Here is a 72,089-nt window from a genome sequence, read left to right on the forward strand (position 1 = left end):
TCTCTCTGTCGTGAAAACTTTCTACTACTCTAAATTCATCTTTCCTACTTTGTCTCGTCCAGAGGCTCTTCATACCAGAAATATTCCAAGCATTCGTTTCAATGAGATCAATACACTCCACCTGATAGTCTGGCTCGTGATGTGGAAATTAATGGTCAAATTAATGGTGTCAGACGATGCCTGGGACAATATCACTTTATTCAACTAAAGTCAGCAATATACATTAACAATGTGAAAGGCACAAACTGTACTTATACCCAGATCAGCCAGTGTCATCTGCAGTCAGACACAAAATTCAGACCATTGCACAGAAGATAGACAAGCCCTCACAACATTGGGAATGATTTTGTTTGATAAAGCAGTCCATCATAGACTTGCTTAGAGCAACTCGTGAATATTGCTTGATTTCTTTTTGTTTGGGGTAACACATGAAATGTTACTGTATTCCAACTGATGTGAACTATTTGCACTTCAAGTTATTTGAAAACGTCCTTCATAACAGATATGTGAGTAAATTTTAGAAATCATTGATCAAAGGGACATTTTTTTTTGGATTCAAGGAAGATCCATAGTGATATTTTGTAAATGTTTGGAGCTGTGATTGCTTATATTTTTAACTAAGACATTGGCATACTGTGCACAACTTCACAGTTTGCTGTAACATGAAATTCCCAAACACTGAACCTGGAAGGTGATGGTTCAGAATTTAACAAGGACCTAACAAGGTTCGTGAATGGACCAACGAATGATTCATGAAATTTAACAAAGGCATTTCTGAAATGATTAATTTAGCTAGGATGAATGTAGAGACACAAATTCACATCTCTGTTTGTATTTCAATATACTATAAATCACTTTTCTATTATATCCTAAAGTACTTGCGTCTTCGTTCATATTTAATAAACTCTATCTTGTTCCGGTGTTAAGATAGTTTCTTTATTTACTTCACTCAAGACTGTATGCTGTATTCTTGCCTCAGTATTGACCAAACTCGGTTTGGTGCCAGCTTATATCACTTGAGCTGCTTTTTCAGGAAGTGAATCTCTCCACCTGTTATGTCAAAATAATCTGTTCATGCTTAGTTCGAAATAAATCCTGTTAATATCATCCCAAATTCAGACTCGGTTATTTTGTATTTATTCATTGGAAATGAACAGAATATGACTGATCTGTTCTTGGTGGAGTGGGAGAGGGACTTAAAGTGTTCAGCCACTGGGCCGTGGGGTTGGTTGGCATGGGTGTCCCAGAGATGTTCTCTGAAATGATCAGCAAGTTAGTGTCCTGTCTCCCTGATGTAGAGGAGACCACATCAGGTGGAACAGACACAGCAGATGACATTTGTGGAAGTATAGATAAATTTCTCTGGATCATTTGGGGCCTTTTTGGAGGTGAGGGGGAGGTGTGGGCGCAGAGTTTGCACTTCCTGTGGTGACAAGGGAAGGTGATAGGGGTGGGGAGTGGGCTGGTGGAGGGGCATGGACCTGACGAGGGAGTCGCGGAGGGAATGGTGCCACCGGAATGCAGATAGGGGTAGGGAGCGAAATATACCCGAGTGATGGGGTCTGTTTACAGGCGGTGGAAGCAGCCGAGGATGATATGATGTATGCAAGGTCGGTGCATTGGAAGTTGAGGACCAGGAGGGCTCCCTGTTGAGATTGGAGGAATGGGGTTCAAGGGCATCGTCGACCACGTGGGAGGGGAAATTGCAATTTTTGAAAAAGGAGGTTATCTGGAATGTTTTATGGTGGAACTGGTCCTCCTTGGAGCAGGTGCGGTGGAGGCAGAGGAATTGACAATAAAGGGATGGCATTTTTACAGAAGGTCGGGTGGGAGGAGTGTAGTCCAGGTAGCTGTGGGAGTCAGAAAGCTTGGAGTAAATGTTTAGTTGGTCACTGGAGATAGAGGAGGGGAGGTCTAGGAAAGGGAGGGAGGTGTCCGAGATGGTCCCTCTGAAGTTTAGGTCAGGGTGGAAGGTCTTATTAAAGTTGATGAACTGTTCAACCTCCTAGTGGTAGCATGAGGTGGCATTGATACAGTCATCAATGTAGCGGTGGTAAAGGTGGGCAATGGGACCAGTGTCGCTGTGGAAGATTGACTGTTCCACATATCTGACGAAGAGGCAGGCATAGCTGGGATCCATGGCTACCCCTTTGGTTTGGAGGAAGTGGGAGGATTGAAAGGAAATGTAGTTGAGGTTGAGCATGTACTGCTGGGTTGGGGTGACAGGAAGAAACGGAGATCTTCAAGGCCTACATCATGGTGTTTGGATGTGTACAGGGCCTGGACATTCTGTTCATTCTGGGGCTTATCAATTGTTTGCAGTTATTATGGAACTGCAAGTGCAATGGCTGGGAACTCGGAGAAACCAATGATTAGGTCTTCTGCTTGAAGCAAATTTTGACCAGAACATTTAAACACCACAAAGCTCACTGTAGGAAATGCCAGTGCTGCAACTTTTAATAATATTTGAAACTTTGTTAAAAATAGGGATTTTTAGTCATAGTTTCTGAAATAATCAAGAAAATAATTAACAGTTAGAACAAGCTCTTTCAAAGAGAGAGGATTTGCAAAGTTTGAAACCATACAGTGCTGTGGTTTATTTGAATTCCATGTCGGTCAGAGTTAGATACAGCCAAGGTGATCTCTCCATATATTGATTCTGTTAATCTGACACACCGACATACCTGTCTGTACAAAACTGTATTATTTGTTTAGTTGATCAAAATTTAGGAAACAGATCAAACAGAATGTATTCGGCTGGGAAGGTGATGGATACAGAAGACAGAATCAAAAACTGGGAACATTAAATCTGAAGAGAGAGGAACAAGGAGTACAAGATCAAAGACATGACAAGGTGCATGTCGATATGTTCCAGACGTTAGTGAATCGAATGAGCTTGTTCGATGGTCGAGAGACTCGTCCAATGACGTCCTGGAATCAGACCGTGAAACAGAGATCGAAATGTCGATTTGCAAATGTCACTTCGATGTGATCACTTCACACTCTGTGTCCTGATATAGGCCACATTGGCAGATGTTTCCGCCAGATTGCATCCCCTGGGTTTATTTTCTGATCAGAAGTGAGATGTGTGGCTTGCTGCTGGCACATAGAAACAGGAAGTTGTGCGCCAGCTGAGAATGATCCATCAGGTACTATTTTCCGTATTATCAGCACAGTCTTCCTACCTCTGAGGGTGAACACACACTGACAGGGTCAAGGACAAATGGACAGATTGCTGTAGGTCTCAACATTGTATTCAATTCCATTCCCATTTCCCAGAATGAAACAGAAGAGACACAAGATTATTTCAGCTAGAGTAAATTATCTGACAGAGAGATAAGAAGAGTTACCATCGGGTGAAAGGAGCTAAATGACAAGATGTAGTTTCGCTCATAAACCTGTGTTTAAAAGTAGAAAGCTTGAGGGAAGTTAATAAGTAAATCTAAGAGACAGCATTCATTAAAAGTTGGAAAAGCAAAGTTTAAGCAATAAAATTCAGCATGGTAACTCTTCTTATCTCTCTGACAGATAATTTACTCTAGCTGAAATAATCTTGTGTCTCTTCTGTTTCATTCTGGAAAATGGGAATGGAATTAAATACAATGTTGAGACCTACAGCAATCTGTCCGTTTGTTCTTGACACTGTGGAAGTGATATCATATCAGAAGTGGTTGATTCTGTTTTCCGGAGAGGCAATGAGATGTGACATCGGGTGTAAAAAGTGGATGTAATGCTTCTTGACTTCAATCAGGTTTTTGACCAGATCTTGCATCTTCAATAAGGTAAGGGTTCATGGGATCTGGTACAGTTTGGCAAATGCATCGAAGGTTTATTTGTTGGCAGAAGGTAATGGTCGAAGGTAGTCATTGTGAAGACATCTTGTGTCCAGTAGCTTACTATATGACTTGGTGCTGGATCCTTTGCTGTTTGCAGCGTATATGAACGGTTTAGTCAAGAATGGAGCAAATGTGATTAGTAAGTTAAAAGATGAGGTGAAAAACGTTTGGTTTTGCAATTAGTGAGGAGGAAAGCGAGTGTGACATCAATGACATTGCCTGTCGGAGAAAAGAATTGAAAACAGAACATTATATCCTAAAGTCTGTGAAGTAAAGCATTTTCGAGACTAACAATTTAAGCGAATATATGATGTATTGTTGGAATCTACAAAATACAAAGGATAAGCGATCTTCAGGAATCCTGAAGAAGGGCTCATGCCTGAAACGTCGATTCTCCTGCTCCTTGGATGCTGCCTGACCTGCTGCACTTTTCCAGCAACACATTTTCAGCTCTGATCTCCAGCATCTGCAGTCCTCACTTTCTCCTCGATATTGTGGCTAGACCATTAATTCAGGAAGCTGGGGTCTGAGCCCACAGTGCTGCCACATCACATCGTGAATTAAGGTTGATAATTAAACAACTCATTGAAGGAATAAGCTCCACAGATATTCCCTTGCTCTGCTTTGGAAAGAACAACACATCAGCACAAAAGTTAAGGCTGAAGCATTCACAGCAACATTCAGCCAGATGTGCCAACTGTCTGATCCATCTCAGCATCTTCCATAGATCACCAATATTACAGATACCTGTCAGCAGAGAATTCGCTTCGCTCCACGTGAAATCAAGACACTGTTGGGCGAGTGGCACTGGTTACTGCAAATGCTATGGAGCCTGACAAAATTCTGACAATAATACTGATGACTTGTGCTAGCCAAGCACTCCCGGTACAGCTACAACACTGGCATGGACAATGTGGAAAATAGGCCAGGTATGTCCTGGGCACAGAAAACAGGTCAAACCACCCTGGTGAATTACTGCCCCATCAGTCCATGCTCAATCATGAGTTAGATGTAGGAAAGTGCTTTCCACAGTGCTATCAAGCAGCACTAGCTCAGCAATAACCTGCGTAAATGTGGGTCATGCAAGGCCTACTCAGCTCATGACTGAATTACAGACTTGATTTAAACATGGACAAAGAACTGAATTCCAGAAATGAGGGGAGAGTGACAGCCCTTCACATTAAAGTCACATTCGACAGAGTGTGATATTATGGAGTCCCAGCAAAACTAGATTCAACGGGTATCAGTTGACAACCTCCCTGCTGCCTGCAGTCAGACCTCCCACATTGGAAGATGGCTCTGCTTGTTAGAGGTCAGTCGTCTCAGCCAAAGCAAATCTCTCTTGGAGTTCCTAAAGAAAGTGTTCTTGGCCCAATCATGTTCCGCTGCTTCAGCAATGACCTTCCCTCCATCAGAAGGTCAGAAGTGAAATCTGCATTGATCTAGCACTTTTTCTGTGACTCCTCAGTCCACATTCAAACGCAACAAAATCTGGACAATATCCAGACTTGAGCTGACAAGTGACAAATAGCATTCACACCACAAAACTGCGAGACGAAGACCATTGACAATAGGAGTGAATCTAACCAAAACCCCTTGACATTCAATAGTGTTACCATCACTGAATCCCTCACCATCGACATCCTGGGTTTTATTGTTCATTAGAAATTGAGCTGGACACTCCATATAAATACAATGGTTGTAACAACAGGACAGAGGTGAGGAATACTGCAGCGAGTAACTCACCCTTCTGACTTGCAAAGTCAATTGACTATTTAAGAGGCAGAAGTCAGGAGAGTAATAGCACAGCTCGCCCCTTGGCTGGATAGGAGCACCTTCAACATCACTCAAGAAGTTAGGCATTGTCCAGGACAAAGCATCCCACTTGATCAGCAGCACATCCACAAGCGTCCATTGCCTCCATATCTGATGCTTAGTACCAGCCGTATGCTGAAAAAATGAGTTGCTGGAAAAGTGCAGCAGGTTAGGCAGCATCCAAGGAGCAGGAGAATCAACGTTTCGGGCATAAGCCCTTCTTCAGGCATACCTGCCATATGCACTATCTAAAATACTGCACTGCAGAAACTTAGCCACTTCCTTAGACAGTACCTTCCCACTACCACTTGCATCTCGATGGACAAGAACAGCAGATACATGGGAACAGCATCACTGTAAGCTCCTCTCTAAACCACTCCTGACATGGAAATATATCATCGATCCTTTACTGTAACTGGGTCAAAATCTGGAACTCCCTTCCTCAGGCCATTTTGGAACATGTTATTTCAGAAAGGCAGCTTACTGCCATCTTCTGAAGGACACCTACAGACAACTGAAAGCAACCACCGTGTTCCATGAGTCAATAAAAAAAATCATTCAAGCTAACATGACAGTTTGAGAAAGTGGTTGAGGAGACACTATAGGTATGTAATAAGCAATCAAAAGGTTTGGAGCAAAGTTCCAATCTCTACCATGGTAGCTTCAATTAATGAAAGAGTATGAAATGAAAATGCTGGGGTAATGAATGATAATCACAGACCTACCAAAGTTTTGAAACATGTTACATGGCTCAGTATTGTCCTTCAGAGGAGGATGTGTGACTTTCCTACCTGGCCTGCCTACCTGTTCAACAAAAAGGCGATGGTTCCTTTCCTGTGCCGAACCTGACTAAGAAAGTGAGGACTGCAGGTGCTGGAGATCAGAGTTGAGAGTGTAGTGCTGGAAAAGCACGGCAGGTCAGGCAGCATCCAAGGAGCAGGAGAATCAACGTTCCAGGCATAACAACTTCATCAGGTATCTTAATGAAGGCCTCATGCCCGAAACGCCGATTCTCCTGTTCCGGATGCTGCCTGACCTGCTGTACTTTTCCAGCACTACAGTCTCGACTGAGAAGCCATTTGGTTGTAATAAAGCTTAAGAAAGATCAACCATAATTAGCCGAGTAAGATGGCAGGCCTTCAAAAAGGTAGCTGACGACCACCTTCTTGGGATATGTGACTAACTTTTTCATAAGTCAGTGCAGAATTCAAAAATGCAAATTATGGTGAGTCAGGCTGTTCAGACAGAGTCCGGTACACATTTAAGATTGATGATTGGATGCAAAGTCTCCTGTGGTGTTGCTGTGAACAGCAAGAGAGTTCTTGCCAGTATTGCACTGCAACTTTTGTTCATGAAGTAAAGTGTCAGATTTATTGCATTTCTGTACTTTCTGTGCATTTCCCACATTAGGATCACAGTGGTGATATCATGAGACCAGGATTCTCGAACTCCAGTTTGATGTTGAATGGCCAGGGTTTGGAATACCATCGTTTGCCCAGGGTGAAATTTGAATTTAAAGAAATCCTGGAATCGGAAAGAAAGCGAAATGGTGACCATGTAACGCGAGTCAATGGAAAAAATACAAAAACAGCTGCTGCACGAATGCCAAGGCATCTGTCACCTTTCCATGGTCTGGCCGACATGAGATTTCAGACCGACTGGGAAGGAATTGACTGTGTTCTGAAGTGGCTTTAGCAAGTTATTCAATGGGCAATTGGGGATAGGGACTCATCGCTGACCCTAACCAGAAAGTAATACGTGTAACAAAACCTCACAACAACTATATCAATTAAATGTAATTGTTGCGGCAGTTCCTGATGTCATTTCAAGTATTTCATGTGAATGTTCTAACACACACTTTGAGTGATGTTGCACCGTCTAAACGGACTACAATATAAATCATTGGTCATTCAGAGTAGATCAGTTCAACATTTAAGTTTAATTGCAGAATTTTCAGCACTGAATTTTTAACCTAAATAAAAGTTTTCAATCAATAAAATCTGTTGCAATTTGTCTTCATAAATTTGTATTCACTTCTACAAATGGTCAATATTCTTCAAACATACTTGTTTCGATTTGAATCTTACCAACAAATCACTTTGTTCATCTGGCTTTGCTGTCATCATCACTTCCTTGAAGCCAATTAAGCATTTATGTAAATAAACACAGAAATAGAATTCTCAGAATAGATTACAGAACCACAAAACCCTAATTTATATTTCCCCACAAGCACAGCACACGAATTGTGGAAAAAATGCAAATAACTCAATGTATCCCAATACTAATTGATGTTAGGACTTTTAATACATAGGTTGTATGATTGTGGAATGACAGAGGTATCAGTTGTCATGTTTAGTCAAAAGTCTATAATTCAGAGATACATTGGCACAGCTAATATTTCTGTCTCTATTTTTCTCTCTTCCCCTCCTGCCTTCTCACCTTTTTTCTTTATATCTGATGCCGTGTTTTGCCTCTCCACAATCGGACGATGTTTTCCTTAATAACCTGAAGCCAACACCTCACCAACATATCCTCTCAGCCAAATTCATCCATTTCATTCGAGAGATTTGAGTCAAGGTTTTCTCAAAAATCTGTCTGAGTATTGAGTGATCTGGAAATACTTGATAGGAATGAGGCTGCAAGACTGTGATAGTGTTTTCATTGTATCTCAGCAGTATTATTCTTGGCTGAGGAATGTTTAATGGTTCAGGGCAATGCTTATTTAGACTATAATTAACATTTACTGCACATCTCATGGAATGTTTAATATTGTAGAGGTCGATTTAATCTGTATCGACTCTGTGTTGTACCTACTCTGGGAGGGTTTTTTTTAGGGAACCCTGGATGCAGCTCTACTCTATGTCTAAACCAAAATATAATTGACATGATTGCATTGGACAGCACAATATAAAGGGAGATTTACCCAGCACATTACATGAGCTGTACAATCACAGAAAACATTTGATGTAGCCGTGTAAAGGGGCTTGGACTCCTACCCACTGTCTTTCTGGTTTTGAAATGCTTGATACCAGAATAAAAAGGGAACAACACTATGCACCGAAACTTTGTTGTACAAGCAGATTATCATCTACAGGCACATACGCAAATCATCTATGAACAACCCTTGCATTGTTTAATGGATGAGTGCTGAGAGAGCTTTAATATGCAATACGTGTCTATTCCATGCAACATATGCCGACAGTGTGCTTGATATGGTAGTTTAAATGTAGTTTTGATTTGTCTTTAACCTTTTCTGTGACAGTCGTCGTTGTGTTTGACAAATATCCAACAGAACTGGAGGACTCTATGACTATAAATGCGGTCACTGCATTCGAGGCAGAATGCAATGTCATCAAACAGGGAGAAAGATGATCCCTGTCTTTTTTCATGATGAGAAGAGATTGAAGCAGCTGGGCTTCAAACATGAAATTTAAATGAGGCCTATATAATTCTGAAAAGAGTAACTTAGAGCAAAGGTCAATGATAGGGAACCAGAAGCAGCTTGTTCAGCCAATGGAGTTTGGTCTTCCAAACAATGACATCAGGGCTGAACTGATAATCCTCAGCTCCACTTTTCAGCGTTCTAAATGTAAGCATTGATTCAATTACCAAATCAAATTCTGTCCATTTCAGCCTTCGGAATACTGAATGACCCAACCTCGACAGTCTTCTGTGGAAATGAATTCCACAGATTCACTACATTCTGGGAGACAAATTCTCTTCTGCCTGAAATTTGTGACCTCTAATCCAGAGATTCTACTCCCTGGTCCGAAACTCTCCCACAAGGGGAAACAACATTTCTGCATTTACACCATCAAGTTTCCTGAAAATAATCGATGTTTCAGAATGTCACCACTGAATCTTCTATGTTCCATTGAGTATAGGCCCAAACGACTCAATCTCTACTCTCAAGACAGTCCCTGCATCCTCAGAATCAGTCGACTAAACCTGGTGTGGATTGTCTCACATTCCAGTGTACCTTTTCTTTGTGATATGAGTCCAAAGAACAATTCACAGTATTCCAGCTGTGGTAAGAATAGAGGTTTTTTTTCAGTTTTAACAAAGATTATAATCATACAGACATCCAGCAAAGAAACACACCCTTCGGTCCAACTGCACTGACCAGACATCCCAATCTGACTGAGTACCATTTGCCAAACATTTGGCCAATCTTCCTCTAAATGTTACCTGTTCATACACCGATCCAGCTGCCCTTTAATTGCAGTAATTGAACCCGCCTCCACCACTACCACTGGCAGCTTTAACCATACATACACGTGAAAAGGTTATCCCTCATGTTCTTTTCAAACGTTTCTCCTCTCACCTTAATCCGCTGTCCTCTAGTTTTGGACTCTCTCACTCGAGGAAAAAGGCCTGGGCTATTCACCATATCAATGCCCCCCATGATTTTATAGGTCTTGTTCAGGCCACTCTTCAGCCTCCTTTCCTCTCACTGCAGGGAAAAGAAAAGCCCCAGCCTATTCAGCCTCACCTTATACCTTAAACACTCCAGTACCAGCATCATTCTTGGAAATGTTTTCTACACCCTCTCAAGTTTCACAAAATCCTTCATAGGAATGGTCAGCCAGATTTGACTGGAATAATTCTAAATGTGGCCTCACAAATGTTCTGTATAGCTGAGACATGACATCTCGACTCCTCCACTTAATGTTATGACCGATAAAGGAAAGCATGCCAAACACCATTTTCCCCACCCTGTCTCCCTGCAACTCCACTTTCAAGGAATGATGCATCTGCACCCTTTGGTTTCTTTGCTCAGCAACACTCCCCAAGGCCCAGCCATTAATTGTGTAAGTCCTGCCCTGGTTTGCCTTACAAAAACGCAACACCTACATTTATTTAATGAAGCATTGGTTCATGAAAGGCAAGTCATCTTGAACTGATTTATTGGAATTCTTTAAGGTTATAACGAGCGTGGTAGACAATGGGGAACTGGTGAACGTGGTGTGTCTGGATTTCCAAAAGGCATTCAGCAAGGTGCTGCACAAAAGGCTGCTGCATAAGATAAAGATGCATAGTGTTACGGGCAATGCATTAGCATGGACAGAAGAATGGTTAACTAACAGAATGCAAATATTGGGGATCAATGGGTGCTTTTCTGGTTGACAATCAGTCGCTTGTGATGTTTCTCAGGGATCAGTGTTGAGACAGCAATTATTTACAATTGTTGGGACTGCAATTGTTTACAATTCAGATAGATTGCTTCAAGTTAGAGACCCAAGTGTAGAGTGTTGTAATTCACAGAAGCCACTTAAATGAGTGATAGGGCAAAGTGTGCAGGAGGATATAGACAGGCTAAGTGAGTGGGCAAGGGTCTGGCAGATGGAGTACAATGTTATTAAACGTGAGGTCATCCATTTTGGTAGGAACAATAACAAAGTGGACTACTTTAAAATGGTGAAAAATTACAGAATGCGGCTGTGCAGGGGGACCTGGGTGTTCTTGTGCATGAAACACAGAAGTATGGTTTGCGAGTACAGCAGCTAATTAGGAAGACAAATGGAATAATGTCCTTCATTGCCAGTGGATAGAGTTTAAAATTAGGAGCTGCAGCTGTATAGGGTGCTGGTGTGGCCACATCTGGAGTACTCAGAACACTCTTCATCGCCTTACATGAGATGGCACTGGGGTGGGGTTTGCTGAGGAGGTTGACTGTGTTGATTCTGGATATGAGGGGTGGGCTTACGAGGAGAGATTGAGCAGACTGGGATTATACTCATTGGAATTCAGAAGAATGGGGGACCGGGTTTGTAAAATTATAAATGGGATAGATAAGACAGAAGCAGGAAGGCTCAAAGTTTGGGAGAAGATTTGTAGCTCGGGTGCTCGTTGTGGTTGTGTTTGCCGAGCTGGGAATTTGTGTTGCAAACGTTTCATCCCTTGTCTTGGTGACATCCTCAGTGCTTGGGAGCCTCCTGTGAAGCGCTTCTGTGACGTTTCCTCCAATATTTATATTGATTGGTATCTGCCGCTTCCGGTGGTCAGTTCCAGCTGTTCGTTGCAGTGGTCGGTATATTGGGTCCAGGTCGATGTGTTTGTTGATAGAATCTGTGGATGAGTGCCATGCCTCTAGGAATTCCCTGGCTGTACTCTGTTTGGCTTGTCCTATAATAGTAGTGTTGTCCCAGTCGAATTCATGTTGCTTGTCATCTGCATGTGTGGCTACTAAGGATAGCTGGTCAAGCCAAAGTCTTCACCCAAAGGGTTGTGAATCTCTGGAATCCCCTGCCTAGTGAAGCAGCTGAGGTTAACCTGTTGAATGTTTTAAAGGTGAAGATAGATTTGTGAACAGTAAAGGAATGAAGGGTTATAGTGAGCGGGTGGGTAAGTGGAGTCTCAGTCCATTGAAAGATGATCCACGATATTATTGAAAAGCAGAGCTGACTCATGGAGTCAGATGGCCTACTCCTGATTGTATTTCTTATGTTCGGATGTTGTTATGTTCTAACAGGCCTCCAATTCAAAAAGTAATGCTCTCTGACTACTAAATAAAAACTGAAAGAACTGTGGATGCTGTGTATCAGAAACAAAAGCAGAAACTGCTGGAAATGCTCAGAAGGTCTGGCAGCATCTCTGGCGTGAAAGGCTCACCAGTTTATGGTTCCCTGGCTTTTCCATCCAACTTTCTTCAATAATGCTGCCCCATTCGTCACTCTCCAGTCTTCTGGCATCTCATCGATGATTATCAACAATACAAATATCTCAGCAAAGTGTCCAGGAATCTCTTCCCTAGCTTCCCACAAAGTTCTGGGAAACACCTAATCAGGTCTCCAGGATTTATTTCCATTTTTCTACTTTAGTCCTCCAACATCTCCTTTTCTGTAAAATGAACTCATTTTCAGATCTCATTATTTATTTCCCAAGTTTCTTCGCTTCCATGCTCCTGTCTACTGTAAATATTGACGCAAAATATTTGCTTAGTGTCTCTGCCATCTCCTGTGGTTCCATGCATGGAAAGCCATGTTGATCTTTAAGGGCTGTATTCTCTCCTTAGTTATTCTTTTAACCTTAAACTAATTTTGGAATCTTTTCGGATTCTCCTTAATTCTATTTGCCATAGCAATTTTATGTCCTCTTTTTTCCCTCATGATTTCCTGTTTAAGTATACTCCGTCTGCCCTTATACCCTTCTCAGGATTCACTCAATCCCAGCTGTCTATATCGGATGAATGCCCCCTTCTTTTTCTGGACAGGAGTTACAATTTCCCTCATCATTGAGCTTTTCCCATGCCTTGCCCTTCACACAAACAGAAACATACCATCACTGAACTCTCATTGTCTCATTCTTAAAGACCTCCCACTTGTCAGCCGCCCCTTTACCTGTGAATAATCTCCCCCAACCGACTTCTCAAAGTCTAATACCATCAAAACTGGCCACACTCTAATTTGAAACTTTCATTTTTAAATCAATTCTATCCTTTCTCATCATTATTATTAAACCAATAGAATTATGATCAGTTTCCCTGAAGCCTGCCCCTATTGACACCTCAGTCACTTGCCCTGCCTTGGTTCCCAACAGAAGGTCAAGTATTGCGAACTGTCTTGGAGGTGCATCCACATATTGAATAACAACATTTTCTTGTGCACACTTAACCAATTTCTCCACATTCCAAGATCTTAACACTACCCTAAACTCTGTTTCGAAAGTTAAAATTCACTACCATTATCCGTTTTTTCTTACAGATAGCATAATCGCTTGTAAATTTCCCACTAACTATTAGAAGGCCCATTTTACAATCCCAGCAAGGTCAGCACCTCTTTCTTATTTTTATGTTTCATCCATATAACTTCACTGGGCAGTCTCCAAGAAATATCCTCTCCACATCCAGCTGTAATGTTCTGTACAACCAAAAACACCACTCCATCTCCTCTCTTGCTCCTCTGTCCATACATTCTATAGCATCTGCATCCTAGAACATTAAGCTGCCAGTCCTGTTCATCCCTGAGCCACATTTCTGTAATGGTAATGATATCCTTGTCTCACATTCCCATCTATGCCCTATGTTCATTTGTCTCACATATCAGGTCTCTTGCATCAAAGTAAATGCAGTTTAGCAGTCTTACCTCGCTCTGGCTAAACTGTTGTCTGCCTTCACCCCGAGAATTGCTCGCCACATCTCACCTCAAACATTTCTCTTTTCTCACTATCTTGTTGGCTCCCACCATCCCCCTTACTAGTTTAAAACCGTCAGCATACTGCTAGCAAATTTCTCCACACGAATATCGTCCCCTTCCAATTCAGGTCCCTCTTATAGGTCATTTCTATCCCTGAAGAGATCCCAATGATTGAAAAATGGGAATCCTAACCCCTGCAGCAGCTCCTCAGCTACATATTAGCTGCTCTATCTGACTTTTCGTAATCTCAATATTCCATTATTTTTAAACAAACCCCAACATGACATTTGCCATCCTTATTACAGTTGAAATTAAAAGCTAACTTTTTGTGGTTCGGAGATGCAGACTCCCTGTAGATTTCTGAATTCAATCTCTATCTTGCCGGTTAAAATGCATAACTTCACTGTTTACGTCTGTTCTCATTTGTTTCATCCACATTACATTATTTTGCAAAGCTCCTTGTTCACTCTCTTGTCCTATCTGTATCCCTCCGCAAACTTCTTTTTGTGTCATATTCACCACTTGTCTCCGCTCCAATTTTTGAGTCAATCGCAAACTTGCCCACAACATATTCACTTTCCTCATCTAAGTCATCAAAACACTTCGTAATTTTTTTTTTGTCCCCAGAACAGACTTATATGGTACTCCACAGATTGACATCCTGTAAAATAAAACACTTAATCAAACTGTTCTGATTGGGATTTCAAAAACCTTCTCTCCATGTTAATATAGTCCCTCCAAAGCCAAGGCTCCTTTCTTATTCAGCAATCTTATGAATGGATGCTATCAAACACCTTCAGAAAATCAAAACATATTACAATCACGATTTTCTCCAAGAATTCCGAGACTTTTATTAGACAAGATTTCCATTTTATAAAGCCATTCTCAGTTTTCTGCTGTTACATCCTTTTTGAAAGACTCCACCATTTTTTTCAATAAATGATGTTAAAATAAGTAGCCTCAGTCAATCTTTTGTGTGCCTTAACTTTTTATGAGTGAAGGTGTTGGGTGAAGGATCTACTTTCAGCCCTCACTTCCACCTGCTGGAGAAGCACTGTCATTGCATCTACTGTGAAAATCTCAACAAAATGTATCTATGTTCATTTAGTGAGAAGGCAATTCCACAAATGTTCTAGCTCATCACCTTCTGCTGGCGGTCCCAGATTTTACGAAGCAATTCATTAAAAGTCGACAAGGCTAATTAGCATCAAACCAAGATCAATATTTGAGCAAAAATATCTCAATTTCTGGTCACGTATTTTTGTTCATCTCTTTTTAGGACATTAGCTTCGACAATGTGGAGTCTGTGTGGGTGGAGCTGTGAAATACTAAGGGACAAAAAACATTAGTGGGTGTTATACACAGACCCCCAGACAGCAGTCGTCATATTGGAATAGTATTAAACAGGAAATTAGCCAAGCATGTGATATGGAGACATCGGTGATCATGGGTGACTTTAATCTGCATCTGGAGTGGACAAATCAAATTAGCCACAATGACTTAGAGGAGGAATTCCTAGAGTACATATGGGATGGTTTTCTTAACCAATATGTGGATAAACCCACTAGATTAGGCCATCTTAGATTGGGTACTGTGTAATGAGAAAGGAGTCAATGCCAATCTAGCAGCGTGAGACTCCTTGGGAATGAGTAACCATGACATGATACAACTTTTTTATCAAGATGGAAAGTGAGCCAGCTGATGTGGAGACTAGGGTGCTGAATTTTAATAAAGGAAATTATGAAGCATGAGTTGGCGTTGATAGATTAATGGAAGTTGCTTAAAGGTGTGACAGTAGATATGCATTGGCAAATATTCAAGGAAATCATGGGGGAACTGAAACAACTATTTATTCCTGTCTGGTACAAAAGCAAAATGAGTAAGTGGGCCAATCCGTGGCTTATAAAGGAAATTAGATAGTATCCAATTGAAGAAAGTAGCATAGAGATTGGCCAAGAAAAATAATACGTCTGATGTTTGAGAGCAGTTTCAAATTTAGCAAAGAAAGACCAAGGGATTGATGAAGATGGGGAAAACAGTACAAAAGAAAGCAAGCTTTCAGGGAACATGAAGACTTACACTGCAAAGTTCTACAGTACGTGAAGAGAAAGAGATTGATGAAGACAAAATTAGGTTCCTACAAATGGAAATTGGGGAAATGTATAAGAAAGGACAACGAAACAGCTGAGCAATTGTGTACATACTTTAGTTCTGTCTTCACAAAAAACGACAGTTCTACAGGAGGTTGGTGAGGCTGCAGTTGGAGCATATTTTATGTTTCGGTCACCTTGCTTGCGGAAGGATGTTATTAAACTGGAAAGAGTGCAGAAGAAATTTATACGGATATTGCTCACACTCAGTGGTCTGAGTTATAAGGAGAGGCTGAACAAGCTTGAACTTCTTTTCTTGGCAGTCTAGGAGACTGAGAGGGGATCATATAGAACTGTACAAAATTATGAGAGGCAAACACTCAGTCTTTTTTGCCAGAGTGGGGAACCGAGAATTAGATGGCATTAGTTTATGATTAGAAGGGGAAAGTACAAAAGGGAACCTGAAGGGCAATTTGATAACACAGAGGCTGGCACGCATATGCAATGAGCTGCAAACGGAAGTGGTTCAGGTGGGTACGTTTACAACATTTAACGGCATTCTGACAAATACATGGATAGGAAAGGGTTAGAAGGATGTGGACCAAATGCAGGGAAATGGGGTTAGCATGGGTGGACATTTTGGTCAGTATGGACCAGTTTGGGCTAAACGACCTCTCTCTGTGCTGTGGGACTCTCTGACTCGAAGATACAAATAAAGTTCCAGAAATCCTGGAGAATTCAAATTTAGTGAGAGGGAAGAACTGAGGAAGATCAATACTAATAAAGAAATGCTGCTGGGAAATTGAGGGGATTGAACCCGATAAATCCTCAGGGCCTGATAAATCTACATCCCAGAGTACTTAAGGAAATGATTCTAGAAATAGTGGATGCTTTGGTTGTCAGGATTCATTAGATTTTGGTACAGTTCCTGCAGATTGGAAGGCAGCTACTGCCATTCCAACACTCAGAAAGAGAGGTACAGAGAAACCAGGGAATTATAGACCAGTGAGCTTCAGATCAGTAGTGGGGAACATTATCAAATCCTTTATCAAGTACTTTATGGCAGAACATTGAGAAAGCCGTAGCAATATCAAAGAGAGTCAGCATGGATTTATGGAGGGGAAATCATGCTTGTCAAATCTATTGGAATTCTGTGAAGATGTAAATTTCAGAGTCGACAAAGGGGCACTGGTCAATATGGTATATTTGGGCTTTAAGAAAGTGATTGACCATGTCCCACTTAAGACATCACTGTACAGTATTAAAGCGTATGGGATTGGGGTAGGTGTACTGAGATAGATAGAAAACAGATCAGTCGAGAGGAAACCGAGTAAGGCTTAAGGGGTCCGTTTCAAATTGGCAGCCAGTAGCTAGTGGGGTGCCACTGGGAGCCCAGCCATTAACAATTATTTTAATGATTTGGATGAAGGAATAAAATGTAATATCTCAAGGTTTGCAGATGATACCACGTTGGGTAGGAGGGGAAATAGTGACGAGGATGCAGAGACCCTATGGCATGGTCTGCACAGATTGGGTGAGCGGGCAAATCAATGGCAGATGCAGTTATTTTGGATAAATATCAGGTTATTCACTTTGGAGACAAATGTAAGTTTGTGGATTACTACCTGACTGGCTGAAAATTGGGAGAGGAGAGTGTGCTGCAGGGCCTACCTGTCCTTGTGCACCAGTCGCTGAAGGTAAGCATGCGAGTGCAGCAGGCAGTAAAGAAGGCAAATGCTATATTGGCCTTCATTGTGAGATTCTTCAAGTACAGGAGCAGGGATGTGTTGTTATAATTATACAGAGCCTTGGTGAGGCCACACCTCAAACACTGTGTGCAGTTTTGGTCTCATTTTCTGAGGAAGGGTGTTTTTGCTTAGAAATAACATACGAGGATAGATTGTCCAGCTTAGGATTGTAGTCGCTGGAATTTAAACGAATGGGAGGGGATCTCATTCTAACAGGACGATACAGGGTAGATACATGGAGGATGCTCCCGATGGTGGGTGTGTCTCGAAGCAGGGGACACAGACTGAAGATTTGGGCTGGATCATTTAGGACAGAGATGAGGGAGACATTTCTTCACCCAAAGAGTGATGAGCCTGTGGAATTCATTATCACAGGAATGAGTTGATGCCAAGACATTTAATGTATTGAAGATGCGGCTCAATATAGCACTTAAGGCAAATGGGTTCAAAGGGGAGTAAACAGGATGAGGTTGTTGAGTTGGACGATGAGCCATGATCATGATAATGGCAGAGCAGGCTCAAAGGGCTGAATGGCTTCCTCCTGCTCCTATCTTCTATGTTTAAGAGGATATTGCCCTGAGAAAACCATGGACAGTATTATTGCTTCCCCATTTAACTCAAAATATCACTCATCATCCCACCCGAAAAACAATATGGAGACATAACCACTCAAATTTCAATGACACCTCGCCTCCCATGTGTCAAGATGTGATGATTGAAGTGCAGCTTTGCTCATTCTTAACACAAGATGTCATTTTGTTCTGTGATCGTTTGTGTGTGTGTCTGCAATTCTGTGTGTGTGTGTGTTTTATCTGTGTGGTGTTGTGTGCCTGTGTGCGCATGTGTCTGTGTGCGTGTGTCTGTGTATGTATGTGTCTGTCTCTGTGTGGTTGTATGTGTGTGTGAGTGTCTGTGTGTGTCTCTGTGTGGGGGTGTGTGCGTATCTGTGTCTTTTGTGTCTCTGTGTAGGTGTATGTCTGTTTGTGTCTGTATCCGTGTGTGCGCATGTGTATGTGTGCATGTACATTTCTGTGTCTGTGACCATGTGAAGCACATCATATTTACTTGAAACTACTTTCTTTGTCAGAGGCCACCAGCATGCTCCAGTTGCTGGAAGGTGCTCTGATGTATTTCAGATTGTGTGCCTCCATGCAATGTAACTTTGCTGCTTGATGAAAAGACTGATTCATAAGAGACAGTTTCTATCACCAATTTCTCACTAACAATTACAGAGTGTCATTATGAGTTATTATCTTTAGTTTTAGCATCTAAGGTCACCTTGACAGCTCATGTCAAACCAATGGAAATGTTCCCATCCATTTCTCTCAGCCAATAGGGTCTCTCTCCATGTACAGTCAATGTTCAGGGTTGTCATACCATTCTTCAGCATTCCTGAAGCGGACCGTTTGGTCCATCACTAGCTGCCTGGCTGTAGGAATCTCACCATGCAGGAAGTAAGTTCACATGTCACATGCTTCTATTCTGTCAACATGCCCAAGATACACTTGTTGGATGATTTAGGGACTCTCCATTTGAGAGGACACAGAATTGAAGAATTTGTCATGTCACCTCCAAATCTCAGCATTCTAACTGGGATACCTTCACCCACATCTCCATTCAACCCAACAAACGCTGCATGTCTCCATACAACAGCCTTTTTACTCCTCCCTCTGCATGTTCCAGGACCACAAAACTCCTTGCAAGGGCATCCATATCTCTCAGATTATTCCACACCAGACAACCAAGGGAAAAGGAGTAAGAAAGGACTGCAGCTCAGAGTCAAAAAGCGTGGCGCTGAAAAAGCACAGCGGGTCAGGAAGTATATCAAAGGAAAAGAGTCAACGTTTGGGGAATAAGCTTTTCATGGACTGTCTTGCCCGAAACATTGACTTTTCTGTCAAAAGTGAATACTGTTGTTGGGACAAGGTCTACTGTTAGAATTGGGCAGTGAAAAGTTAGTTGTCACTCTAATAGAAAGCCATAATACGACATTCTTGTGGATGGATTATCTCATGCTCGAAATAAAATACAATGAACATCATTGTTATGTTAATCATGAAAAAATTGGAGAACATTAACAGACTGATAACAAAGTCACAAAGCCATCAGTTGACACAGAAGAAAACAAAGAGTACAGATAAGCAAGTTCAAGCCGAATTATCAGACCATATTTGATTGAATGACTAAGACAAAACAAGAACAGATGGAGAATAAATGGATATATTCAGTTCAGAGAAATTAACTGAGCTACAATGGAAAGATGAAACACTGAAGCAATATATTGAAAGGCATACACAGAAGTAGAATCTGAAAGCATTCCCAAATGTTACTAACCTAAAAATGATGTCTTGATGAGGAAATGGAGGCGATCACATATTCAGGCAGATGGGAAAGTGGCAGTAATTCATTACCAGGGGCTTATAGAAAGGAGGTGTGGCATGGAGCACGTGAGCTACTTGTAGGTCATTGTGGGAGTGACAAAACTCACCAAATTACAAGAACATTTTTACTGGCCAAGACTGCATTAAATGGAGTTTAAAGTTGATAGAAATGTCAGACATGTCATGCACTTGGAAAACCTCAGGCAGCAATAAAACCAGCACCTTAATACCCATCCCTGCATTTGAGGAACCTTTTTCAATTATTTGAAGAGGTGACAAGTAGGTTAGACCAGGGAAACCTGTGTGATCTACCTAGACTTCCAAATGGCCTTTGATAAGGTGCCACACGGGAGGCTGCTGAGCAAGGTGAGGGCCCATGGTGTTCGAGGTGAGCTACTGGTATGGATTGAGGATTGGCTGTCTGACAGAAGGCAGAGACTTTGGATAAAAGGTTCTTTTTCGGAATGGCAGCCGGTGACAAGCAGTGTCCCACAGGGTTCAGTGTTGGGGCTGCAGCTGTTCACATTATATATTAATGATCTGGATGAAGGGACTGGAGGCATTCTCGCGAAGTTTGCCGATGATACAAAGTTAGGTGGACAGGCAGCTCGTACTGAGGAAGTGAAGAGGCTGCAGAAAGATCTAGAGAGTTTGGAAGAGTGGTCCAGGAAATGGCTGATGGAATTTAATGTGAACAAATGCGAGGTCTTGCACTTTGGAAAAAAGAATACAAGCATGGACTACTGTCTAAACGGTCAGAATATTCGTAAAGCCAAAGTACAGAGGGATCTGGGAGTGCCAGTTGAGGATTCTCTAAAGGTAAACATGCAGGTTGAGTCCGTGATTAAGAAAGCGAATGCAATGTTGTCAATTATCACAAGAGGGTTGGAATATAAAAGCACTGTTGTGCTGCTGAGACTTTATAAGGCTCTGGTTAGGCCCCAGTTGGAGTACTGTGTCCAGTTTTGGTCCCCACACCTCAGGAAGGACATACTGGGACTGGAGCATGTCCAGCGGAGATTCACTCGGATGATCCCTGGAATGGTGGCCCTAACATATGAGGAACGGCTGAGGATCCTGGGATTGTATTCATTGGAGTTTAGAAGATTAAGGGGAGATCTAATAGAAACTCACAAGGTAATACATGGCTTGAAGAGGGTGGACGCTAGGAAATTGTTTCCGTTAGGCGAGGAGACTAGGACCCGTAGACACAGCCTTAGAATTAGAGGGGTAAATTCAGAACAGAAATGCGGAGACATTTCTTCAGCCAGAGAGTGGTGGGCCTGTGGAATTCATTGCCACAGAGTGCAGTGGAGGCTGGGACGCTAAATGTCTTCAAGGCAGAAATTGATAAATTCTTGATGTCACAAGGAATTAAGGGCTACGGAGAGAATGCGGTTAAGTGGAGTTGAAATGCCCATCAGCCATGATTGAATGGCGGAGTGGACTCGATGGGCCGAATGGCCTTAGTTCCGTTCCTATATCTTATAGTCTTATGGCCTTACAAGGGGCTTAACTGATCCAGTAGGTCCACTACATAAAACGAAAAGTGGGAATCAGTATTTGTTTCCACTAATAGATGAGTCCATTAGATTTGCAGAAGCTATTCCATTTGTGCAATATCACTGCTAGAAGGATTGTAGAAGAGTTACCCCAGTGTTTAACTCAATAAAGACGACCCACAGTGATACAACCAGATCAACGATCACATTTTACATTAAATTAATTGCAGGGAGTGTTAGAAAGGTGGCATCAAACTTCAAAGACCATTAGAAAATTTAGAGAAGACCATATTGAGGGCTTATATTCAAGATAATCCAACCAACTGGATAAAGGAATTCCATTTGCACATCTTGCCAATAGGGATGTACTAAATGAATCTGCCTCATTCAGTCCATTTGAATGAGTGTTGGGGCATGAGCTGAGAGGACCACTGAAATTAAATAAGGAGAAATTAGTGAGTCAGAGTTCAGCTACATATTTGAACTGTGTATCAAATTTTAGGGAATGATTAAATTGAGCGGGGAGTTGGCTAGATGGCATTTAAAATGAGCACAGCACGTGATGAAGCAGGAAGCAGACAAGAGATGGAAAATGTGCAATTTTTTGAACATGGATAAAGTGTGAGTGTTACTTTCAGTTGAACCTATAAAAGCAAGATTCAGTGGAACTTATCGAAGTGAAAGAAAATTGAGTGAGGTGAATTATTTGATAAGGACTGCAGATAGAAAGCAATCTCAGAGTGTCATGTGAATATGCTCAAATGATAATTTGATCCTGTGACAAAGCTGTTACTTTAACAAGGTTAGGTTGTCATTCGGTCTTTTTTCTTCTGGAGGTCATAAAAACACAGGTTCAGAAAGGTATGAGTTTGAAAAGGTTCTAGGGCCAATTTGACAATAGCTAACAGATACTGCTGCAGGGAGAATGCTTTCAAGTTTAAAAAACAAACGCTTGTATATTGAAAGGGAGTGGCCAGTTCTCCCAGCTCAGCTCTCACTCTGGTTTGGCTTTATGAGCAGTCGTGTGAAGAAAGACTGCTGGACCCAAAGAAGCAGGTCCAGTCTGGTAATCTCTCTCAGGTGTCTATCCTGTGATAACTTGTGTTTGATATGACTTTTTGTGCCAAGGGGTGCCTGTGGGGTTGTTGTAATTACCTTGGAACAGATACACTGTTAGGATTTAGGATACGATAAGTTATTCGGTATTCTGTTTCTGTTCTTTCTGTTTCATTCAGTAATCTTTTAAATAAATCCTGTTTGGTTTACAATGAGATGGTTTAACCAGCTGATTCTCCCCTTGAATATCCACTGTACACCTCCTCAAAACACCTAGAATTTAGGGTCTGGGCTACCTCCTTGAAATATTTTAAGGGGTTTGGTCTGGTCCATAACAATCGAGAAGGAAAATAAAAGGATAATGTGTTACTGGATAAAACACACGTGACGAAGTGAGTTCACAGGATTCTGAATTGGACTTTCCTCAAATTAAAATAGACAATGAGGACGTTCTCAAAATTTGGTATAAATTATTGAGGTACCTTCCACCGGAAATCAAAGTGACCTGAAAGAGTTATTTCTATTGCATGGGTGAAATATGTGGGAATAAGCTGGGAAGTCCTAATTTAATTATGCATGATATAGATATAGGAAATGCTGTTCCAATTAAGCAATATCCTTATTTAAGCCAAAAAAAAGTTGGTATAGGTTCAAAGACAACTCGAATGGATGTTCCAAAATAACAGCATCAAAGTGAGTTGCAGGAATTGGAGCTCAGTCATAGTAATGGTACCACAACCAGATGATTGCGTGCAGCCTCTTGCAAAGTTAATGCACTTGCAGCGTCTGATTCATATCCGATACGACATTGAGAAAACTATTGAAAAGGTAGAACAAGCAACTTATATTTGTAATTTGGACTTGCTCAAAGGATACTGACAGGTACCTTTATCCGAAGGAGTGAAGACAATTTCGGCTTTTATAACAATGAATGGACATTACCAACTTAAAGTCAGAGAGTCATGGAGATGTACAGCATGGAAACTGACCCTTCGTTCCAATCCGTCCATGCAGACCAGATATCCCAACCCAAACTGGTCCCAGCTGCCAGCGCCCGCCCATAACCCTCATTAATCTTTTAAATAAATCTGTTTAGTTTACAATGATGTGGCTTAACCAGCTGATTCTCTCCTTGAAAGTCATATATCAATCCAGATGCCTTTTAAATGTTGCAACTGTACCAGCCTCTACCACTTCCTCTGGGAGTTCATTCCATACACGTACCACACTCTGTGTGAAAACGTTGCCCCTTAGGTCTCTTTAATATCTTTCCTCTCTCACCCTATCCCTCTGCCCTCTAGTTCTGGACTCCCTAACACCAGGGAAGATACCTTGTCTATTTATCCTATCAATGCCCCTCATAATTTTGTAAAATTCTATAAGGTCACCCCTCAGCGTCCGACAGTCCAGGGAAAACAGCCCCAGCCTATTCAGCCTCTCTCCATAGCTCAAATCCTCCAACCCTGGCAACACCCTTGTAAATCTTTTCTGAACATTTTCAAGGTTCACAACATCTTTCCGATAGGAAGGAGACCAGAATTGCAAACAATATTCCAACTGTGGCCGAACCGTTGTCCTGTACAACTGCAGCATGACCTCCCAACTCTGTACTCAATACTCTGACCAATAAAGGAAAGCAAACCAAACACCACCTTCACTATCCTACCTATCTGCGACTCCATTTTCAAGTCTCTATGATCCTTCACTCCAAGGTCTCTTTGCTCCCTCGGACCTTGCCATTTAGTGTACAAGTCCTGCTAAGATTTGCTTTCCCAAAATGCAGGACCTCACATTTATCTAAATTAAACTGCATCTGCCACTTCTCAGCGCATTGGCCCATATCCTGTGGTAATCTGAGGTAACCCTCTTCGCTGTCCACGACACCTCAAATTTTGGTGTCATCTGTAAATTTACTAACTGTACCTCTTATGCTCGCATCCAATTCATTTAAGTCATGCAATTTGGTTTAGAAAATGCACCAGCTACATTTGAAAGACTAGCTAATAAAGTAATTTCTGGTTTATCCAATTGTACAGTGTACATTGACAACCTTGTAATATTTTAGTCTCTCACGGAAGGAACATTTGCAGTATTTATTGGAAGTATTCAATTGACTTTGGGAGGCAGGCTGGTGATAAACCTGTCTAAGTGTGAATTCGCCAAAGTCCGAGTCATGTCCCTCGGCCATGTTGTCAGGCATGGGCAGATGGCCCCGACAATGCCATTGACAACGATAGCAGGACGATGATTCCTGGGAGTGAAAAGGTTTACCAGAAGTTTGTACCAAATTATAGTAGTGTGGTTGCTCCACTGATTGACTAATTGAAGAAGTGCAGGAAATTTCACCGGACAGTAGAATGTCAGAAGGCATTTGCCCACCTGAAAGCTGTGTTCGCCACTGCCCCAATGTTAGCGATGCCGAATTGCACAAAGCTACTCAAGATGGATTCTGATGTGAGTGATATGAGTGTTGGTGCTGTATTCTTACAAGATGACAATGAGAAGATAGAAAGCCCCATTGGGTATTTCTTCAGGAAATTGAATACTCATCAGAAATATTCCACAATTGAGAAGAGACCTTGAGCTTGGTGTTCCAACATTTCAACATTTGTATTGTCAGTAATGGGCCTTGGTCAATTGTCTGTACTGATCATAACCCATTAAAGCTTTTGGAGAAATGTAAGGGCTGCAGTTCCAGATGGTTTACATGGACCTTATTTCTGCAGCCATTCAATTTGAAAATGATACACGTGGCAGGACGAGAAAATGTATATGCTGATGACTTGTCACAACTTGGATAATGTAAGATGGAGGGATTTGGTGGCAGGAGTAAATGGACAGAAACAGAATGCTGTAGTGAATACTTGCATGGTTACAGTTGATGCAAGGTGTATGTATTGTCACGTCATAATAGATGAAGACTAAGGTTTTTAAAATGAAATCATCTTCGTCTCTTATTAATGTTGCAGTACAATTACAATACTGGTACCAAACCAACAATGTGGAAAATTGCCCAGGATGTCCTGTACATAAAAAAGGACAAATTACAGCCAATTAACGCCCCTTCAGTCTATTCTTAATCATGGTAAAGTGATGGAAAGTGTCATGAACAGTGCTATAAATCAGCACTTGCTCAGCAATAAGCTACTCAACATCCTGCGTGGTTATCATTGACCAGCAACTCAACTGCACTTGCCACAAACACAGTAGCTGCAACAGCAGGTTCGAAGCTAGGAACACTGCAGCAAGGAATATTGCAGCCTGTCCACCATCTACAATGTACAAGTTGGAAGTGTGATGGAATTCCCCCAACTTGCCTGGATGGGTGCAGCCCCATCAACACTCAAGATGTTTGGCACCATCCAGGAAAAGCAGCCCACTTAATTGGCACCACATCCACAAGTGTCCACTCCCTCCACCACACATGCTCAGTACACACTGCTGCTGCTACTATCTACAAGATTCACCTCAGAAATTCACCGACGATGCTCAGACAGCACCTTCCAAATCCACAGCTACTTCCATCTAGAAGAACAAGGGCAGCAGATGTGTGGCAACTCCACTATCTTCAGTTCCCCTCCAAGTCATGCATCATCATGACTTGAAAATATAACGCCGTTCCATCACTGTTACTGGGTCAAAGTCCTGGAATTCCCTCCCTAATTAAATTGGGAGTTAACCCACAATAGTTCAAGAAGTCAGCTCACCCCCACCTTCTCAAGGGCAACTAAGGGCAAGCATAAAAGGCTGGCAAGTCAGCGACATGCACACCCCATAAAATAAATAAAATAATAGTTCATTGTGTGTGCGTGTGTGTGTGTGTGAGACAGAGAAAGACCATACCTCTGTGTGTGTGTGTGTGTGTGTGTGTGTGTGTGTGAGAGAGGTGAGAGAGAGAGAGAGAGAGAGAGAGAGAGAGAGAGAGAGAGAGAGAGAGAGAGAGAGAGAGAAAGATCATACCTCTGTGTGTGTGTCTCTGTGTGTGTAAGAGAGAGAGAAACACTGTGCCTGAGCATGTGAGTGTAAAAGAGTGAGTCAGAGAGAGAGAGAGAGAGACCATGCCTCTGTGTGTCTGTCTGTGTGTGTGTGTGAGCGAGATAGCGAAAGACTGTGTGTGTGTGTGTGTGTGTGTGTGTGTGTGTGTGTCGGGGGCAGGGGAGTGAGGGGTGTGGTGATGTGTGGATGCTGTTATCTTAAAAAGGTTATTTTGTCCTGTGTTTGTTGAAGAGAGATTGTAAGGGCAGAGGTGCTGAAGAGTCCAGAGTGTTTGTAGCTTTTTCTTTGAAAGAGTTTAACAATGAAAAAGGAGTGGCCAGTTCAGGTTCTTCTAGTTTTGGTCTCGCTGCAGCATTTTCAAGATGTTTTGAGTATCAGAAGGTTGCAAGCTTCAGTAAATGATTCCTAACTGAGCACTCGGGCATTTCTCCAGATGCTGTTCCCTCCTGTCTGTAAGAATATGAGTTTGAATTTACCTTTTTGCCAAGGGGTGTGTTTATGATTGTTACAACATTGGATCAGGAAATTAGTAAGTTACTGTATCAAGTAGCCAGTTATGTTTTCCAATTGTTTAATGCCACTTTCTTTTGTTTGTGTTTCAACCGTAGTGTTTAAGTGAATTCTGTTTGGCTTAATTCAGAGTGGTTTAACCAGTTGCATCACACCTGGAACATCAATGTCACATTTGCCTTTAAACAAAGAAAACGTTATTTAACTTATCCATGCCTCAATGATTTAACAAACCTCTATAAGGTCACCCCTCAGCCCCCGACACTCCAGGGAAAACAGCTGCAGCTTCTTCAGCCTTTCCTTGTCGCTCAAACCCTCCAACCCTGGCAACTTCCTTGGAGATCTTTTCTGAACCCTTTCAAGTTTCACAGTACCCTTCCTTTACGAGGGAAATTGCATGCAATATTCTAACAGTGGCCAAAACAGTGTCTTGTATACCTGCAACATGACCTCCCAACTCCTATACTCAATGCTCTGACCAACAAAGGGAAGCATACTCAATGCCTTCTTCATTATGCTGTCTTCCTGGGACTACACTTCAACTGAACTATGAGCTCCAAGGTTTCTTTGATCAACAACACTCCCCAGGACATTTCCATGAAGTGTGTAAGTCCAGCCCTGATTTGCCTTCCCAAAATGTAGCACCTTGCATTTATCTAAATTAAACTCCATCTACCAACCTTTGGCCCATTGGCCAAGGATCCCGTTATACTCTGAGGCAACCTTCTTCGCTGTCCATTACACCTACAATGTTGGTGTCATCTGCAAACGTACTCCATATACCTTCTATGTTCACATCCAAATCTTAAATGTAAATGATGAAAAGCAGTGGATCCAGCATTAATCCTTGTGGCACACCAAAGGTCACAGGCCTCCAGTCTGAAAATCAAACATCCACCACCATCCTCTGTCTTCTACCTTCAAGCCAGTTCTGTATCCAAGTTCCTAGTTCTCCCTGTATTCTATGAGATCTAACCTTGCTAGCCAGTCTCCCATGGGGAACCCTGTCGAACGCCTTACTTAGGTTCATATAAATCACGCCTACTGCTCTGCCCTCATCAAATCTCTTTGCTCCTTATTCAAAAAACTCCATCAAGTTTGAGAGACATGATTTCCCATGCACCAAGCAATGTTTACTATCCCTAATCAGTCCTTGCCTTTCCAAATACATGTAAATCCTGTCCCTCAGGATTCCCTTCAACTGCACCGCAACCGCCCCCCCCCCCCCCCCACCCCCTGCCCCCAATGATATCAGGATCACTGGGCTACAGCTCCCTGGCTTTCTATACGACCTTTCCTCAATCGTGGCACCATGTTAGCCAACCTGTTGCCTTCCAGCACCTCATCGTGACTATCGATGGTAGAAATACCTCAGCAATGGGTCCTGAGGTATTTCTACCATCGATAGTCACGATGAAGTGCTGGAAGGCAACAGGTTGGCTAACATGGTGCCACGATTGAGGAAAGGTCGTATAGAAAGCCAGGGAGCTGTAGCCCAGTGATCCTGATATCATTGGGGGCAGGGGGGGGGGGGGGGGGGGGGGCGGTTGCGGTGCAGTTGAAGGGAATCCTGAGGGACAGGATTTACATGTATTTGGAAAGGCAAGGACTGATTAGGGATAGTAAACATTGCTTGGTGCATGGGAAATCATGTCTCTCAAACTTGATGGAGTTTTTTGAATAAGGAGCAAAGAGATTTGATGAGGGCAGAGCAGTAGGCGTGATTTATATGAACCTAAGTAAGGCGTTCGACAGGGTTCCCCATGGGAGACTGGCTAGCAAGGTTAGATCTCATAGAATACAGGGAGAACTAGGAACTTGGATACAGAACTGGCTTGAAGGTAGAAGACAGAGGATGGTGGTGGATGTTTGATTTTCAGACTGGAGGCCTGTGACCTTTGGTGTGCCACAAGGATTAATGCTGGATCCACTGCTTTTCATCATTTACATTTAAGATTTGGATGTGAACATAGAAGGTATATGGAGTACGTTTGCAGATGACACCAACATTGTAGGTGTAATGGACAGCGAAGAAGGTTGCCTCAGAGTATAACGGGATCCTTGGCCAATGGGCCAAAGGTTGGTAGATGGAGTTTAATTTAGATAAATGCAAGGTGCTACATTTTGGGAAGGCAAATCAGGGCTGGACTTACACACTTCATGGTAATGTCCTGGGGAGTGTTGTTGATCAAAGAAACCTTGGAGCTCATAGTTCAGTTGAAGTGTAGTCCCAGGAAGACAGCATAATGAAGAAGGCATTGAGTATGCTTCCCTTTGTTGGTCAGAGCATTGAGTATAGGAGTTGGGAGGTCATGTTGCAGGTATACAAGACACTGTTTTGGCCACTGTTAGAATATTGCATGCAATTTCCCTCGTAAAGGAAGGGTACTGTGAAACTTGAAAGGGTTCAGAAAAGATCTCCAAGGAAGTTGCCAGGGTTGGAGGGTTTGAGCGACAAGGAAAGGCTGAAGAAGCTGCAGCTGTTTTCCCTGGAGTGTCGGGGGCTGAGGGGTGACCTTATAGAGGTTTGTTAAATCATTGAGGCATGGATAAGTTAAATAACGTTTTCTTTGTTTAAAGGCAAATGTGACATTGATGTTCCAGGTGTGATGCAACTGGTTAAACCACTCTGAATTAAGCCAAACAGAATTCACTTAAACACTACGGTTGAAACACAAACAAAAGAAAGTGGCATTAAACAATTGGAAAACATAACTGGCTACTTGATACAGTAACTTACTAATTTCCTGATCCAATGTTGTAACAATCATAAACACACCCCTTGGCAAAAAGGTAAATTCAAACTCATATTCTTACAGACAGGAGGGAACAGCATCTGGAGAAATGCCCGAGTGCTCAGTTAGGAATCATTTACTGAAGCTTGCAACCTTCTGATACTCAAAACATCTTGAAAATGCTGCAGCGAGACCAAAACTAGAAGAACCTGAACTGGCCACTCCTTTTTCATTGTTAAACTCTTTCAAAGAAAAAGCTACAAACACTCTGGACTCTTCAGCACCTCTGCCCTTACAATCTCTCTTCAACAAACACAGGACAAAATAACCTTTTTAAGATAACAGCATCCACACATCACCACACCCCTCACTCCCCTGCCCCCGACACACACACACACACACACACACACACACACACACAGTCTTTCGCTATCTCGCTCACACACACACACAGACAGACACACAGAGGCATGGTCTCTCTCTCTCTCTCTCTGACTCACTCTTTTACACTCACATGCTCAGGCACAGTGTTTCTCTCTCTCTTACACACACAGAGACACACACACAGAGGTATGATCTTTCTCTCTCTCTCTCTCTCTCTCTCTCTCTCTCTCTCTCTCTCTCTCTCTCACCTCTCTCACACACACACACACACACACACACACACACAGAGGTATGGTCTTTCTCTGTCTCACACACACACACACGCACACACAATGAACTATTATTTTATTTATTTTATGGGGTGTGCATGTCGCTGACTTGCCAGCCTTTTATGCTTGCCCTTAGTTGCCCTTGAGAAGGTGGGGGTGAGCTGACTTCTTGAACTATTGTGGGTTAACTCCCAATTTAATTAGGGAGGGAATTCCAGGACTTTGACCCAGTAACAGTGATGGAACGGCGTTATATTTTCAAGTCATGATGATGCATGACTTGGAGGGGAACTGAAGATAGTGGAGTTGCCACACATCTGCTGCCCTTGTTCTTCTAGATGGAAGTAGCTGTGGATTTGGAAGGTGCTGTCTGAGCATCGTCGGTGAATTTCTGAGGTGAATCTTGTAGATAGTAGCAGCAGCAGTGTGTACTGAGCATGTGTGGTGGAGGGAGTGGACACTTGTGGATGTGGTGCCAATTAAGTGGGCTGCTTTTCCTGGATGGTGCCAAACATCTTGAGTGTTGATGGGGCTGCACCCATCCAGGCAAGTTGGGGGAATTCCATCACACTTCCAACTTGTACATTGTAGATGGTGGACAGGCTGCAATATTCCTTGCTGCAGTGTTCCTAGCTTCGAACCTGCTGTTGCAGCTACTGTGTTTGTGGCAAGTGCAGTTGAGTTGCTGGTCAATGATAACCACGCAGGATGTTGAGTAGCTTATTGCTGAGCAAGTGCTGCTTTATAGCACTGTTCATGACACTTTCCATCACTTTACCATGATTAAGAATAGACTGAAGGGGCGTTAATTGGCTGTAATTTGTCCTTTTTTATGTACAGGACATCCTGGGCAATTTTCCACATTGTTGGTTTGGTACCAGTATTGTAATTGTACTGCAACATTAATAAGAGACGAAGATGATTTCATTTTAAAAACCTTAGTCTTCATCTATTATGACGTGACAATACATACACCTTGCATCAACTGTAACCATGCAAGTATTCACTACAGCATTCTGTTTCTGTCCATTTACTCCTGCCACCAAATCCCTCCATCTTACATTATCCAAGTTGTGACAAGTCATCAGCATATACATTTTCTCGTCCTGCCACGTGTATCATTTTCAAATTGAATGGCTGCAGAAATAAGGTCCATGTAAACCATCTGGAACTGCAGCCCTTACATTTCTCCAAAAGCTTTAATGGGTTATGATCAGTACAGACAATTGACCAAGGCCCATTACTGACAATACAAATGTTGAAATGTTGGAACACCAAGCTCAAGGTCTCTTCTCAATTGTGGAATATTTCTGATGAGTATTCAATTTCCTGAAGAAATACCCAATGGGGCTTTCTATCTTCTCATTGTCATCTTGTAAGAATACAGCACCAACACTCATATCACTCACATCAGAATCCATCTTGAGTAGCTTTGTGCAATTCGGCATCGCTAACATTGGGGCAGTGGCGAACACAGCTTTCAGGTGGGCAAATGCCTTCTGACATTCTACTGTCCGGTGAAATTTCCTGCACTTCTTCAATTAGTCAATCAGTGGAGCAACCACACTACTATAATTTGGTACAAACTTCTGGTAAACCTTTTCACTCCCAGGAATCATCGTCCTGCTATCGTTGTCAATGGCATTGTCGGGGCCATCTGCCCATGCCTGACAACATGGCCGAGGGACATGACTCGGACTTTGGCGAATTCACACTTAGACAGGTTTATCACCAGCCTGCCTCCCAAAGTCAATTGAATACTTCCAATAAATACTGCAAATGTTCCTTCCGTGAGAGACTAAAAGATTACAAGGTTGTCGATGTACACTGTACAATTGGATAAACCAGAAATTACTTTATTAGCTAGTCTTTCAAATGTAGCTGGTGCATTTTCTAAACCAAATTGCATGACTTAAATGAATTGGATGCGAGCATAAGAGGTACAGTTAGTAAATTTACAGATGACACCAAAATTTGAGGTGTCGTGGACAGCGAAGAGGGTTACCTCAGATTACCACAGGATATGGGCCAATGCGCTGAGAAGTGGCAGATGCAGTTTAATTTAGATAAATGTGAGGTCCTGCATTTTGGGAAAGCAAATCTTAGCAGGACTTGTACACTAAATGGCAAGGTCCGAGGGAGCAAAGAGACCTTGGAGTGAAGGATCATAGAGACTTGAAAATGGAGTCGCAGATAGGTAGGATAGTGAAGGTGGTGTTTGGTTTGCTTTCCTTTATTGGTCAGAGTATTGAGTACAGAGTTGGGAGGTCATGCTGCAGTTGTACAGGACAACGGTTCGGCCACAGTTGGAATATTGTTTGCAATTCTGGTCTCCTTCCTATTGGAAAGATGTTGTGAACCTTGAAAATGTTCAGAAAAGATTTACAAGGGTGTTGCCAGGGTTGGAGGATTTGAGCTATGGAGAGAGGCTGAATAGGCTGGGGCTGTTTTCCCTGGACTGTCGGACGCTGAGGGGTGACCTTATAGAATTTTACAAAATTATGAGGGGCATTGATAGGATAAATAGACAAGGTATCTTCCCTGGTGTTAGGGAGTCCAGAACTAGAGGGCAGAGGGATAGGGTGAGAGAGGAAAGATATTAAAGAGACCTAAGGGGCAACGTTTTCACACAGAGTGTGGTACGTGTATGGAATGAACTCCCAGAGGAAGTGGTAGAGGCTGGTACAGTTGCAACATTTAAAAGGCATCTGGATTGATATATGACTTTCAAGGAGAGAATCAGCTGGTTAAGCCACATCATTGTAAACTAAACAGATTTATTTAAAAGATTAATGAGGGTTATGGGAGGGCGCTGGCAGCTGGGACCAGTTTGGGTTGGGATATCTGGTCTGCATGGACGGATTGGAACGAAGGGTCAGTTTCCATGCTGTACATCTCCATGACTCTCTGACTTTAAGTTGGTAATGTCCATTCATTGTTATAAAAGCCGAAATTGTCTTCACTCCTTCGGATAAAGGTACCTGTCAGTATCCTTTGAGCAAGTCCAAATTACAAATATAAGTTGCTTGTTCTACCTTTTCAATAGTTTTCTCAATGTCGTATCGGATATGAATCAGACGCTGCAAGTGCATTAACTTTGCAAGAGGCTGCACGCAATCATCTGGTTGTGGTACCATTACTATGACTGAGCTCCAATTCCTGCAACTCACTTTGATGCTGTTATTTTGGAACATCCATTCGAGTTGTCTTTGAACCTATACCAACTTTTTTTGGCTTAAATAAGGATATTGCTTAATTGGAACAGCATTTCCTATATCTATATCATGCATAATTAAATTAGGACTTCCCAGCTTATTCCCACATATTTCACCCATGCAATAGAAATAACTCTTTCAGGTCACTTTGATTTCCGGTGGAAGGTACCTCAATAATTTATACCAAATTTTGAGAACGTCCTCATTGTCTATTTTAATTTGAGGAAAGTCCAATTCAGAATCCTGTGAACTCACTTCGTCACGTGTGTTTTATCCATTAACACATTATCCTTTTATTTTCCTTCTCGATTGTTATGGACCAGACCAAACCCCTTAAACTATTTCAAGGAGGTAGCCCAGACCCTAAATTCTAGGTGTTTTGAGGAGGTGTACAGTGGATATTCAAGGGGAGAATCAGCTGGTTAAACCATCTCATTGTAAACCAAACAGGATTTATTTAAAAGATTACTGAATGAAACAGAAAGAACAGAAACAGAATACCGAATAACTTATCGTAAACTAAATCCTAACAGTGTATCTGTTCCAAGGTAATTACAACATCCCCACAGGCACCCCTTGGCACAAAAAGTCATATCAAACACAAGTTATCACAGGATAGACACCTGAGAGAGATTACCAGACTGGACCTGCTTCTTTGGGTCCAGCAGTCTTTCTTCACACGACTGCTCATAAAGCCAAACCAGAGTGAGAGCTGAGCTGGGAGAACTGGCCACTCCCTTTCAATATACAAGCGTTTGTTTTTTAAACTTGAAAGCATTCTCCCTGCAGCAGTATCTGTTAGCTATTGTCAAATTGGCCCTAGAACCTTTTCAAACTCATACCTTTCTGAACCTGTGTTTTTATGACCTCCAGAAGAAAAAAGACCGAATGACAACCTAACCTTGTTAAAGTAACAGCTTTGTCACAGGATCAAATTATCATTTGAGCATATTCACATGACACTCTGAGATTGCTTTCTATCTGCAGTCCTGATCAAATAATTCACCTCACTCAATTTTCTTTCACTTCGATAAGTTCCACTGAATCTTGCTTTTATAGGTTCAACTGAAAGTAACACTCCCACTTTATCCATGTTCAAAAAATTGCACATTTTCCATCTCTTGTCTGCTTCCTGCTTCATCACGTGCTGTGCTACTTTTAAATGCCATCGAGCCAACTCCCCGCTCAATTTAATCATTCCCTAAAATTTGATACACAGTTCAAATATGTAGGTGAACTCTGACTCACTAATTTCTCCTTATTTAATTTCAGTGGTCCTCTCAGCTCATGCCCCAACACTCATTCAAATGGACTGAATGAGGCAGATTCATTTAGTACATCCCTATTGGCAAGATGTGCAAATGGAATTCCTTTATCCAGTTGGTTGGATTATCTTGAATATAAGCCCTCAATATGGTCTTCTCTAAATTTTCTAATGGTCTTTGAAGTTTGATGCCACCTTTCTAACACTCCCTGCCATTAATTTAATGTAAAATGTTATCGTTGATCTGGTTGTATCTCTGTGGGTAGTCTTTATTGAGTTAAACACTGGGGTAACTCTTCTACAATCCTTCTAGCAGTGATATTGCACAAATGGAATAGCTTCTGCAAATCTAATGGACTCATCTATTAGTGGAAACAAATACTGATTCCCACTTTTTGTTTTATGTAGTGGACCTACTGAATCAGTTAAGACCCTAGTAAGGCCATAAGACCATAAGACATAGGAGCGGAACTAAGGCCATTCGGCCCATCGAGTCCACTCCGCCATTCAATCATGGCTGATGGGCATTTCAACTCCACTTAACCGCATTCTCTCCGTAGCCCTTAATTCCTTGTGACATCAAGAATTTATCAATTTCTGCCTTGAAGACATTGAGCGTCCCAGCCTCCACTGCACTCTGTGGCAATGAATTCCACAGGCCCACCACTCTCTGGCTGAAGAAATGTCTCCGCATTTCTGTTCTGAATTTACCCCCTCTAATTCTAAGGCTGTGTCTACGGGTGCTAGTCTCCTCGCCTAACGGAAACAATTTCCCAGCATCCACCCTCTTCAAACCATGTATTATCTTGTGAGTTTCTATTAGATCTCCCCTTAATCTTCTAAACTCCAATGAATACAATCCCAGGATCCTCAGCCGTTCCTCATATGTTAGGGCCACCATTCCAGGGATCATCCGAGTGAATCTCCGCTGGACATGCTCCAGTCCCAGTATGTCCTTCCTGAGGTGTGGGGACCAAAACTGGACACAGTATTCCAACTGGGGCCTAACCAGAGCCTTATAAAGGTTCAGCAGCACAACAGTGCTTTTAGATTCCAACCCTCTTGTGATAATTGACAACATTGCATTCGCTTTCTTAATCACGGACTCAACCTGCATGTTTACATTTAGAGAATCCTCAACTGGCACTCCCAGATCCCTCTGTACTTTGGCTTTACGAATATTCTGACCGTTTAGACAGTAGTCCATGCTTGTATTCTTTTTTCCAAAGTGCAAGACCTCGCATTTGTTCACATTGAATTCCATCAGCCATTTCCTGGACCACTCTTCCAAACTCTCTAGATCTTTCTGCAGCCTCCTCACTTCCTCAGTACGAGCTGCCTGTCCACCTAACTTTGTATCATCGGCAAACTTCGCGAGAATGCCTCCAGTCCCTTCATCCAGATCATTAATATATAATGTGAACAGCTGCAGCCCCAACACTGAACCCTGTGGGACACTGCTTGTCACCGGCTGCCATTCCTAAAAAGAACCTTTTAGCCCAACTCTCTGCCTTCTGTCAGACAGCCAATCCTCAATCCATACCAGTAGCTCACCTCGAACACCATGGGCCCTCACCTTGCTCAGCAGCCTCCCGTGTGGCACCTTATCAAAGGCCATTTGGAAGTCTAGGTAGATCACACAGGTTTCCCTGGTCTAACCTACTTGTCACCTCTTCAAAGAATTGTAAAAGGTTCCTCAAATGCAGGGATGGGTATTAAGGTGCTGGTTTTATTCCTGCCTGAGGTTTTCCAGGTGAATGACATGTATGACATTTCTATCAACTTTAAACTCCATTTAATGCAGTCTTGGCCAGTAAAAATGTTCTTGTAATTTGGTGAGTTTTATCACTCCCACAATGACCTACAGGTAGCTCACGTGCTCCATGCCACACCTCCTTTCGAAAAGCCCCTGGTAATGAATTTGTGCCACTTTCCCATCTGCCTGAATATGTGATCGCCTCCATTTCCTCATCAAGACATCATTTTTAGGTTAGTAACATTTGGGAATGCTTTCAGATTCTACTTCTGTGTATGCCTTTCAATACATTGCTTCAGTGTTTCATCTTTCCGTTGTAGCTCAGTTAATTTCTCTGAACTGAAAATATCCATTTGTTCTCCATCTGTTCTTGTTTTGTCTTAGTCATTCAATCAAATATGGTCTGATAATTCGTCTTGAACTTGCTTATCTGTACTCTTTGTTTTCTTCTGTGTCAACTGGTGGCTTTGTGACTTTGTTATCAGTCTGATAATGTTCTCCAGTTTTTTCATGATTCACATAACAATGATGTTCATTATATTTTATTTCGAGCAGGAGATAATCCATCCACAAGAATGTTGTATTATGGCTTTCTATTAGAGTGACAACTAACTTTTCACTGCCCAATTCTAACAGTAGACCTTGTCCCAACAATAGTGTTCACTTTTGACCGAAAAGTCAATGTTTCGGGCAAGACAGTCCATGAAAAGCTTATTCCCCAAACGTTGACTCTTTTCCTTTGATATACTGTCTGACCCGCTGTGCTTTTTCAGCGCCACGCTTTTTGACTCTGAGCTGCAGTCCTTTCTTACTCCCTTTCCCTTGGTTGTCTGGTCTGGAATAATGTGAGAGATACGGATGCCTTTGCAAGGAGTTTTGTGGTCCTGGAACATGCAGAGGGAGGAGTGAAAAGGCTGTTGTATGGAGACATGCAGAGTTTGTTGGGTTGAATTGAGATGTGGGTGTGGGTATCCAAGTTAGATGCTGAGATTTGGAGGTGACATGACAAATTCTTGAATTCTGTGTCCTCCCAAATGGAGAGTCCGTAAATCATCCAACAAGTGTGTCTTGGGCATGTTCCCAGAATAGAAGCATGTGACTTGTGAATTTACTTCCTGCATGGTGAGATTCCTACAGCCAGGCAGCTAGTGATGGACCAAAGGGTCCGCTTCAGGAATGCTGAAGAATGGTATGACAGCCGTGAACCACGACTATACATGGAGAGAGACCCTATTGGCTGAGAGAAATGGATGGGAAGAATTCCATTGGTTTGACATGAGCTGTCAGGGTGACCTTAGACGCTAAAACTAAAGGCAATAAGTCATAATGACACTCTGTAATTGTTAGTGAGAAATTGGCGATAGAAGCTGTCTCTTATGAATTAGTCTTTTCATCAAGAAGCAAAGTTACATTGCATGGAGGCACACAATCTGAAATACATCAGAGCACCTTCCAGCAACTGGAGCATGCTGGTGGCCTCTAACAAAGAAACTAGTTTCAAGGAAATATGATGTGCTTCACATGGTCACAGACACAGAAATGTTCATGCACACAGACACACACACACAGATACAGACACACACAGACATACACCTACACAGAGACACAAACAGACACAGATACACACACAGACACTCACACACACATACAACCACACAGAGACAGACACATACATACACAGACACACGCACACAAACACATGCGCACACAGGCACACAACACCACACAGACACACACACAGAGAATTGCAGACACACACACAAACGATCACAGAACAAAATGACATCTTGTGCTAAGAATGAGCAAAGCTGCATTTCAATCATCACATCTTGACACATGGGAGGCGATGTGTCACTGAAATTTGAGTGGCTATGTCTCCATATTATTTTTCAGGTGGGATGATGAGTGATATTTTGAGTTAAATGGGGAAGCACTAATACTGTCCATGGTTTTCTCAGGGCAATATCCTCTTAAAAATAGAAGATAGGAGCATGAGGAGGCCATTCCGCCCTTTGAGCCTGCTCTGCCATTATCATGATCATGGCTCATCGTCCAACTCAACAATCTCATCCTGTTTACTCCCCTTTGAACCCATTTGCCTTAAATGCTATATTGAGCCGCATCTTCAATACTTTCAATGTGTTGGCATCAACTCATTTCTGTGATAATGAATTCCACAGGCTCATCACTCTTTGGGTGACGAAATGTCTCCCTCATCTCTGTCCTGAATGATCCAGCCCAAATCTTCAGTCTGTGTCCCCTGCTTCGAGACACACCCACCATCGGGAGCATCCTGCCTGTATCTACCCTGTATCATCCTGTTAGAAGGAGATCCCCTCCCATTCGTTTAAAATCTAGCGAATACAATCCTAAGCTGGACAATCTATCCTCGTATGTTATTTCCAAGCAAAAACACACTTCCTCAGAAAAGGAGACCAAAACTGCACACAGTGTTTGAGGTGTGGCCTCACCAAGGCTCTGTACAATTGTAACGACACATCCCTGCTCCTGTACTTGAAGCATCTCACAATGTAGGCCAATATAGCATTTGCCTTCTTTACTGCCTGCTGCACTCGCATGCTTACCTTCAGCGACTGGTGCACAAGGACATGTAGGCCCTGCAGCACACTCTCCTCTCCCAATTTACAGCGAGTCAGGTAATAATCCACCACCTTACTTTTTTCTCCAAAGTGAATAACCTGACATTTATCCAAAATAACTGCATCTGCCATTGATTTGCCCACTCACCCAATCTGTGCAGACCATGCCATAGGGTCTCTGCATCCTCGTCACTATTCGCCCTCCTACCCAACGTGGTATCATCTGCAAACCTTGTGATATTACATTTTATTCCTTCATCCAAATCATCAAAATAATTGTGAATGGCTGGAGTCCCTGTGGCACCCCACTAGCTACTGGCTGCCAATTTGAAACGGACCGCTTAAGCCCTACTCGGTTTCCTCTCTACTGATCTGTTTTCTATCTATCTCAGTACACCCTAACCCAATCCCATACGCTTTAATACTGTACAGTGATGTCTTAAGTGGGACATGGTCAATCACTTTCTTAAAGCCCAAATATACCATATTGACCAGTGCCCCTTTGTCGACTCTGAAAGTTACATCTTCACAGAATTCCAATAGATTTGACAAGCATGATTTCCCCTCCATAAATCCATGCTGACTCTCTTTGATCTTGCTACGGCTTTCTCAATGTTCTGCCATAATGTACTTGATAAAGGATTTGATAATGTTCCCCACTACTGATCTGAAGCTCACTGGTCTATAATTCCCTGGTTTCTCTGTACCTCTCTTTCTGAGTGTTGGAGTGGCAGTAGCTGCCCTCCAATCTTCAGGGACTGTACCAAAATCTAATGAATCCTGACAACCAAAGCATCCACTATTTCTTGAACCATTTCCTTAAGTACTCTGGGATGTAGATTTATCAGGCCCTGAGGATTTATTGGGTTCAATCCCCTCAATTTCCCAGCAGCATTTCTTTATTAGTATTGAGCTTCCTCAGTTCTTCCCTCTCACTAAGTCTTGCATTCTCCAGGATTTCTGGAACTTTATTTGTATCTTCGAGTCAGAGAGTCCCACAGCACAGAGAGAGGTCGTTTAGCCCAAACTGGTCCATACTGACCAAAATGTCCACCCATGCTAACCCCATTTCCCTGCATTTGGTCCATATCCTTCTAACCCTTTCCTATCCATGTATTTGTCAGAATGCCGTTAAATGTTGTAAACGTACCCACCTGAACCACTTCCGCTGGCAGCTCATTGCATATGCGTGCCAGCCTCTGTGTAATCAAATTGCCCTTCAGGTTCCCGTTTGTACTTTTCCCCTCTAACCATAAACTAATGCCATCTAATTCTCGATTCCTCACTCTGGCAAAAAAGACTGAGTGTATGCCTCTCATAATTTTGTACATTTCTATAAGATCCCCTTTCAGTCTCCTAGACTGCCAAGAAAAGAAGTTCAAGCTTGTTCAGCCTCTCCTTCCAACTCAGACCACTGAGTGTGAGCAATATCCGTATAAATTTCTTCTGCACTCTTTCCAGTTTAATAACATCCTTCCTCAAGCACGGTGACCAAAACATAAAATATGCTCCAACTACAGCCTCACCAACCTCCTGTACAAGTGTCGTTTTTTGTGAAGACAGAACTAAAGTATGTATACAATTGCTCAGCTGTTTCGTTGTCCTTTCTTATACATTTCCCCAATTTCCATTTGTATGGACCTAATTTTGCCTTCATCAATCTCTTTCTCTTCAAGTACTGTAGAACTTTGCAGTGTCAGTTTTCATGTTCCCTGAAAGCTTACTTCCTTTTGTACTGTTTTCCCCATCTTCATCAATCCCTTGGTCTTTCTTTGCTAAATTTGAAACTGCTCTCAAACACCAGACCTATTATTTTTCTTGGCCAATCTGTATGCTACTTCCTTCAATTGGATACTATTTAATTTCCTTTATAAGCCACGGATTGGCCCACTTACCCATTATGCTTTTGTACCAGACAGGAATAAATAGTTGTTTCAGTTCCCCCATGATTTCCTTGAATATTTGCCAATGCATATCTACTGTCACACCTTTAAGCAACTTCCATTAATCTATCAACGCCAACTCATGCCTTATATATCTTCATAGTTTCCTTTATTAAAATTCAGCACCCTAGTCTCCACATCAGCTGGCTCACATTCCATCTTGATAAAAAAAGTTGCATCATGTCATGGTCACTCATTCCCAAGGAGTCTTACGCAGCTAGATTGGCATTGACTCCCTTCTCATTACACAGTACCCAATCTAAGATGCCCTGATCTCTAGTGGGTTCATCCACATATTGGTTAAGAAAACCATCCCATATGTACTCCAGGAATTCCTCCTCTCAGCCATTGTGGCTAATTTGATTTGTCCAATCTAGATGCAGATTAAAATCACCCATGATCACCGATGTCTCCGTATCACATGCTTGGCTAATTTCCTGTTTAATACTATTCCGATATGACGACTGCTGTCTGGGGGTCTGTGTATAACACCCACTAATGTTTTTTGTCCCTTGGTATTTCACAGCTCCACCCACACAGACTCCACATTGTCGAAGCTAATGTCCTAAAAAGAGATGAACAAAAATACGTGACCAGGAATTGAGATATTTTTGCTCAAATATTGATCTTGGTTTGATGCTAATTAGCCTTGTCCACTTTTAATGAATTGCTTCGTAAAATCTGGGACTGCCAGCAGAAGGTGATGAGCTAGAACATTTGTGGAATTGCTTTCTCACTAAATGAACATAGATACATTTTGTTGAGATTTTCACAGTAGATGCAATGACAGTGCTTCTCCAGCAGGTGGAAGTGAGGGCTGAAAGTAGATCCTTCACCCAACACCTTCACTCATAAAAATTTAAGGCACACAAAAGATTGACTGAGGCTAGTTAGTTTAACATCATTTATTGAAAAAAATGGTGGAGTCTTTCAAAAAGGATGTAACAGCAGAAAACTGAGAATGGCTTTATAAAATGGAAATCTTGTCTAATAAAAGTCTCGGAATTCTTGGAGAAAATCGTGATTGTAATATGTTTTGATTTTCTGAAGGTGTTTGATAGCATCCATGCATAAGATTGCTGAATAAGAAAGGAGCCTTGGCTTTGGAGGGACTATATTAACATGGAGAGAAGGTTTTTGAAATCCCAATCAGAACAGTTTGACTAAGAGATTTATTTTACAGGATGTCAATCTGTGGAGTACCACATAAATCTGTTCTGGGGACAAGAAAAATTTACAAAGTGTTTTGATGACTTAGATGAGGAAAGTGAATATATTGTAGGCAAGTTTGCGAATGACTCAAAAATTGGAGCGGAGACAAGTGGTGAATATGACACAAAAAGAAGTTTGCAGAGGGATACAGATAGGACAAGAGAGTGAACAAGGAGCTTTGCATGTAACGTGGATTAAATAAATGAGAACAGACATAAACAGTGAAGTTATACATTTTAACAGGCAAGATAGAGATTGAATTCAGAAATCTACAGGGAGTCCACATCTCCGAACCACAAAAAGTTAGCTTTTAATTTCAACTGTCAATGAAGATGGCAAATGTCATGTTGGGTTTTTTTTAAAAATAATGGAATATTGAGATTAGGAACAGTCCGATAGAGCAGCTAATATGTAGCTGAGGAGCTGCTGCAGGGGTTAGGATTCCCATTTTACAATCATTGGGATCTCTTCAGGGATAGAAATGACCTATAAGAGGGACCTGAATTGGAAGGGGACGATATTCTTGTGGGGAAATTTGCTAGCAGTATGCTGACGGTTTTAAACTAGTAAGGGGGATGGTGGGAGCCAACAAGATAGTGAGAAAAGAGAAATGTTTGAGGTGAGATGTGGTGAGCAATTCTAGGGGTCAAGGCAGACAACAGTTTGGCAAGAGCGAGGTAAGACTGCTAAACTGCATTTACTTTGATGCAAGAGGCCTGACATGTGAGACAGATGAACGTAGGGCATAGATGGGAATGTGGGACAAGGATATCATTACCATTACAGAAATGTGGCTCAGGGATGAACAGGACTGGCAGCTTAATGTTCCAGGATAGAGATGCTATATAATGTATAGACAGAGGAGCAAGAGAGGAGATGAAGTGATGTTTTTGGTTAGAAAGAACATTACAGCTGGATGTAGAGAGGATATTTCTTGGAGACTGCCCAGTGAAGTTATGTGGATGAAACTTAAAAATAAGAAAGAGGGTTGAGATTGTAAAATGGGCGTCCTAATAGTCAGTGGGAAACTTACAAGCGATTATGCTATCTGTAAGAAAAAAGGATAATGGTAGTGAATTCTAACTTTCCAAACAGAGTTTGGAGTAGTGTTAAGATCTTGGAATGTGGAGAAATTGGTGAAGTGTGAACAAGAAAACATTGTTATTCAATGTCTGGATGCACCTACTAGACAGTTCGCAATACTTGACCTTCTGTTGGGAACCAAGGCAGGGCAAGTGACTGAGGTGTCCACAGGGGCAGGCTTCAGGGAAAGTGATCATAATTCTATTGGTTTAATAATAATGATGAAAAAGATAGAATTGATTTAAAAATAAAAGTTTCAAATTAGAGTGTGGCCAGTTTCGATGGTATTAGACTTTGAGAAGTTGGTTGGGGGAGATTATTCACAGGTGAAGGGACGGCTGACAAGTTGGAGGTCTTTAAGAATGCGACAATGAGAGTTCAGTAATGGTACGTTTCTGTTTGTGTGAAGGGCAAGGCATGAGGAAAGCTCAATGATGAGGGAAATTGTAACTCCTGTCCAGAAAAAGAAGGGAGCATTCATCAGATATAGACAGTTGGGATTGAGTGAATCCTGAGAAGGATATAAGGGCAGTTGGAGTATACTTAAACAGGAAATCATGAGGGAAAAAAGGTGACATATAATTGCTATGGTAAATAGAATTAAGGAGAATCCGAAAAGATTCTAAAATTATTTTAAGGTTAATAGAATAACTAAGGAGAGAATACAGCCCTTAAAGATCAACATGGCTTTCCATGCATGGAACCACAGGGGATGGCAGACACTAAGCAAATATTTTGCATCAATATTTACAATAGACAAGAGCATGGAAGTTAAGAAACTTGGAGGAAAAAAATGTGATCTTAAAATGAGTTCATTTTGCAAAACAGGAGGTGTTGGAGGTCTTAAGGTAGAAAAGTGGAAATAAATCCTGGAGACCTGATTAGGTATTTCCCAGAACTTTGTGGGAAGCTAGGGAAGAGATTCCTGGACCCCTGCTGAGATATTTGTATCGTTGATAATCATAGATGAGATGCCAGAAGACTGGAGAGTGACTAATGGGGCAGCATTATTGAAGAAAGTTGTCAGGAAAAGCGAGGGAACCGTAAAACGGTGAGCCTTTCACGCCAGAGATGCTGCCAGACCTTCTGAGCATTTCCAGCAGTTTCTGCTTTTGTTTCTGATATACAGCATTCCCAGTTCTTTCAGTTTTTATTTAGTAGTCAGAGAGCATTACTTTTTGAATTGGAGGTCTGTTGGAACATAACAACATCCAAACATAAGAAATACAATCAGGAGTAGGCCATCTGACTCCATGAGTCAGCTCTGCCTTTTAATAATATCGTGGATCATCTTTCCATGGACTGAGACTCCACTCACCCACCCCTCACTATAACCCTTCATTCCTTTACGATTCACAAATCTATCTTCACCTTTAAAACATTCAGCAGGTTAGCCTCAGCTGCTTCACTAGGCAGGGGATTCCAGAGATTCACAACCCTTTGGATGAAGACTTTAGCTTTACCAGGTATCCTTAGTAGCCACATACGCAGATGACAAGCAACATGAGTTCTACTGGGACAACACTACTATTATAGGACAAGCCAAACAGAGTACAGCCAGGGAATTCCTAGAGGCATGGCACTCATCCACAGATTCAATCAATAAGCACATCGACCTGGACCCAATATACCGGCCACTGCAGCGGACAACTGGAACTGACAACCGGAAGTGGCAGATACAAATCACACTAAATGCCGGAGAAAACATCACAGAAGCGCTTCACAGGAGGTCCCCAAGCCCTGAGGATGTCACCTAGACAGGGGACGAAATGTTTGCAAAACAAATTCCCAGCTTGGCGAACAGAACCACAACAACAAGCACCCATGCTACAAATCGTCTCACAAACTTTGTGCCTCCCTGCTTCTGTCTTAACTATCCCATTTATAACTTTACAATAGCCTCCCCCATTTTTCTGAATTACAATTAGTATAATCCCAGTCTGCTCAATCTCTCCTCGTAAGCCAACCCCCTCATTTCCAGAATCAACGTAGTCAAACTCCTCAGCAAACCTCAACCCAGTGCCATCTCATGTAAGGTGGTGAAAAGTGTTCAGAGTACTCCAGGCGTGGCCACACCAGTGCCCTATACAGCTGCAGCAGAAAGTCCTAATATTAAACTCTATCCACTGACAATTGAGGACATTATTACATTTGTCTTCCTAATTAGCTACTGAACTTGCAAACCATACTTTTGTGTTTCATGCACAAGAGCTCCCAGGTCCCCTGCACAGCAGCATTCTGCAATTTTTCATCATTTTAAAGTAGACCACTTTGTTATTAATCCTATCAAAATGTATGACCTCACATTTGCTAACATTATACTCCATCTGCCAGACCCTTGCCCACTCACGTAGCCTGTCTATATCCTTCTGCACACTTTGCTCTATCACTCATTTAAGTGGCTTCTGTGAACTATAACACACTACACTTGGTCTCTAACTCGAAACAATCTATCTGAATTGTAAACAATTGCAGTACCAACAATTGTAACCAATTGCAGTCTTAACACTGATCCCTGAGACACATCACTAGCCACTGATTGTCAACCAGAAAAACACCCGCTTATCCCCAATTTTTGCGTTCTGTTAGTTAACGATTCTTCTGTCCAATGTAATGCATTGCCCGTAACACTGTGCATCTTTATCTTATGCAGCAGCCTTTTGTGCAGCACCTTGGTGAATGCCTTTTGGAAATCCAGATACACCAGGTTCACCAGTTCCCCATTGTCTACTACGCTCGTTATAACCTCAAAGAATTCCAATAAATCAATTAAAGATGACTTGCCTTTCATGAACCAATTCTTCATGAAATAAATGTAGGTGTTGCATTTTTGTACGGCAAACCAGGACAGGACTTATACAATTAATGGCTGGGCCTTGGGGAGTGTTGCTGAGCAAAGAAAGGGTGCAGATGCATCATTCCTTGAAAGTGGAGTTGCAGGGAGACAGGGTGGGGAAGAAGGTATTTAGCACGCTTTCGTTCATTGGTCATAATATTAAGTGTAGGAGTCGAGATCATGTCTCAGCTGTACAGAACGTTTGTAAGGCCACATTTAGAATTATTCCAGTCAAATCTGTCTGACCATTTCTATGAAGGATTTTGTGAAACTTGAGAGGGTATAGAAAAGATTTTCAGGAATGATGCTGGAACTGGAGTGTTTAAGGTATAAGGTGAGGCTGAATAGGCTGGGGCTTTTCTTTTCCCTGCAGTGGGAGAAAAGGAGGCTGAGGAGTGGCCTGAACAAGACCTATAAAATCATGCGGGGCATTGATATGGTGAATAACCAAGGCCTTTTTCCTCGAGTGGGAGAGTCCAAAAACTAGAGGACAGCGGTTTAACGTGAGAGGGGAAACATTTGAAAAGAACCTGAGGGGTAACCTTTTCACGTGTATGTATGGAAAAAGCTGCCAGCAGTAGTGGTGGAGGCGGGTCAATTACTGCATTTAAAAGGCACGTGGTTGGGTGTATGAACAGGTAACATTGAGAAGAAGATTGGCCGAATGTTTGGCAAATGGTACTCAGTCAGATTGGGATGTCTGGTCAGTGCAGTTGGACCGAAGGGTCTGTTTCTGTGCTGGATATCTGAATGACTATAATGTTTGTTGAAACTGAAAAGAAGCTGTACTCTTACCACAGCTGGAATACTGTGACCTGTTCTTGGGACTCATATCACAAAGAAAGGGTTCACTGGATTGTGAGACAATCCACGTGAGGTTTAATCGACCGATCCTGAAGATGGAGGGACTGTCTTGAGAGTAGAGGTTGAGTCGTTTGGGCATATACTCATTGCAACATAGAAGATTCAGTGGTGACATTCTGAAACATCTGTTATTTTCAGGAAACTTGATGGTGTAAATGTAGAAATGTTGTTTCCCCTTGTGGGAGAGTTTCGGGCCAGGGAGTAGAATCTCTGAATTAGAGGTCACAAATTTCGGGCAGAAGAGAATTTTGTCTCCCAGAATGTAGAGAATGTGTGGAATTCTTTATCACAGAAGACTGTAGAGGTTGGGTCATTCAGTATTTTGAAGGCTGAAATAGACAGATTTTGATTTGTTAATTGAATCAATACTTACAGTTAAAACCCTGGAAAGTGGAGCTGAGGATTATCAGTTCAGCCATGATGTCATTGTTTGGAAGACCAAACTCCATTGGCTGAACAGGCTGCTTCTGGTTCCCTATCATTGACCTTAGCTCTAAGTTAGTCTTTTCAGAATTATATAGGCCTCATTTAAGTTAACTTCCATTTCATGTTTGAAGCCCAGCTACTTCAATCCCTCCTCAACGTGAAAAAAGACAGGGATTGCCTTTCTCCCTGTTTGAAGGCATTGCACTCTGCCTCTAATGCAGTGACTGCGTTTATAGTCCTCCAGTTCTGTTGAATATTTGTCAAACACAACCACGGCTGTGAAAGAAAATATTAAAGACAGATGAAAACTACATTTAAACTATCATACCAAATTCACTGTCGGCATTCGTTGCATGGAATACACACATTGCATATTAAAGCTCTCTCAGCACTCATCCATTAAACACTGCAAAGGTTGTTCATAGATGATTTGCTTATGTGTGTGTGTATGTCTGTGGCTGCAGATGATAATCTAATTGTATAACAAAGTTTCGATGCATAGTGTTGTTCCCTTTTTATTCTGGTATCAAGCATTTCAAAATCAGAAAGACAGTGGGTAGGAATTCAAGCCCCTTTACACGGCTACACCAAATGTTTTCCGTGAATGTACAGCTCATGTAATGTGCTGGGTAAATCTCCCTCTATGTTGTGCTGTCCAATGCAAACATGTCAAGTACATTTTGGTTTAGACACAGAGTAGAGCTGTATCCAGGGTTCCCTAAAAAACAAACCCTCCCAGAGCAGGAACAACACAGAGTCAACACAGAATAAATCACCCACTACAATATTAAACATTCTATGAGATGTGCAGTAAAAGTTAATTATAGACTAAATATGCGTTGCACTGAATCATTAAACATTCCTCAGCCAAGAATAATTTCTTTGAATGGTTTCAAAGAAAGTGATGGTGACAGCAAAGCCAGATGAAAGAAGTGATTTGTTCGTAAGATTCAAATCGAAGCAAGTTTATTTTAAGAACATTGACCATTTTCAGAAGGGAATACAAATTTATGAAAACGAATTGCAACAGATTTTATTTATTTATGGACGATATACACAATTTAAAACTTATATTTAGGTTAAAAATTCAGTGCTGAAAATTCTGCAATTAAACTTCAATGTTGAACTGGATCTCCTCTGAATGTCCCATTGATTGATATTGTAGTCCGTTTAGACGGTGCAACATCACTCAAAGTGCATTTTAGAATATTCAAATGAAATACTTGAAATGACATCAGGAACTATCGCAAAAAATACATTTAATTGATATAGTTGTTGCGAGGTTTTGTTACACGTATTACTTTCTGGTTAGGGTCAGCAATGAGTCCCTATCCCCAATTGCCCATTGAATAGCTTGCTAAAGCCACTTCAGAACAGAGTTAATTCCTTCCCAGTGGGTCTGGAATCTCATGTCGGCCAGACCATGGAAAGGTGACAGATGCCTTGTCATTCGTGAAGCAGATGTTTTTGTATTTTTTCCATTGTCTTGGATTACATGGTCACCATTTCGCTTTCTTTCCAATTCCAGGCTTTCTTTGAATTCAAATTTCACCCTGGACAAACGATGGTATCCAAATCCCCGTCCATTCAGCATCAAACTGGAGTTTGGGAATACTGGTGTCATGATATCACCACTAATATTGGAAATGCACAGAAAGCGGTCACAAACAGAACTGCAATAAATCTGACACTTTACATCATGAACAAGTATTGGAGTGCAATACTGGCAAGAATTCTCTTGGTGTTCACAGCAACATCACAGGAAACTTTGCATCCAATCATCAATATTAAATGTGTACCGGTCTCTGTCTGAAGAGCCTGGCTCCCCGTCATTGGCATTTTTTGAATTCTTCACTGACTTATGAAAAAGTTAGTCACATATCCCAAGAAGGTGGTCAACAGCTACCTTTTTGAAGGCCTGCCATCTTGCTCGGCTAATTATGGTTGATCTTTCTTAAGAAGCTTTATTACAACCAAATGGCTTCTCAGTCGAGGCTGTAGTGCTGGAAAAGTACAGCAGGTCAGGCAGCGTCCGAGGAGCAGGAGAATCGACGTTTCGGGCATGAGGCCTTCATTAGGATACCTGATGAAGGGATTATGCCTGGAACGTTGATTTTCCAGCTCTTTGGATGCTGCCTGACCTGCTGTGCTTTTCCAGCACTACACTCTCAACTCTGATCTCCATCACCTGTAGTCCTCACTTTCGCCTGATGGGTTTCTTAGTCAGGTTCGTCACAGGAAAGGACCATCACCTTATTGTTTAATGGGTAGGGCAGGCCAGGTAGGAAGGTCAGACGTCCTCCTCTGAAGGACAATACTAAACTATGTAACATGCTTCAAATCTTTGGTAGGTCTGCCAATATCGTTCATTATTCCAGCATTTTCATTTCATACTCTTTTATTAATTGAAGCTACCATGGTAGGGACTGATTCTGGAACTTTACTCCAAACCTTTTGATTGCTTATTACATACTCATAATGCCTCCTCAACCACTTTATCAAACTGACATGTTAGCTTCAATGTTTTTTTTTATTGACTCATGGAACATGGTGGTTGCTTTTCGTTGTCCGTACATGTCCTCCAGCAGATGGCAGTAAGCTGCCTTTCTGAAATAACATGTTCCAAAATGGCCTGAAGAAGGGAATTCCAGATTGGCCATTTTTTGTACCATTTGGCCAGTTGTAGCACCCGAGCTACAAATCTTCTTCCAAACTTTGAACACCTACGGGCGAGAGATGCTAAGACAAGCCAGGAAATGGGAATCATGTGCCAACCGCCTAAGCGCCACATACGAACAACTCCGGTTCCTGCATGAATGCCGAAAGAATCGAATCCTTCCACCATGTGTCAGATACAGGCCACCAGTCAACAACCCACAAACCAGGGACACAACCAGACAGAATGGATTCAGGATGATCCAGGTAATGATTACAGACGCTCACAACAGACGTCACAAATACAGACAAGAAATTACTCGCCAAAAATCGTTAATTTCAAAAACCACCGATCATGAATGGACCCAGATCATAGAACAGGCCATCACCATAGGACAGAACAGGACAACCCACCGCAAAAAAAAGGCTCGAAAAGGAGAAATGGCCAAACTAACACACAACAGAGAGGACACCACAACACACACCTGGGTTAGAAACCTCTCCCACAGACAGCTCACAGAATTGGAAAGAACAATACTGGCCAAGGGACTCAAATACAATCACAGGGATGCCAAGACAGCAGACTTCCTAGCAGCACTAGAATGCACACTCAGGAATAATCGACTGACAGAAAAGACACAACAAACAGTGAGACAAAGAATCGTACCTCTGATAACAAGGAAAATACAAACACAAAACCTCAACACCAAGGAGAGGGAAGCACTAAAATCACTAAGAAACGATAAGAACATAATCATTTCATCAGCAGACAAAGGCAGAATGACGGTCATCCTGGACAAAACAGACTACATCCAAGAAGTGCAAAGTCTACTTGCAGATACCAACACCTACCAAAAGAGTAAGTTTGACCCCATCTCACAGCTCACCAATAGGATAAACAACACACTGAGGAACCTACAAAAAAAGGACAGATAACCAGGTCTGACCGACAAAGAATGAAACCTGAAAGCAGCAACACCCCCAGATTCCATGGACTACCTAAAGTGCACAAACCAGACATCCCACTCAGCCATAGTATCACTACCAGGGATACCATCACACAAACTGGCTAAAGAGCTACATCAGAAACTGAAACACCTGATCAGCGGATCCAGATACTCTATACATTCAACACAGGAGTTCTTGGACATCATCAGAAATATACACATAGACAAGGAAGAAACCATGGTCTCATTTGATGTAACGGCACTGTTCACCTCTATCGACAAACCCCTAGCCAGAGAAACATTAGTAAACCTGCTGGACAGACAGAACAGACAACAGGACGTTGAACCTATCAACAAAGACGGCATGCTCAAACTACTGGACCTGGGCCTCACAACACACATCACATTCAACAACCAAATATATGAACAAATCAACGGCACACCCATGGCCTCACCCATTTCTGGACTCATAGATGAAGCGGTAATGCAAAGATTAGAACAAACAGTTTTACCGCAAATCCACCCAAACTCTGGGTTAGATATGTGGATGAAACCTTTGTAATCATTACAAACACAGAAATAGAGAACACACACCGGATCATCAACGCCACACTCACAAGAATCCGATTCACTAGAGAGGAAGAAAAGGACAACCAACTCCCATTCCTAGACGTGACGGTACAGAGAACACCAAACGGAGAATTCACCACAAAGGTTTACAGGAAAGTCACACACACAGACCAAGTCCTGAACTACGAAAGCAACCACCCCAACACACACAAAAGAAGTTGCATCAAGACACTGTTCAAAAGAGCCACAACACACTGCAGTACACCAGAACTGCAAAAAGAGGAAGAAGAACACCGATACAATGTATTCGCCAAAAATGGAAACCCGCACAATTTCATCAACAGATGCCTAAGGGAATGACAACGGAATGAGGACATGCCGCAACCCAAAGGACTAGCCACACTACCATACATCAGGAGCATTTCTGAACTGACAGCCAGACTACTGCAACCATTAGGACTCATAACAGCACACAAACCAACAGCCACTCTCTTTCAATAACTCACAGAACGAAGGACCCGATAGCCAGCATGAGCAAAACCAATGTAATGTACAATATCCCATGCAAGGACTGCGCAAAACATTACATAGGACAAACAGGAAGACAGCTCACGATCCGCATCCATGAACACCAACTCGCCACGAAACAACACGACCAGCCACACACGCAGATGACAAGCAACATGAATTCGACTGGGACAACACTACTATTATAGGACAAGCCAAACAAAGAACCGCCAGGGAATTCCTAGAGGCATGGCACTCATCCACAGATTCAATCAATAAGCACATCGACCTGGACCCAATATACCGACCACTGCAGCGGAGAGCTGGAACTGACAACCGAAAGCGGCACATTCAAACCCCTACAAATGCTGGAGGAAAGATCACAGAAGCGCTTCACAGGAGGCTCCCAAGCACTGAGGATGTCACCTAGACAGGGAATGAAACGTCGGCAACATAAATTCCCAGCTCCGAACAGAACCACAACAACGAGCACCCGAGCTACAAATCTTCTCACAAACTTTGAGTGTATGTATGTCCTATATCTCTCAGCCATGTTTCTGTTATAGTTGGAAAATCCCATTCTCCCGAGCCAATCCATGCTCTGAACTCGTCTGCCTCACTAGTCAGGCTTCATGCGCACCAGTTAGCCAACCACCCTCACCACCTCCACCTCCACCTCCCAGCTCCACAACCACCACCACCAAGGGATACTGGTGCCCCTCTGGTTCAAATCCAACCCGTTCCCCCGACGTGTTCAGGTCACCTCTACCCCAGAAGAGGTCCCAATGATCCAAGAACTGAAAACACTTGCCCCTACACCAGCTCCTCAGCCACACATTTATCCTGCCTATCTTTCTATTTCTATACTCACTGGCACGTTGCACTGGGAGTAATATGGAGATCACTACCCTCAATATCCTGCTTTTTAACTTCTTACCTAATTCCCGATACTCATTTCACAGGAGCCCATACCTTTTTCTACCTCTGTCATGTGGATTGATGTGCAAAATGACCTCTGGCTGTTCTCCATTCACCTTCAGAATGTTCAGCAACCGCTCAGAGACACCCTTGACCTGGAACCCCGGGAGGCAGCACACCATCCTGGGGTCTCCTCTGCAGCCACACAGTCTCCTGTCTGTCCCCCTCACAACTGAGTCTCCTATGATGAAACAGGAAATGGAAAACAGAGACTGTCTTGAGCTACCTCCAGACAGGACTGTATTTTGAAAGTGGAGTATTTTAAAATGATACAGTGAGGATCCATGACCAGTGTGTAGATAAAGTGGGAATGACATAGGCAGCAAGACTAGTGAATACTGATCCAGTGATATCGTCAGTTTGATCGACAAAATGCAGTTCAATAAAAGCAGGTGAAGCTCTTCACAAGTATAGGGAGGGCAAGGGGACCTTAGAATTGAGGGGCAAGCAATGGCCATTAAATATCATTGGCAGACACTATTAAGGAAAACCTACCCGATATCTTATGACTATAGTCAGAGTCAGAGGATTCCTAGCTAAAGAGTGAGGCCTGTTGGAAACCAAAGGGACATGGAGCCAGAGGAACTAGGTGAATTATTCAATGACTATTTCCCATCTGTATTAAAACAGGAGAAAGGACTTGTAGCCGGGGATTTCAGTCGGGATGATGAGGGTCAAGAACATCTTAAGATCAATAAAGAGGTATTAAATGTTTTATCAGGCATAAAGGTGTGGAAATCCCCCGTGCCCAATGAAATGTATCCCAGTCTGCCACGGGAGGTAAGGGAGGAGATTGATGGGTCCCTGGCGTATATATTTAATACTTTGCTGACCACAGTTGAACTGCCGAATGACTGGAGGATCGCTAATGTGGTTCTTTTGTTCAAGAATGGCAGCAGGGGTAGGCCGGGCCATTAAAGATCAGATATCTGACAGCAGGGATGAGATAAATCATTGGGAACAGTTCTGAGGGACAATTAGGGATAGTCAGCACGGATTTTGTAAAGGAAGATCCTGTCTGATAAATTCAGCTGACTTTTCTTTGAAATCACTATTAAAAATATTGAGGGCAGTGCAGATGATGTGGGTTCTTTGGAGTTCACTATGGCCTTTGACAAAGTCCCACATGGAAGGCTGGTCCAACAAACCAATGGGATCCAAGGCAAGTTAGCATATTGAATCCAAAATTGGTGGAGGGTTGGTTTTGGGTTTGAAATTCTTTCACCAGTGGGTGTACCACAGGGAACTGTGCAGGAACCATTGATGTTCCTTATGGGCATTAATGAGTCGGATGTGAAAACAGAAGGTATCATTACTCGTTTTGCAGATGACATGAAAGATAAGGGTGTTGTTCACAGTGAGGGGGATGGTCTCACGCTGCAGTCTGAATGTTGAGGCTGGGACAGAATTTCAAGAGAGCCATTTAACTAGACAAGGCCAGCAAGAATAGAGCAGATATAAGGGAAAACTGATCAATTAAACTACTTTATTTCAACATAACAGGCCTAACAGGTAAGGCAGATGAACTTGGTGCATGGACATGGGACTGGGACACCGTAGGTATGTCAGAAACGCAGCTGAGGGAGGGACAGGGCTGACGGCTCAATGTTCCAGGATACAGATTCTACAGGATAGAGAGAACAGGAGGTGAGAGAGGAGGGGATTGGAGTTTTTGATCAGTGAAACATCACTGCAGCACTTAGAGAGAATATTCCTGGGGATCACCCAGTGATGCCTTAATGGTGGAATTGAGAAATGAGAATCGGTCATCACTTTGATATAACTGCACTACAGGCCCTCAATAATCAGTGGGAAATTGAGCATCAAATATGTCGGGAGGTCTCAGATATCTGTAAGAATGATAGCGTTACAATGGTCAGGCATTTGAACTTTCAAAACTTAGACTGGGCCTGCCAGAATATTCACAGCTTGGATGGGAGGGATTTGTTAGGGATGTTCCATAAAACTGTCCCAGTCAAAATGTCAATGATTGGACTGAAGGAAAGCGTAAATCCTGACCTCCACTTGAGAAACGAGGTAGGGAATGCGACTGAGGTGTTCATGGGGAAACACTTTGGCAAAGTCACCACAATCATATTAGTTTGAGAGTGGTGATGGAAAAGAACATGGCTGGTTCAAAAGTTATTGTTCAAAACTGGTCTTGCCTGAATCCAGAATGTATGAGTCAAGAGCAATAAATAATTGATTGTGGAGGCTATTTGGAGGTAAACTGACGTCAGGCAGGTGGGAACCTTTCATAAGAGAGATGAAGTGAGAGTTCAGGGCCAGCATATTCCTGTTAGTGTGAAGGATAATGCTGATGCAAGTAAGAAAAACTGGATGACTGGAGATATTGAGGTTCTGATCAAGAGAAATAGAGCACGTGTCACATATAGCCAGCTGGAATGAAGGAATCCATTGAAGAACATTGCAGGTGGAGTAATACATTTGAGTGGGAAATCAGGAGGGCCCAAAGGGGACGAGAGAAAGCTCTATTCGTTCAAACTGAGGAAAATACAAGTATATTAACAACGGAAGATTAAATACGGATGGAATATGGTTCCTTAATGATCAATGGGGCCAACCAAGTGTGGAACTTTATGAGATGGCTGAGATCCTAAACGAAAAGTTTACGTTTCAACGTACTGTGGAGAAAGAATGGGAAAGTCAGGGAAATAAACAGTGATGTCTTCAAAAGCGTCCACATTACAGAGCAGGAGGTACTGGAGGTTTCCAAATGCATAAAAGATAGACAAATCCCTGGGAACTAGCCAGGCATATCCCTGGATATTGTGGGAAGATCAGAAAGAAATTGTGGGATCACATAAAGAGATTTTTCTATCAGTGACAGTCACGGGTGATGAGCTGGAAGCCTCACACTCACTCAGTCACCGTCACACTGTCCCCCTCACACTCACTCCGCAATCGTTTCCCTGACAGGGTCACACTCACGTAGTCACCGTCACCCTGAAACATTCACACTCAATTAATGAATACCAACCTGATGGAAACACACTCACTCGTTCCCTGTCACGCTGAGACACTCACAGTCTCACTCTTCCTGTAACGCAGAGGCACTCACACAGCCTTTGTCCCCGTCATCTTGTCCCGTGCACACTTATTCCACCACCATCACCCTGACCCCCTCACACTTAGTCTATCACGGTCACACTGACTCTGTCGCAAACACTCAATCTCCGATAGCCTGTCCACCTCATACTCACTCTATCACTGTCATACTGATACCTTCACACTCATTCTGTACCGTCAGTCTGAAATGCACACACTCACAACCTCACTCTCACCCTGAACCCCTCACACTCACACACTCACTATCACCCTGATCCGCTCTGATTCACACTGTAACTGCCACACTGGCCCCCTCTCACTCACACCGTCAGGGTCACGCTGAACCCGTCACACTCACACTCTCACCGCCACCCTTACCCCTCACACTCACTCCGTCACCGTCATCCAGACCCCTTCACACTCACTCAGTAGCACCGTAAACATAACCCCATCAAACTCAGTCTCCGTTGTCTTGACCCCCTTACAATCACTACATCACCGTCACCCTGACCCCCCTCACACTCTCTCTCTTTCACAGTCACCCTGACCAGCTCACACTCATTCTGCCACTACCACCATAACTCCATGATACTCATTCTGCCATTATCAACCGGACCCCATCAGACTCCCTCCTTTACAGTCACAGTGACCCCTTAATCTCACTCCATTCCCATGAACCTGACTTCCTTATACTCAATCATTGATTGTCACACTGAAACCATCATGCTCACTCTCCTGCGGTCACCCTGATCCAGTCACATTTGCTACCTTCCTGTGTCCTTGAACGCACAATTCAAACCCACACTGCCACGCTGAACACCTCACACCCACTCTGTCACAGTAACCGTGTCTACATGGCAGTCACTCCCTCATCGTCATTGTTAAACCCTCCCACTTACTGCACCCCTGTCACCCTTACAACGTTACACACACACTCAGTCATCGTCACCCTGATTTCCTCACACTCACTCCATCACCATCACCCTAAACCCCTCACTCTCTCTCTTTATGACCGTTACCTGGTCACCCTAACCCCTCACTCCATCACCATAACCTTGACCCCGTCTCACACACTCTGGCACTCTCACCTGAAACCCCTCAAAATCACTAGGTCACCGTCAACCTAATGCAGTCACACTCATTCCCAAACTGACCCCCTCACACTCGGTCCATCTCCGTCATCCTGATCCCATTATGCTATTCCTGTAACTGTCACCCTGAATCACTCACACTCACTCCGCCACTATCAATCCTATACCATCACACTTGTCCATCACTGTCAACATGACCCACACACAGATTCACTCAATCACCGTTGCCCTGACCCGCTCACACTCACTCCGTCACCGTCACCCTGATCCCAGACCCCATCACAGTTACTCCATCATTACCCTATCCCTGTCACACTTTTTTCCATGACGAGCACCCGGTCAACTTCACACTCTCTCTATCATCATCACGCTCACCCCGCACAATCATTCTGTCAGCATAACCCTGATGCCTCACACTCACTCCATGACTTCACCCTGACCCTATCAGGCACACTCTGTCACTGTCACCCAGAACCCCTCAAAATCACTTGGACACCATCAAACTGACCCCATCACATTCAATCCCACCTTGACCCTCTTACACTCACTATATCATTGTCAACTAGACACCCCACACTATTCTGTCACTTTCACCCTGATATCCTCACATTCACTCAGTCACTGACACCCAGAAACCTCCTCACTCACTCAGTTACTGTCACCCTGGCCCGCTCGCACTCACTATGTCTCTATTTCCCTGACAGGATCACAATCACTTCGTCACAGTCACCCTGAATCACTCATAACCACTGCATCAATGTGAACCTGACGCACACAGGTGCATTCGTCCCCGTCACACTCAGGCACGCACACTCACCCTGGCATGGTCACCCCAGCCCCTCGCACTTTCTCTAACCCGATCACCCTGTCCCCTCACGTTCACTCCATCTCTGTTACCCGGACACTCACATTCTTACTCCATCACCATCACCCTGAGCCCTTCAGACTCTTTCAATCACTGTCACCCTGATACCATCACACTCACTCCAGCACCATGATCCTGACTCTTGCACACACACTCTGTCAACCTGACCCCACACAGTCACTCCACCAGCGTCACCCTGATCCCCTCACACTCACTCTGTCACTGTCACACACACACACACGCTCACACACAGACATTTACTCTATCATCGTCACCCTGACCGCATCACACTCACTCCATAACCATCAGCCAGATCACTCAATGCACTTAGTCACCATTACCCGGACCCCCTCACACTCACTAAATCACCGTCACACCATCACCGAAACATTGATCCAGTCACACTCACTCCATCACTGTCAACCTGTGCCCCTCACAATCTCTCTGCCCCGTTACTCTGAGGCCCTCACACTGTCTTTGTCTCCGCCATCCTGACCCAATCACACTAACTCCACCACTGTCACCCGGTACCCCTCTCACTCACTCTGTCACTGTCACCCTGGAACCTTCACATTCACTCAGTCACTGTCACCCTTTACCCCTCACTCTGACCTTCCGGTATTCATCCGTCATTATCATCTTATGTCGTCATATTCACTCCATCAGCGTAATCTATCACACCCGTCCCTCTCGCTCCACTACCATAACCCTGGCACCCTCACACTCAATCCGTCATTGTCACAATAGACAGTAGACAATAGGTGCGGGAGTAAGCCATTCTGCCCTTCACGCCAGCACCACCATTCATTATGATCATGGCTGGTCATCCTCAATCAGTATCCTGTTCTTGCCTTATCCCCATAACCTTTGAAGGTCTTTGACTATCCTTAAGAGCTCTATGCAACTCTTTCTTGAAAGTTTCCAGAGATTTGTCCTCCACAGCCCTATCGGGCATAGCATTCCACACACCCACCACTCTCTGGGCGAAGAAGTTTCTCCTCAATTCTGTTCTAAATGGCCTCTCCTGTATTTTCAAACTGTGTCCTCTGGTTCGGGACTCACCCATCAGCGGAAACATTCTTCCCACCTCCAGAGTGTTTAATCCTTTAATAATCTTAAACGTCTCAATCAGATCTCCTCTCAGCCTTTTAAACTCAAAGGTATATAAGACCAGTCGCTCCAATCATTCAATGGAAGACAGTCCCGCCATTCCGGGAATTGACCTCGTGAAACTCCGCTGCATTCCCTCAATAGCCAGAATGCCTTTCCTCAAATTTGGAGACCAAAACTGCACACAATATTCCAGGTGCCGTCTCACCAGGGGCCTGTACAGCTGCAGAAGGACCTCTTTGCTTCTATACACAATTCCTCTTCTTATGAAGGCCAGCATGCTGTTAGCTTTCTTCACTGCCTGCTGTACCTACATGCTTGCTTTCATTGACTGATGTACAAAAACACCAAGATCTCGTTGTACTGTCCCTTTACCCAACTTGACTCCTTTAGATAGTAATCTGCCTTCCTGTTCTTGTCACCAAAGTGCATAACCACACATTTATCCACATTAAACTGCATATTCCATGCATCTTACCACTCACCTAGCCTGTCCAGGTCACCCTGTAATCTCCTAACATCCTCTTCACATTTCACCCTGCCTCCTAGCTTTGTATCATCAGCAAATTTGCGAATATTACTTTTACGACCATTATCTATATTATTAATGTCTATTGTAAAAAGCTGCTCTTTTTGATCCCTGCAGTACCCCACTGGTCACCGCCTGCTATTCTGAAAGGGAGCTGTTTATCACGAATCCTTGTTTCCTGTCAGCCGACCAATTTTCAATACAAATCAGTATTTTGCCCCCAATACCATGCACCCTAATTTTGCTCACTAACCTCCTATGTTGGCCTTTATCAAAGTCTTTCAGAAAGTCCAGGTACACTACATCCACTGGATCTCCCTTGTCCATCTTCAGAGTTACATCCTCAAAAAATTCCAGAAGATTAGTCAAGCATGATTACCCCTTCATAAATCCATGCTGACTCTGACCTATCCTGTTACTGCTATCCAGATGTGTCAGAATTTAATCCTTTATAATTGACTCCAGCATCTTGCCCACCACTGAGGTCAGGCTAACTGGTCTATAATTTCCTGCTTTCTCTCTCTCTCCTTTCTTGAAAAGTGGGACAACATTAGCTCCTCTCCAATCTGCAGGAGCTGATCCTAAATCTATAGAACATTTGAAAATGATCACCAATGAATCCGCAATTTCTCGAGCCACCTCCTTCAGTACCCTGGGACGTAGACCATCAGGTCCCAGGGAGTTACCAGCCTTCAGACCTAACACCATTTCCTGGCAAATATAAATTCCCTTCAGTTCAGGTCCTTCAGCCACTATTTCCTCTGAGAGATTGCTTGTGTCTTCCACAATGAACACAGATCTAAAATCCCAATTCAACTCTTCTGACATTTCTTTGTGCTCCGTAATATGTTCACCCGTTTCTGTCTTCAAGTGCCCAATTTTAGTCCTAACCATTTTTTTCTTCCATTCACATTCCTAAAAAAAGCTTTACCATCCTCCTTTATATTTTTGGCCAGTTTAACTTAGTACCTCATTTTTTCTTTGCGTATTTCCTTCTTAGTTATCCTCTGTTGTTCTTTAAAAGATTCCCAGTCGTCCATTGTCCCACTCATCTTTGCTATGTTATATTGTTTCTCTTCTGACTTTATATGTTTCTTAACTTCCCTCTTCAGCCACGCCACACCTGCCTCCTCTTAGGGTCCTTCTTCCTTTTTCGAATGAACTGATCCTGTATCTTCTGCATTATACTCGGAAATTCCTGGCTCCACTGCCATCCATCCTTGTTGGAGTATTGCACCATTGAACTTTGGCCAGCTCCTCCCTCATAGGTCCATAGTTACCTGTATTCAATGAAAATATTCTTCAGTTCACTTCCGATTGTACTCTCTCCCTTTCCAATTGCAGATTAAAGCTTCTTATGTTATGGTCACTACCTCCTAATGCCTCCTTCTCTTCAACATCCCTGATCCAATCTAGTTCGTTGCACAACACCAGATCAAGAATTGCCTTCTCCCTGTTATGCTGCAGCACCAGTTGTTCAAAGAATCCATCTCGGAGGCACTCCACAAGCTCCCTTTCTTGGGTTCCAGTACCATCCTGACTCTCCCAGTCTTCCTGCATGTTGAAATCCACCATAACTTTGCGACATATCTTTATAGTAATATCTTTGCGACAGGCCAATTTCAGCTCCTTATTCAACTTACACGCTACATCCAGACTACCGTTTGGGGGCCACGAGGCTCTTTCTACCCTTAGAATTTCTCAGCCCTGTCCACACTGACTCCACATCCTCTGCTTCTAGGTCCTCCTTTGCAAGGCACTGAATACCATTCCTGACCAACAGGACCACACCACCCCCCTCTGCCCGTCGGTCTGTCGTTACGATAGAATATAGCATTGAATATTCATTTCCCAGGCCCTGTCCACTTGAAGCCACGTCTCTGTTATCCCCAAAACATCGTAACTGCCAATTTCCAAATGAGCCGTAAGCTCATCTATCTTATTTCTAATGTTTTGTGCATTCATATATAATATTTTTAATTTGTTACTACCCTCACCCTTCCTATCAATCCCTATTTCACTTGACCTTACGGCATGATCCCTTTGTGAGTTTTCAGCTCCATTGATTCTGTTGTCTTTCTTGACTTCTCTTGTTCTAACTTTCCGTTCAGTATCCTTCTTAAGCTTCCAGATTGTCCCCTCACCCCCGCTATTTAGTTTAAACGCAACTCTATTGATGTGACAAACCTGCCTGCCAGAATGCTGGTCTCCCATCTATTAAGCTGCAAGCCGTCCCTCTTGTATATATTACCCTTTCTGCAAAACATGCCCCAGTGATCCAAGAATTTATGTCCTTGCTTCCTGCACCAGTTCCCCAGCCACGCGTGCAAGTCACTTATCTCATTGTTCCTGTCCTCTCCAGCCCGAGGAACTGGAAGCAAACCAGAGATAACCACACGAGACGTGCTGATTTCAGCTTTCTTCCGAGTTCTCCGAATTCCCGCTGTAGAATATCCCTCCTCCTCTTCCCGACATCATTTGTGCCGACATGTACCACCATCTCTGGATCTTCACCTTCGCCCTTGAGCACTCTGTCTGCGATATCCTTTATCCTGGCACCAGGAAGGTAACATACTATCCTGAAATCCCGCCTGTTGCCACCGAAACCCTGTTCATATCCTCTCACTATGGAGTCCCCTACTACCATGGCTCTATATGATGTCTGACTCCTCGGGCCTGCCTCCACGCCAACTTTTGATTGGCAGACCTGATCGCCTCGCGGACTGGCAGTGTCATCTGTCTCTCCTGTTTCCAAAAGGTTCAACCTGTTCCTAACAGATACTTCCACTGGGGCCTCTAGCACTTGTCTCCTCTCTGCCTTCCTCACCGCATTTTCCCTTCTGGTATGCTCAGTGTATTCAACTCGCTGAAGGTACTGTTCAGAAAGATCTCATTTGCTTGGATGAGCATGAGGTCATCGAGTTCTTTATCAGTGCTACAATATGCTCGGTCAGAGCTGAAGGTGCACACATTTTCCACAGTTATACGAGCCAGATACACCAGAGTACTTGACCTCCAACATCATGCACACAGAACCAGCTTTGCAGTCAAGGAATCATACGCAGACACGAGGAGAATGTGCAAACTCCACATGGACAGTCACCCAAGGTGGGACCCGAACATAGGTCCCTGGCGCTGGGAGGCAACAGTGCTAACCACCGTGCCACCATAGGACCTGGGACTTATAATACACCTACTTAAATAACAGTCGTTCAACTTCCCATGTAGCCTCTGCGCTCCGACGTCACTTCCGCCCACCTCCCGCCACTCTCTGCTGCACCCAGACCCTGACACACTACCTGCAATCACAATCACCCTGTCACCGTCACCCTCCAACATCACCATACCGATCACCCCTCACAATTATTCTGTCACCATCTCCTTGATGCCTCGCACTCATCCATCACTGTCGCGCTGTCTCCCACACACTCAGTCTCACACCATCACACTGAACCGCTCACACTGACTCCATCACAATTACCCTGACACGGTCAACCTGACCCAGGCAAACTCACTCTCTCCCTGACCTCCTCACAGTCACTCTGTCACCATCACCCTGAGCCATTCACATTCACAGCATCATTGTCACACTCACACCCTGACATTGACTCCATCATCATTACCATGACCTTCTCACACTCACTCCGTAACAATCAGCCTTACTGCCTCACACTCACTCCATCACTGTCACGCTGACACCCCAACACTCACTCTGTCCGTCACCCTGACACGCTCACATTCACTCAGTCACTGACACCTGCAAACCCCACAGTCAGTCACTGACACCTGGATCCCCTCACGCTCATTCCATCACCGTTTCCCTGAACCCGCATAATCACTCCGTAATTGTCTCCCTGAAACCCTTATGCTCACTCAGTCACCCTTTCCCTGACCCACTCAAACTCACTCCGTCATTGTTTCCATGACCCCCTGACGCTCACTCTGTCACTGTTCCTTGGAAAGGGTCACAAGCACTAAGTCACTATCACCCTGAAACCCTCGCAGTCACTGCATCAGTTACAGTCTGACAAACATACATGCACTCTGATCCTGATATGCTGAGGTACTCACCATCACTCTGAGCCCCTCGCATTCTCCATGTCCCTGTCACCCTGACCCCATCGCACTCATTCCGTCACTGTTTAGCTGGTACACAAACGCACATTCTGTCCCTGCCATGCCGAGGCGCTCACAGTAACTCTGTCACGTTCACCCTGAGGCCCTCACACTGCCTTTGTCCTTGTCACCCTCACCCCCTCACACTCACTCCATCTTTGTCACCCTGACGCCGACAAACTCACTCCGGCTCCGTTACGCTGCCCACCTCAAACTCACTCCATCACCATCGCCACCACCTCTGACACTGTCGCATTGGTCCCATTGCACTCACTCCATCAGGGTCACCCTGAACCCATCAGACCCACACAATCACCGTCACCCTGACCCCCTCGCATACACTCCATCAACATATCCCTGACCCATTCACACACACTCGATCACCATCACCCGGAACTCCTCTAATTGTGGGCGGCACAGTGGCACAGTGGTTAGCACTGCTGCCTCACAGCGCTAGAGACCCGGGTTCAATTCCCGCCTCAGGCACTGACTGTGTGGAGTTTGCACGTTCTCCCCGTGTATGCGTGGGTTTCCTCCAGGTGCACCGGTTTCCTCCCACATTCACTGTGTCACCATCACTCATAAACCCTCAAACTCACTTCGTCCCTGTTATCATGACCACATCAGACTCTCTCAATCTGCATCACTCTGACACTCCAACACCTTCCTCCTGACCCCTTCACGTCACTTATTTCTGTCACCCTGACCACCTCAAAATCGCTCCATCATGGTCACTCAGTTCCGGGATGACGCCCTCACACTGACATGGCCACTGTCACACTGACACCCTCACCCTGACCCCATCGCACTCACACCATCACCATCACTCTGACCTCACACTCATCCGTCACTGTCTCTCTTGAGTCCTCATATTCACTCCATCACCCTAACCTATGACACCCTCACACTCACTCCGTCAGCATTACACTGAAATCCTCACACTCACTGTCACCATCACCCTGAATCACCCAGACTCTGTCAATCACCGTCACGCTGACGTCCTCACCTTCACCCTTACTCCAGCATCATCACTCTGACCCCATCACGCACTCCGTCACTGTTAACCTGACAACCTGAAACTCACTCTGTCAGCGTCACCCAGAACCCCTCACACGCACCCAGTTTCTGTCACCATCTCCCCCCCACGCTGACATAGTCTCCGTCACCCTAAACCTCCCACACTCACTGTGTCATCGTCACCCTAAACCCATCACGCTCATTCCGTAACTATCAGCTTGAGCACTCAATGCAGTTTGTCACCACCACCAAGACCCCCACACACTCACTAAATCACCATTACCCTGTCACCGTAATACTGATGCCATCACACTAATTCCACCACTGTCTCCCTGACATTCTCACACTCGCTTGATCACAGTCTGCCAGAGCCCCTCACACTCACTCTGTCACCATCACTTTGATTCCCTCACAGCCACACACTCACGGTCACCCTAGTCCGCTCATATTCATTCAGTCACAGTTTCCCTGACAGAGTCACAATTCCTCAGTCACCATCACCATGACTCCGTCACACTCACTGCATCATTGACACACTGACACACGGATACACAGTCACCGTCACTCTGTCCCACTCACACACACACTCTACCACCGTTGTACTGACCCCCTAACACTTACTCTCTCACTGTCATGCTAACGCCCTCACACTCACTCTGCCATCGTCACACCAACTCTCTCACACTCACTCGTTCACTGTCAACATGATCCGGTCACAGTCACTATGTCACTTTCAATCTGATTCCCCCACACTCTCTCTGTCACCGTCAGTCTGACCCCCTTACACTCATCCTGTCACTGTCACTCTAGCGCCCTGACATGAACTCTGTCATCGTCACCCTGACCCCATCAGAATCACTCCCTCACCATCACCCTGACGCTCAATCTCACTCCATTCCCGTGACCATTACGTCCTTACATTCAAACCCTTATTGTCACCTTGACAACCTCACACTCACACCGTCACCATCACAAAGAACCCTCACTCTCACAGCATCACCCTGACTGGGTCACGCACACTCCCACCCTGTTCCCCTGACCATTCCACCTCAAGCCCTCACTGTCACGCTGAACCCCTAACGCTGAACACTGTCGCAGTAAACCTGACTACATCACACTCACTTCTTCATCATCATTATTAAACTCTCCCACTTACTCCATCACTGTCACTCTTGACAACTAACACTGAGTCGCGCAATATCACAATGACTGCTTACACACACCACATCATTGTCAGCCCGATCCACTCACACTCTTTCCATCACTGTCAACCTGACATCCCCACATTCACTTGGTCATGGTCATCCTGCACCCCCACACTCACTCCATCACCATCACTCTGCCTCCCTCAACACTCATTCCATCACCATCACCCTAACCCACTCACACTCACACTGTCACCCTGATCCCGATACACTCACTCCATCACTGTCGCCCTGACACCCACCCACTAACTCTATCAATATCATAGTGATCCCTTCACACTAACTTATTCACTGTCACACTGACCCCCTCGGATTAACTCCATCACCATCACACTATCCCCACATACTCAGTCAATCACTGTCCCTCTCAATCCCTGCCTCTCACGTTGTCACCGTCACATTGGCTCCATCAAACCCACTCTCTCACCGTCACCCTGATACCTTCACACTCACTCTGCCTCGATCACACTGTACCCATCACACTCAGTCCATCAGAGTAACCCTGACTAGTCACAGTCAAAAGCAACCTGACCCACTCACACTTACTCAGTCACTATCACTATGTACACCCCACACTCACTCCGTCAACGTTTCCCAGATCCCCTTACACTCACTCAGTTACAATCAACCTGGCAACCTCACACTCATTCACTCATTGTCAACCTGACCCCCAAGCACTAACGCCATCACAACCACACTACCTGCCCTACACTCAATCCATCACTCACATCCACAACTCTCTGACACTCACTTTGTCACCGTCACACTGACCCCCATCAGAATCACCGCCTGACCCACATTCTGATATCCACTCACTCACTCCTCCATCTCTGTCACGCTGACCCCATCACACTCAGACCGTCACAATAACCCTGACTAGTCACAGTCATAGACATCCTGACACCCTCACACTCACCGTCACCGTGTCTGCTCACATTCACTCCGTCACTGTCACGCTGACCCCCTCACAATCACTCTGTCATCCTGATCCTTCACACTCTCTCCATCACCAACAACCAACCCAATCACACACAGTCACCCCGCTACCCTGACCCCCTCACACTCAAAACCTCAATGCCATCCTGCCCACCTCAACCTCACTCTGTCCCCTGACCATCTCACACTCATTCCATGTCTGTCTCCCTGGCCACTTCACTCACACTGTCAACGTCACCCTGACCCTATCACATCCCTCTGTCATCCAAACCCAATTACATTCAGTCCGCTCAGACACCTTTAGCCCCTTCGCACTCCAACCCTCAAAATCATCCTGACCACCTCAGACTAACTCTGTCACAATGTACCTGACCCCCTCGCACTCACTCTGTCAGCGACAACTTTACCCCCTGCACGTAGTCAGTCACCATCACCCTGAACATCTCACACTCATTCTGTTACTATCACCCTGACCCTCACACACCTATCCCATCACTATCAATCTGAAGCCCACACATTCACTCATTCACTATCTTTCTGAAACCCTCACACTCCCTCCGTAACTGTCATGCTGTCCACCTCAGACTCACTCCATTACCGTCACCTGCCCTCCTCACACTCATTCTGTCACCCCGATCCCCTCACACTCACTCTGGCATTGTCACCCTGACCTTCTAACACACACAATCGCCCTGACACCGACGTTAACTTTCTTCACTGACTCTCTCGCACTCAATTAGTAACCATCACCCTAACTCCCACACACTCACTCTGTCACCCTGACAACCTCACACTCACAAACTGACGGTCACCTGACTCCTCGCACACATTTCATCACTGATAAACCTACCCCCTTACACTCACTCCTTTACTGTCACCCTCACACCATGACACTCCATCTGTCATCGTCACTCTGACACCTTCGCACAATCTCATTCACCAGCAGCCTGACACCCGCACACTCACTCCATCAGTGTCATCTGGATCCCCTCACACTCACTGCAAACCCCTCACCATGATCTCCCCACACTCACCCGTCACTGTCACCCTTACCTCCGTCCATTCACTCCATCACTGTAATCTATGATACCCTCACACTTACTCCATCAACGTAACCTTGGCACAATCCCATTCACTCTGCCACCATCACAATGACTCACTCACACTCTCTCCATCACCGTCACCCTGAATGCATCACACTCACACCCTCAATGTCACCTGTCACCCTCACACTCCCTCCATCGCAGACACTCAGACCACCTTATTCTCACTCCATCGCTGTCACACTCTGACACCCAATCCGTCACCGTTACCATCAGCCTGACACCTTCACACTCAAACCATCGCCCTCACCCTGATCTAATCACATTCACTCCATCATTGCTACCTATACTCACTCTGTTGCCCTGACCCACTAATAATCACTCAACTGCCATCACAATTACCGCCTTATACTCAGAATGTCACTGGCCCATGCATACCCTAACATGCACTCTCTCACTATCACCCTGACCCAATCACACTGAGTAGGTCCCATCGCGCTTTTTCTCCTTAACTCACAACATCACTGTTACCTGAGCCTCTCACAATCACTCCATCACCATCACCCTGATTCCCTCACACTCACTCCATCACTGTCACCGTGACCATCTCTCTCACACTCCGCTAGGGTAACCATAATACTTTCATAATCACTCCATCCCCCTCACCCTGACCTCCTCACACTCATCCGTAACTGTCATCCTTACCTCTTCACATTTACTTCATCACCATAACCTATGACACCATCATACTTACTCCGTTATTATTACCCTGAAACCCTCAGAATCACTCCTTCACTGTCACCCTGACACTCTCAAACTCAGTCACAGGCACCTTGACCCCTTCACACGCACTCAGTCACTGTCATCCTGTCCTCCTCACACACACTCAGTACTGCCACCCTGACCCACTCCCACTAACACCATCACCATCACAGTACTTCCCCACCCTCACTCTGTCACTGTCACGCGCACCCCGAAACTCACATTGGTACCGTCAAACTGATTCCATCAGACCCAATGCCTCACCATCACCCTAACACCCTCACACTCCATCCGTCTCTGTCACGCTGAGCCCAATAACACTCAATCCGTCTAAGTACACCTGTCATCACAATCATAGGCACCCAGACCCCTCACACTCACTGAGTCACAATCACCGTGTAGACCTCACATTCACCCTGTCACCATTTCCTTGATCCCCTCACACTCATTCCATCACCATCAGCCTGATACCTCACACTCACTCGAACACAATCAACCTGACCCCCTCATATTCACTCACTCACTGTCACCCTGACCCCCTCACACACACACTCCTTCACTGTCACCCTGACCTCCTTGCAATCACTCCTTCATCCTGAGCCCCACACACTCACTCCGTCGCTGTCACCCTAATCATCTCACACACGCTCCATCAGAGTCACCGTGACACTCTCACACTCACTCCATCTCCCTCACCCCGACCTCCTCACACTCATCAGTTCCTGTCATCCTTACCTTCTCACATTCATTCCATCACCTTAGCCTATATCACACTCACACTCACTTTGTCACGGTCACCCTGACGCCCTCAAACTCAGTCACAGGCACCTTGACCCTTTCACACTCACTCAATCACTGTCATCCTGTCCTCCTCACACACACTCAGGTACTATCACCCTGACCCATTCGCACTAACTCCATTACCTTCTAGCTAATCCCCCTACCCTCACTCTTTCACTGTCACACTCACTCAGGAACTCACATTGGTACCGTCACACTGATCCCATCAGACTCACTCCCTCACCGTCACCCTAACACTCTCACACTCACTCTGTCTCTGTCACGCTGAGCCCATTACATTCAGTCCATCAAAGTAACCCTGTAGTCACAGTCATAGGCACTCTGACCCCTCACAGTCACTGACTCACAATCAGCGTATACACCTCACATTCACCCTGTCACCGACCCCCTGATCCCCTCACACTCATTCCATCACCATCAGCCTGATACATCACACTCACTCGGACACAATCAACCTCACGCCCTCATATTTGTTCACTCACAGTCACCCTGACCCTCTCACACACACTCTTTCTCTGTCACCCTGACCTCCTCGCACTCACTCCTTCATCCTGACCCCTTCACACTCACTCCATCACTATCACCCAGACCCAATTACACTCCGTGCACCCCGCCACCCTGACACTGTCACACTCAAATCCTCAATGTCATCCTGACCATCTCAAACTTACTCTCCCAGCGGACCACCTCACACTTCTCCATCTCTGTCATCATGACCCCTGCACACTCACTCCGTCATTGTCAGCCTGACCTCATTACATTCACTTTGTCACCCAGACGCAATCATATTCAGTCCTCCCTGCCACCCTGGCCCCCCCTCACTCAGTCAATCACCGTCACCCTGACTTCATCACAGTCACTCCTTCAGCAATCGTTTTACCCCCTCGCACATAGTCAGTCACTGTCACCCTGAACATCTCACACTCACTCTGTCACTGTCACCCTGAAACCCTCACACTCTCTCTGTAACTGTTCCGCTTCCCAGTCTCACAGCCACTTCATTCTGTCACCATGATCCCCTCACACTCACTATGCCACTGTCATTCTGACCCTCTCACACACACTCTAACACCATCACCCTGACCCCCTCACACTCACTATGCCACTGTCATCCTGACCCCCTCACACTCACTCTGACACCATCACCCTGACCCCCTCACACTCTTTCTGTCACCCTGACCCCCTCACAGCCACTCTGTCACTGTCACCCGGACCCCCTCACATTCTTTCCGTCACCCTCATGAATTCACACTCACTCTGTCCCCCTGAAACCCCATACATTCACTCCGCTGTTATCACCCTGACCCTCTAATGCACATTTGTCACCATCACACTGAAGCCCTCACTCTCATTCCATCAGTTTCATACTGACACCCTGAATCTCATTTCATCACAGTAATGCTGGCACCCTCAAACTGTCTCCATCACTGTCACACTAACACCTTACACACATACTCCATCACCGACACACTGATCCCCTAACACGCACTCTGTCACTGTCACACACTAACACCCTCACACTCAATCTGTAATCGTAATTCTGACACCCTCACACTCACTTCTTCACCACCAGCCGGACACCCGTTCACCCTCACTCCATCACCGACATCCTGACCCCCTTGCATTCCCTCAGTTACCGTCACTGTGAATGCCCATTTCTTATTGGTCACTGTCAGACTCACTCTGTTTCTGTCACGCTCACTTGCTGACTCTCACTCTGTCCTCGTCACCGTGACCCCATCAGACTCCCGCAATCACAGTCATCTTGATCCAATCACACTCACTCCATCATTGACAATCTGAATCGTTGACTCTCACACCGTCATTCTGACTCGGTCACACAGATGCACCCATCCTATCACCCTGAACCCTCAAAATCAATCCGTCAGTGTCACACTGACTCCCTCATACTCAATCGCCAAGTATTACCCTAAACCCCTCACACTTCCTCTGTCACTGTCACCCGCAGCCCTCTCACCCACTCCATCACACTGACCATCCTCATAAACACCCCGTCACTGTCATCCAAGCCCCCTCACACTCACAGTCACTGTCATTACGATCCACTCAAACTCACGCAGTCACAGGCAACCTGACCCCCTCATAAACACTCAGTCACTGTCACGGTGTCCCCATCACACTCATTCCCTCACTGTCACCCTGGCCCATCGCACTAACACAATGTCCTTCACACTATACCTCCAGACCCACTCAGTCACTGTCACCCTCAAC

This window comes from Chiloscyllium punctatum, chromosome 12 (genome assembly GCF_047496795.1).
Source record: "Chiloscyllium punctatum isolate Juve2018m chromosome 12, sChiPun1.3, whole genome shotgun sequence".
Lineage (NCBI taxonomy): Eukaryota > Metazoa > Chordata > Chondrichthyes > Orectolobiformes > Hemiscylliidae > Chiloscyllium > Chiloscyllium punctatum.